Source organism: Vipera ursinii, assembly GCF_947247035.1.
Source record: "Vipera ursinii genome assembly, chromosome: 7".
Taxonomy (NCBI): Eukaryota; Metazoa; Chordata; class Lepidosauria; order Squamata; family Viperidae; genus Vipera; species Vipera ursinii.
Genome location: NC_139521.1, coordinates 71,263,494 through 71,334,911, shown reverse-complemented (window position 1 = coordinate 71,334,911; position 71,418 = coordinate 71,263,494). Strand labels below are relative to the sequence as shown.

The 71,418-nt window shown below is 42.7% G+C and overlaps 4 protein-coding genes across 8 annotated transcripts in view; 1 reads left to right on the top strand and 3 right to left on the bottom strand.

The window, feature by feature from the left end:
- The window catches only part of RUFY3 (RUN and FYVE domain containing 3), a 73,746-nt gene extending 63,177 nt beyond the window's left edge, over window positions 1-10,569 (bottom strand). For all 5 annotated transcript variants that reach the window (XR_014493012.1, XR_014493013.1, XM_083367149.1 and 2 more), the window contains exon 1: window positions 10,006-10,569. Coding sequence is in view for 3 of the 5 variants with exons in the window: in XM_083367149.1 (XP_083223275.1) it covers window positions 10,006-10,285 (280 nt within the window). In the remaining 2 variants the exon portion in view is untranslated. The remainder of the gene's footprint in view (window positions 1-10,005) is intronic.
- Window positions 10,570-14,892: 4,323 nt separating this feature from the next.
- Window positions 14,893-16,677, bottom strand: UTP3 (UTP3 small subunit processome component). The gene has a single exon (XM_083367169.1). It carries the CDS (start codon window positions 16,474-16,476, stop codon window positions 14,998-15,000), a length of 1,479 nt encoding a protein of 492 aa, XP_083223295.1. The 5' UTR covers window positions 16,477-16,677; the 3' UTR covers window positions 14,893-14,997.
- Window positions 16,678-34,410: 17,733 nt separating this feature from the next.
- On the top strand, window positions 34,411-47,289 carry JCHAIN (joining chain of multimeric IgA and IgM). The gene is made up of 4 exons (XM_083367213.1): window positions 34,411-34,609; window positions 41,945-42,077; window positions 44,779-44,859; window positions 46,523-47,289. The coding sequence occupies exons 1-4, from the start codon at window positions 34,546-34,548 to the stop codon at window positions 46,719-46,721; spliced, it is 477 nt and encodes a 158-aa protein (XP_083223339.1). The 5' UTR covers window positions 34,411-34,545; the 3' UTR covers window positions 46,722-47,289.
- A 2,822-nt stretch (window positions 47,290-50,111) lies between these two features.
- Window positions 50,112-66,852, bottom strand: LOC310643116 (protein FAM47E-like; the record flags this gene model as incomplete). Its single annotated transcript, XM_083367191.1, is given in 8 exon segments — window positions 50,112-50,183; window positions 50,185-50,223; window positions 52,334-52,411; window positions 53,022-53,168; window positions 56,124-56,321; window positions 57,494-57,644; window positions 59,550-59,707; window positions 66,484-66,852. Coding segments are annotated over 8 exon segments (1,212 nt in total).
- Window positions 66,853-71,418: the final 4,566 nt, after the last annotated feature.

The following is a 71,418-nucleotide window of genomic DNA, read 5'->3' as shown; positions in this document are numbered from 1 at the left end:
AACTGTGGCAAGAAAAGTCGTAAAATGGGGCAAAACTCACTTAACAACTGTCTCGCTTGGCAACAGAAATTCTGTGCTCCATTGTGATCATCAATCACGGCCTACCTGTATCCACTGTACCCTTTATGTGGTAAAGAACTAAGAAAAATATTGAATATTTTAAACCAGGGAACAGCAAACAATGTTCCTGAGACTGGACTTAGACAGATCGAAATCCTTATGGAGGAGATAATCTGTCTTTTTCTCTAGGATACTGCTTAAGAGAGAAGAAAGAGGTTATCAGGAAAAAGGGATGTCAGAGAGAGAATGAACATCACTATTTCCTTTTGGATCTAGTTCATTTTAGTTCCACCCATCATGTGGCCTCCAACAAAATAACTGTCCATGACAACAGGGGGGAAAAATGTTGCCCACCGAATTTTAAGCCATAGGCAAGACTATGATGACTGACTTGAACTGGCAATATTATAATAAAACCCAAACATTAAACCCCAGACATAAAGTAGAACTCTACAAACAAGAGAGGATGCCTATAGCTAGGGAATTATGACTGATAAGTCAGGCTCAAGTAACAAAACATTATATTGCTTCTTTTGCAGAGAAAGGTTTTCCGCTCATTCCATAGTGACATTCCCATATATGTTTTTAGGTCGGGGTAGGCAACCTTGGCTCTTTTATGACTTATGGACTTCAACTCCCAGAGTTCCTGAGTCAGCCATGCTGAGGGGAAAGGGAAAGTTTCCAAGCTGAGCCATGCTGGCTCAGGAATTCTGGGAGTTGAAGTTTACGAGTCATAAAGCAGCCTAGGCTCTTTAATGACTTGTGGACTTCAACTCCCAGAATTCCTGAGCCAGCCATGCTGAGGGGAAAGGGAGAGGTTTCCAAGCTGAGCCATGCTGGCCCAGGAATTCTGGGAGTCGAAGTCCACGAGTCATAAAAGAGCCAAGGTTGCCTACCCCTGTTTTAGATGAATACTAAGATTAATGAGGTTTTCCTTGTGTCACCACCAAAGGTTTAGAGCTGCTGGCTTTATGTGTTCAAAAACCGATGTACCTAACACCCTGTTTAACTTGCTTTTTGGTTTCTGAAATTTCTTAAAGACCAAATTACAATACTGTGTTATATAAAGTAATTAAACCAATTACACACCACAGAAGTTTTAGAAAGACCATAAAACTCACAAAATCGGCTCAAAAACCATACTGAAAATAAAAAGAGAATTTCTGTAGCTAGGGGTTGAAATGAGGGGACACTGATGATGTCACCTAATGTGGGTAATGAAACATCGCAAGAAAACAACCAAGTTCAGAAAGCACCCAGGACCCCACCTATTGAAAATGCACAAATAGTCCTTGACTCACAACAGTTCATTTAGTAACTCTTCAAAGTTACAATGGCACTGAAAAAGATGGCAACTAATCAGAGAGAAGCAACCTAGAACTAAGGAGAAATTTCCTGACAGTGAGAACAATTAACCAGTGGAACAACCTGCCTCCAGAAGTTATGAGTGCTCCATCACTGAAAGTTTTTAAGTGATTGGATATCCATCATCATCATCATTATGAAACTTTTATTCATTAAACATGAACCAGACAAATTACTACTACTACTACTACTACTATACTACTATACTACTACTACTACTATTATTATTATTATTATTATTATTATTATTATTATTATTATTGACCATTTTTCACACTTGACCATTGCAGCATCCCTATGATCAGATGATCAAACTTCAGACACTTGGCAATTGACTCATACTTATGACGGTCGCTGTGTCCCAGGTCATGTGATCATCTTTGGAGATTTCTGACAAGCCAACTCAATGGGAAGCCAGATTCAGTTAACAACCATGTTACTAACTTAACAGCTGCAGTGATTCACTTCGCAACTGTGACAAGAAAGGTCATAAAGTGGGGAAAACTCACTTAACTGTCTCACTTAGCAACCGAAATGTTGAGCTTAATTGTGGTCGTACTATACTCATCTATCATAAATCCAAATTCCATACACCTTCTATAAAGTAGGAGACAATCTCCACATCGTTAAGTCCCTGCAATTCAAAATTATACTAATATTCCAGCTTTATTTTGTAATAAGTTTAGTTCCCACAGTTTACAATTAAAGAACTCTTAACACAAAAATTATAATCAAGTCATTCAGAGAGAATGGTGAATATCGTATTTCGGCAAACACATTAGAGCCAGTGAGTATAATTTCTTTATTATAGGCTTCCTACGGTGTAACAACTTTCCTAGGAATTACATTCACAGTAATTGCATAACCAGAAGCATACATTAAAATCATTATATATCAGAAACCAATCAATGCTCTGGTTTGGCTTCAGAATAGGTAATCTTTTCTTTATTCTTCATTCTGATTCATTTTGATTCAGTGGGAAAATACATCAGTGCATTTTTTGCCCAAGGCTATTTGAGTTCAGAAACAGGTGCTACAAGTTGGACATTATGCTTAATTATCTAATTAAAGAAACTGCACGACATTTCGTAACAGTATTATTTCCCTTGGCTTCAGTTTGGTGTCTTCAGTGCTATCTCTGATCTGTGGTACCTCATATCTTATTTTATACTTACTAGCGATGTACAAAGCATTTTGCATTCAAAACATTTCCACTTCAAAAGAACGATTCTGACCTTGTCAGGACATGTTGTTTCAATCTGCTTCCAATCTCCCTGGGAGTAGAGGTCCTAATGTAATGAGTGGCTTAAATTTACGTTTTATTTTATTTATTTATTAACCTGCCTTTATTATAGGCAGTGAACATGCATAGTACTCCTTCATCCTATGTTCCCAACAACAACAACAGTGGGTTGGGCTGAGAGACAGCGACAGGCCCAAAATCACCCAGCTGGCTTTCAGACCTAAGGCAGGACTAGAATTCCCAGACTCCTGGTTATTGGCCCAACATCACCCAGCAGCTTTCCTGCCTAAGGTGGGACTAGAACTCTCCTCCTGCTAGTGACTGGCCCAAAGTTAGACAGCTGGCTTTCATGTCTGAGGCAGGACTAGAACTCACTGTCTCCTGGTGATTGGCCCAAAGTCACCCAACCAGCTTTCAGGCGGAACTAGAACTCGCAATCTTCTGCCTTCAGCCCACTGGATTGGACTGCTCAATCATGCTTCCCAAACCGCTTTGAAGGACTCTCTTAAGCAGAAGCTCCTTTTATGTAGACTTTTTCAAATCAGTTTGAGTAACCTTGGTTGATCTCAGGTTAACACCAGGCTCTCTCTTTTTCTCCCCCTGTTCTTTTTTTAAATTTTTTTTATTTATACCTGTTTTAAAGGCTGTAACACAGAGAAACAGCTGTTTCAAGCTGAAGATACAACACTTTCAACCAGGGACCTTTCCAAAATAGTTGGAATAGCATCAGAATTCTTCTGACCAGGTTGGGCCCTATTCACTCTTCCAGTAAAGCAGGAAACATTTTGAATTAAAATAATAATAATTCACATTTGAAATGTTTGCACATCTCTACTTTTTGATTCCCCCTGAACTAAAAATCCCGACTGATCACCCACATTATTTCTTCTACAAAAACATTTCTAAACTTCTTGGGAATACTATATCACACAAAAAGAACGTTATACTTGCCCTGACAAACATATTTCAATAGCTGTTATCAAGCCTGTGCAATACTTCAGATCTGATTTAGAAGAGGGGCTTTGGAATACATGCATGGGCGTGCAAATGCAGCTGCAGTTTGTAACTCATTAAAACAGCCGTGTCTCTTTCCAACCTGAGATAGCTGCAGAGGAAGCCTCGCAACCTTCTAGAAAAAGATGTAGCTAGCTGTTTTATGGAATTGCAGACAAGTACCAAGTTCACATTCCCTTACGATAAAAGTTCCTCTTTTCTGTTGCTCAGCAAGGCGGTTGTTAAATAAATCGCGCCCAATTTTATGGCCTTTTTTTAAAAAAACCACGGTTGTTTAGCAAATCATTAAATGAATCGCATGTTTGTTAAGTGAATGCAGCTTTCCCCGTGGACATCTGGACTCCCAAACAATTTTCTCTTTGTTTTCACTTCAATATGAGCCAGCTGTGTGCTGCGGCTGCCAAAAAGGCCAACACAGTCCTAGGCTGCATTAACAGAGGGAGAGAATCAAGATCACGTGAAGTGTTAATACCACTTTACAATGCCTTGGTAAGACCTCACTTGGAAAATTGCAACCAGTTTTAGTCAACACAATTTTTTAAAAAAGGTTTGAGACTCTAAAACAGACATGTCAAACACAAGGCCCGGGGGCCAGATCTGGCCCGCGAAGTGGTTTCATGTGGCCCGCGAAGCCATCCTGGAAACAATGAGGGAACAGCTCCCACTGCCTTGGCCCTGGCCCAGAGACCCTCTTTCTGCCAGACCCTCAGATCTATCCCACTCCTGCCCAGGCCCCCATAGGCACCCTTGATGCGAACAATGTAGAGTTGGCCATGCCCACCCAGTATGGCACGCCCACCCAGGCCACACCCACCTGGCCCGCTGAGGGCAACCGCAATGCTGATGCGGCCCTCAATGAAACTGAGTTTGACACCCCTGCTCTAGAAAGACAGCAGAGAAGAGCAACAAAGATGATTAGGGGACTGAAGGCTAAGACGCATGAAGAACGGTTGCAGAAACTGGGTCTGTCTAGTTCAGGGGTAGGCAACCTCGGCTCTTTTATGACTCATGGACTTCAACTCCCAGAATTCCTGAGCCAGTTTGGCTGGCTCAGGAATTCTGGGAACTGAAGTCCATGTGTCATAAAAGAGCCGAGGTTGCACACCCATGGTCTAGTTTAATGAAAAGAAGGACGAGGGTTGACATGATAGCAGTGTTCCAATAACTAGGGGGCTGCCACAAAGAAGAGGGGGTCAACCTATTCTCCAAAGCACCAGGAGGCAGGACAAGAAACAACGGATGGAAACTCATCAAGGAGAGAAGCAACCTAGAACTAAGGAGAAATTTCCTGAGAACAATTAATCAGTGGAACAGCTTGCTTTCGGAAGCTGTGGGTGCTCCAACACTGGAGGTTTTTAAGAGATTGGACAACCATTTGTCTGAAATGGTATAGCATGTCTTGCTTGAGCAGAGAGTTGGACTAGAAGACCTCCAAGGTCCCTTCCAACTCTATAATTCTGTTATTCAATCCTATACTCAACAATATCAAGGAAGGGTTATTTTGAGTTTCTTTCTCACACTTTCTTCCATCTCGGGGCCATCTCGTCTCCAGCTGTTCTTTAATGCTGCACTCCTTTCTTTTCCTCTTAACCTCCAAGGTCATCTTTGCATTTCGTTACACCCCAAGCCCACCAACCTGCACACCTGACAGAGAAGATCTGGTCCTGCCTGCTTTGCATCTTTTATTTGATTCAGCATGGCTCTCAAATGCCCCCGCCACGAAGAGCTTGATCGTTCCTGATTCAGAGATGCAAAGCTCTGATAAGAAAATTTTTCCTGGTACCTCAAATAGCAATAAAATTAATTCCAAAGCAAAAAAAGCACGTTACGGGCATTAGTTGTGACACAGACTGTCAAAACACTTTAAAACTACCCGACTACTTTGTACACTGTTTAGGCAGCAAAATGCTTTGGGCAGATCTAGGCTTTATATAGAATTTGTACAGAACTTGAAAATCAAGCAGCGCTATCCTCCATTTTACACCGACTCCCAGTAATTGTTAAAGTTATTGACACAAATTGCTCTTTCATTGGGTAGGTTTTTTAAAAAAATCAAGAAGAACTAGATCAGGGGTAGGCAACCTTGGCTCTTTTATGACACGTGTACTTCAACTCCTAGAATTCCTGAGCCAGCATGGCTCAGCTTGGAAACTCTCCCTTTCCCCTCAGCATGGCAGGCTCAGGAATTCTGGGAGTTGAAGTCCACGAGTCATAAAAGAGCCAAGGTTGCGTACCCCTGAACTAGACGGATAGTAGCCATGGAAACAGAATCAAAAGTCAGCCCCCTGAAGTAACCTACCATTCACCTGCTACCCCTTGTATGCTTTTTAATGGTTTCCCATTAATACAATTAAATATCAGTTTTATGCTAGGCAAAAGTGCAGGATCGGTCTGGCAAAAAGGAGATAATGTCGAAAGACAAGCTCGGTTAAGAGCTTCCAAGTTTTCACATTCTTGTTTTGGCTCTTTCCTTGACTTAAGACAGAACACATATGCTCTCCCCTTCGGTTTCTCAAACTGTTTCACAAAAATAAATGTCTGATTCACCAACAGTTGGTCCAAATGAGCCTGCTGCTTCATTCACTCTTCCAAGCATGTAAGCAACATGATATCTGACTGGCAGAACTTGTATTTCAACTTGCAATTAGCTTCTACTATGCATCTGTTTGTCTCTACAAGCAACACAGGCAACGAATCCCTGGTTCACTGCCAGAGTCAACTGATTATTTATTTATCTATTATTTATTTATCCCCGGCCTTTTATCGTTTTTCAAAAACCCAAGGTGGCAGGCATATCCAACATACCTTCTTCCTCCTATTTTCCCCGCCAACAACAGCCCTGCGGGATGGGATGGGCTAAGACTGCTAGCCCAAAGTCATCCCAGGTGGCTTTCATGCCTAAGGCAGGACTAGAACTCACCGTCTCCTGGAGATTGGCCCAAAGTCACCCAGATGGCTTTCATGCCTAAGGCAGGACTAGAACTCACCGTCTCCTGGTGATTGGCCCAAAGTCACCCAGATGGCTTTCATGTCTAAGGCGGGACTAGAACTCACTGTCTCCTGGTGATTGGCCCAAAGTCAACCAGATGGCTTTCAAGTCTAAGGTGGGACTAGAACTCACTGTCTCCTGGTGATTGGCCCAGTCACCCAGATGGCTTCCATGCCTACGGTGGGACTAGGGCTGGCTGAGGAATTCTGGGAGTTGAAGTCCACAAGTCTTAAAGTTGCCAGGTTTGAAGACCCTTGCTCTATTGAATGTAGTGAGAGCTAGTCTGGTGTAGTGGTGAAGGCATTAGGTTAGAAACCAAGAGTCCTACATTAAGACACAAAGCCAGCTGAGTGACCTTGGGCCAGTCACTTTCTCTCAACCATAATTCTGAGAAACCTTGCCAAAAAAAACAACAACTGCACAGACTTGTCCAGGCGGTCTCCAGGAATTGGACACGGCTGAACAGAAGCAAAAAAAAAAAAAAAAAGACTGATTTACGGTATATAACGATCGCAAAACAATAGAACAAAATGTTTTATCAGGACTGATTGTCTCTTAAAGGCCGCCCCAAAAAACCCCAAATCCTGTTCTTTTTGTACTGAAAAGTCCTAAATGCATCGTAAGCAATACGGAATTGCACTTGTAATAGTGGTCAGATTATAAACAAATTCCTGCACACCGAATGCCATCAGTTACTAATATTAGAACGGCAATTCTGCTTCTATCACACCCTTGGAACACTCCCACACCCGCCTGCCAATTGAAAAAGGTACTCAGCCTTACAGAAATGAGTGGAAAATCCTCTTTCAGAGTCAATTCTCCCTTTGACTAAATTAAGCAAAGACTCCTTCGAATCTATCTGAGCTCCCGATGGCTTTACAAACATTTCCATATTGCTTCCTTGGGAAGGTACAAAAACTGGTTTGTCGTCACAGGATTCATTTCTGGATCATTTGAAGTTACAAGGGCACTGAAAAAAGTGACTGGTAGGCTGGTTTTCACACTTATGACCATTGCGATCTTCCCTGTGGTCACATGAGAAAAATCCGAGCACTTGGCAACTGGCATGTACTTAAAGACAGTTGCACTGGCCCGGGGTCATATGATCACCATTTTGTGTAACCTTCCCAGCCAAGGTGGGGGGAGGGGGAAGTCAGATTCACTGAACGACAGCATGTTTCAGTTAACAACTGCAGTGATTCACTTCACAAGGGTAGCAAAAAAGGTCAATAAAATGGGGCGTATCTGAACAACGGTCTTGCTTAGCAATGGAAATTTGGGGTTCGGTTGTGATGAGAGCTGCCTGTACTTTCTCTGAGGCCTGATTTATCCCCACCCCGCACCCCAAGAAAAAAGAATTTTCCAGCCTAAAAGCAAAATGAAATTTTCATTCCACAGGAAAAAAAAATCATGTTCTGTTATTAGTTTTCAGTTACTTCAACAAAGAGAGAATCTACTTTTCCCCCAACGTTCAGGTGTAAGCGGATGTTTTTAAAAGTATTGTGGATGCTGTTTATATTCCATCATGTCAGGGTCAACCCTTAGCCACCATACAGAATCACAGGGCTAAAAGGGACCTTGGAGGTCTTCTAGACCATATCCCAAGGCAGAAGAAGCCCTTATTCCATCCACGACGAATGGTTATCCAAACTTTTCTTGAAAACTTCAGCAACAGACCAGACCTCTAAGAGGATCAATCCCCAATTTGATCCCTCAGATTTCCCAATGACATTCATCAGCACCATCTACTTGCTGCCGGTTATAGCAGAATAAGAGAGTTGGAAGGGACCTTGGAGGTCATCTAGTCCAACCCCTTGCTCAAGCAGGAGACCCTATACCATTTCAGACAAATGGCTGTCCAGTCTCTTCTTAAAAAACTCCAGTGATGGAGCACCCACAACTTCTGGAGGCAAGCTGTTGCACTGGTTAATTGTTCTATCAGGAAATTTCTCCTTAGTTCCAGGTTGCTTCTCTTCTTGCTTAGTTTCCATCCATTGTTTCTCGTCTTGCCTTCTTTGGAGCTTTGGAGAATAGATTCACCTCCTCTTCTTTGCGGCAGCCGCTAAAATATTGGAAGACTGCTATCTTGTCACCCCCTAGTCCTTCTTTTCATTAACTACTTCTCTTTCCTTCCACCTTTCCTAGTATTGTACACTTTCCATAAAATTAGCCGGTTGCTACTATCATCACTCCCTATTTAAGAAAAGGGCTGATATTTATTGTATAACTCCTTGCATCTATCTTTAGTCTTCTTAATAATAGCACAGTTAGCCAAGGCTTCTGCCATTATAACAAGAAGTCTCTCTGGATTGCTATTTTTTCTCTAAAATCAGCCACTTTTTCTCCCCAAAGATTGAAGGAAACTTGAAGGAAAAGGAGGGGGGGGAAGAAAACAGAGATTGAGACTTGTAACCCAGGCACTTTCTTGAAAGGACAATTTCCAAATAAGTGTTCCAATATCTAAGGGGCTACCACAAAGAAGAGATGGACAACCTATTTTTCCAAAACACCTGAAGGCAGAACAAGAAAATAATGGATGAAAAGTAATCAAGGAGAGAAGCAAGCTAAAACTAAGGAGAAATTTCTTGACAGTTACAACAAATTAATCCGTGGAACGGCTTGCCTCCAGAAGTTGTGAATGCCCCAACAGCTTTTAGCAAAAGACTGGACAGCCCTTTGTCTGAAACGGGTGTAGGCAGGCTCACCTGCTCTCGAGTGAGGGTTGGACTAGAAGACCTCCAAGGTCCCTTCCAACTCTGTTATTCTCTTATTTTATTATGCCTACCGAGAAGAAAGAAAAAAAAACAACAACAGTGGAGGCTTCTCTCTGATAACCAATTTGCTGGGTTTTTTTGTTTTTAGCTGGCACCCACCTTCAGCTCAACACTTTCCTTTGCAAGAGACTTCAACCCATCAATAAATAAAAACCTCAGGCGCTGACACTGCAAAGCAGGTGACAAGTGGCTTGGAGGACTGGAAGGGGAGGGTGGGTGAGGAATGAGGGTAGCCATTCACACTCAGCCTTTGGAGAGGACCCCCACAAAACGGAACACACACACACAGACACACACACACACACACACACACACACACACACAAAGAATTTTTCCCTTGCAGGATTTGCGGTGGTGCAGAAAGCAGGGTGTGCCAACCAGAAAGAGGCATCGGCGGACTGTGGAGTCCAGCTCCCCCAATCCTCTGGACAGCTGGGGAGCATGGGAGCCCAGATCACACCCATGGGGAAGACCCCCAAGTTGGGGAAGCCGGGGCTGGGAGGGAGGGGGGAAAACCGGGAAGCGGGCCAAAAGCTGCTGCTGCTGCTGCTGCTACTCACGAGCGGCGCCGGCTCGCGGCTGGGCGGGCTCCGGCCCGATGTAGCTGAGCAGGACCGGTAACGGGGCGCCACGAGGGCCCGGCGGCGCGGCGCGCCAAGCGCTCTGGGGCTGCGCGCCGGGCGCAGCGGTGGCGGCGCCTCCTCCCCGGCCTGGGTAGAGGAGGAAAAAAGGGGGCGAGTCCGGCGGCGGCGACGGCGCCTCCTCCTCCTCCCCGTCGGCTTCCCCGCCGGCCTCTCGGCGCTGGGAGCTGCTGCTGAGACGGCCGTCGGGGCTCTCCATGCCGGCCAAGCGCGCACGGGCTCCTCGGCCTCTCCAAGCGCGCACGGCAAGGTCCCCGGAGCAGGCGGGCCACTTTGCGCCGCCGCTCCCGCCGCTTTCCCGCCGATCAGCCCGGCTCGGGCCCAGCCAGCCGGAGGAACCGTGCCTTGACCCGGCCCCTCGCCGAGCTCCGCCCCGACGGCCCCGGCTTCGGCCGGCCTCCTCGGCGCGCGCCCCGGCTCCTCCCCGAAGCGCACGGCGCGGTTGCCCGGGCAGAGCGAGGCCCGAAGAGGCGGCGGGATCTGGGTTGTTCCCCGGGAGGAATCTTCTCGGGCGGCGAAGGTGTTTCTTCCCGCCTCCACCCAGCCCCGATTAGTTTTCATTTTTTGGCAGGTGCTAGTGGATTGTTGTTGTTTTTATTTTATTTATTTTTATTTATTTTATTTTAATCCCATTTATATCCCGCCCTTCTCCGAAGACTCAGGGCGGCTTACAATTTAAGCACAAACCAATGTGCTTAGCAATAGCCTTTCCCCTCCCCCCCCCCCCCATTTTTCTTTCGGATTTCTTGGGAGATGTCTTTTTTTCCTTTGCCATACAGGTAGTCCTCGACTTACAACAGTTCGTTTAGCGCCCGTTCGAAGTTACGGTGGCGCTGAAATGACTTGTGACCGTTTTTCACACTTGCGGCCGTCGCCGCATTCCCCACGGGCGTGATAAAAAAAAAAGTTCAGGCAGTTGGCAACTGACTGGTATTTATGACGGTTGCGGTGTTCCTGGGATCCCCTTTGGCGAACTTCTGACAAGCCAAATCCCTGGGGAAGCCGGACTCGTTTAACAACGGTGTTGCTAATTGAACGATTGCAGGGATTCACTTAACAAATGTGACAAGAAAAGTCGTCAAATGGGACAAAAGTCACGGAACAAATTTCTCCCTTAGCAACATAAATTCTGGCCTCGGTTGTGGTCGTCCAGGACTACCTATAGTTCTTCTTTGGGTTTTGGGGCAGTTTTGGTTAATTTTGTATTTTAATTTTTTACCCTGGTGGCTCTAGAAATGCATGGAGAAATAATAGAAACCCCTGGTGGTATTTTGCCATTATTATTTTTTTCATTTCCTTGAAGGATTTTTCTCCTCTGCTGCAATTCTTATTTAGGTTTTTGGGGTCGATCCAGTTAATTTTCCATATTTTTTTTCCTCTTCATCCTATGGTTTCTGTGGGTGATAGGGTTTTTTTTCAGATTGTAGGGTGTGCTTTTTTAATATATCAGGATAACAATTAACATCATTGTGGTGATATTCAGTTTGCCTCCTATGCTGTCACAGTTTGCGCATTTTAAAAACAAACATTGCAGTATCTTAAAAGAACTTCAGCTCAGAAGCAGCCTTTTCCATCCAACAGATTTTATCAAATGGCTTCATTTCCAGAAGCCATGCCTAATTTTTAATTACTGTTTTTCTGTATTTATGGCTTCACTGTTGTACATCACCTGTTCACTTTGCAAGATGGGCAGCCTCAGCCCCGTGGCAGGAGAGGCAACAAATAAATTAACAGTAGCATAAACAATAACAATATAAATATGAAAAATAAATGAGCTCAGACAGGAAAATTAATTACGTGATTAGTTTATGCAGCCTTTCTCAAACAGGATTAACATACTGCCATCTTCCCAAATAACCTTGTGCAGGTATTCAGTACTGTTTACTTAGCTTTTAACAACTCTGAAATACTTAATTCTGCGCAAACAATATTGCTCCGTGGATTTAATTAATGTTCAACTAGGTGCATAGTAAATGTGCATAGATCCATAGTAGTCAGTTAATGGGTGGTAAAACATGGATTGTGTTCGCAGGTCAGAATCGATAATTACACTTCCATGAACATGATTACAAAAAAGTAATGAATTTGCATTCTATTGCACTTGAATTCACTTTTTTATGCCACTCTACCCCGCCCCCCAAAAAGCTTGTTTTTCTGAAATATTGGACAAAATCAAGTTTTGTCCTAATATCAGATAAATCAATGTCCTTAAGCCTGTGTAATTGCCTTTCCCCATTACATATTAGAGGGACGCAGTGGCTCAAGAGGGACACGGTGGCTCAGTGGGTTAGGACACTGAGCTTGTCAATCAGAAGGTCGGCAGTTTGGCGGGTCGAATCCTGAGTGCGCGTAACAGAGTGAGCGCCTGTTACTCATCCCAGCTTCTGCCAACCTAGCAGTTCGAAAGCACGTAAAAATGCAAGTAGAAAAATAGGGACCACTACGGTGGGAAGGTAACAGCGTTCCGTGCGCCTTTGGCGTCTAGTCATGCCGGCCACATGACCACAGAGACGTCCTCGGACAAGCGCTGGCTCTTCGGCTTTGAAACGGAGATGAGCACCGGCCCCTAGAGTTGGAAACGACTAGCACGCATGTGCGGGGGAAACTTTACCTATTACATATTATTGGGAGAGGGCCTTTTCTGTGGGTGCGCCTGCCCTCTGGAACCAGCTTCCCATGGAGCTCAGGACTGCCCCTGACCTACACTCATTCCGCCGGGACCTGAAGACTTGGCTCTTTGAGCTCTCTGACCCAAGCTGAGAATTTTAACTGGGGTTTTATTTTCAGGGATAATTTAAGCTTTTAATTCTCTTTTAACTTTGTATTTTATATTGATGTGATTTTAAAATGCCCTGTAAACCGCCCTGAGTCCTTCGGGAAAGGGCGGTATATAAATCTAATAAAATCTAAAATCTAAATCTTTTTTTTTTAAAGCAGCTGGATCTTTCCTGTAAATAACTCGTTATAAATTTTATTTTTCCCAACCTCTGTCCAATGGTAGTTATCTAACAGTTGGCAAGTGCTAATTTTTCCCATATGCGGTAGGACACATTCCAATGTCTGATATGCTCTTAATTCCAGGAATTAAATACCACCAAGTAGAAAAAAAAGTTTCAAAAATTAGAACAGATGATAGATGAATAACTTGCAGGGGGGGGTTTAAAACAAATTCTGGACAGCTATTAGCAAGACCATAACTGCACAAAATAGAATTGGATGAGAAGATTACCAAATTCCTTTCAAAATGTGAGAAAGCAATGTACCATTTTGCAGAACCTAACTTTGAATTTATAAGAATTTCTGGGACCTTTTTAATTTTTTGATAGATGGGCAAAATGTTGAGTAGTTTAAACTAATAAGAATCCACACAACTATCAACCACTGCTTTACAAATTCTTCAGTAATGTTTAGTGCCGGTATTATATGGCAAATGGAACTGACTTGACAGGTACCCTTTAACTAACATAATCTAGAAATAACTACTAAACCAAACCAATCTTCCTCAAATTGTCACTTTCTATTATGCTGGTCTGGGGAATTGGTCTAAAATTACGGGGGTAGGCAACCTTGGCTTTTATGACTCGTGGACTTCAACTCCCAGAATTCCTGAACCAGCATGGCTCACTCAGCATGGCAACCACTTCCTTTTCCCTCAGCATGGCTGGCTCAGGAATTCTGGGAGTTTGAAGTCCACGAGTCATAAAAAAGCCAAGGTTGCCTACCCCTGCCCTAGTCTAAAACATCTGAAAATGACTTGGGGGAAGACTAGATGTGATGTAACAGAAGAGTACAGTTGTCTCAATAGGTGGCAGCATCTGGCTAAACTTGCTGTTAAAATCTAAGCAGAGGCAGACTTGACTAGTACTTGGATTAGGAAACTGTATTGTTGTATTTTATTGTTGTTAGCCGCCCTGAGTCCTTCGGGAGATAGGGCAGCATATAAGTCCCAATAATAAATAAATAAATATCAAAGCTGAAATTAAGACTGAAAGAGTTATAAATTCCCACTGAAGGCATCAGCAAACTCTTTGGACTGTGGCCAAGAAAAATAATGGATATGTACCACTAGTAGCCAACAGTAAAGCTTGACTCAACAAAGACTTGACTTTTATGGAAGGTTACAATAGCATGAAACAACTTGGAAAGTGATCCTGAATTGACAAGACCCGTAGTTGTATCTAATAGTAAACCAAGTAAACACTTTACCCACATATTCCTAAGTTATATTGTGATCTGTCTCCCTTCTTCACTATGTCCTGTCACATTTTATTCAGAAATGATGTCAATGCTTAGGTGAAGCGGGAAGGAACATATGAACCACCATTTTGAAGGTGCCTCAGCTAGTACAGATAGTTCTTGACTTACGACTATAATTGAGCCTCTCTATTGCTAAGTAAGAGAGTTGTAGTGAATTTTGACCCATTTTACCATCTTTCTTGCCACAATTGCTAAGTAACACAATTGTTGACTGAATCTGGCCTCCCCACTGACTTCGCCTGTAAGGTCACAAAAGGCAAATCATGTGAACCCTGGACACTGCAATTGTCATAAATACGAGGTGGTTGCCAGGAGTCTGACTCTTGATCACATGGTCACGGGGATGCTGCAATGGTCGTACGTTTTCATACAGCTGTTGCAGCATCCCCATGATCACATATAATCAAAATACAGATTCCTGGCAACTTTTTCCAGTGCTGTAGTAACTTCAAATGGTCAGTAAACAAAAGGTAAGTTGAAGACTACCTGTATATATATATTAAGTCAAAACTCTGTAATGGGCACAACTCTGGAAGTGAGAGCCATTATTAAAAATAATACACGATATAATTCCCAAAAAAGATATTTATTAAATTCACATCCGCTATCTTTACTCTGCAAATAGGAAGAGGTGAAAAAAGAAAAGAGAATGGATCACTTAAGTTTAGTACTTTTCTTAACTCCAGCACGAATGCCAGACAATTCGCCTGCATATTTCTGTATTTCTCGGCGGAATTCACGGACTTGTCCCTTTCGACGGATCTTGGCTCTTCTGAATTTCTCACGATGTTTTACTCTTGGATTGCGATCAATCTTCTTTCTTCTAGGTGTGAGGCCTTTGTTTTTCAACATCTGGTACGTTGCTCCTCTCTTTTGGTCAGACTCCTCCTCTTCAACGACGAAGTGACTTGCGTCTTCTTTTGCTTCTCGTTTCCTCTTTTTCTTAAGCACGATCTTCTCTTCCATCTCCTTATAAAACTCCAGTGCAGCTTGCTCATCAAAATCTGAATCGTCTGCAAGTTCGTCTTCAGCCTCACCCTCTGCAAAGTTTGGAGATTTCGTTTTCCTTTTGTTAACTGTTTTTCTCACAAGCGGCAGGGGCTTCTTCCTACTTTCCACCCCACCGCTCTCGTCCTTGTGGAATTCATTCAGAAGCAGACGAACCTCTGGCAACAGTTTTTGGTCCACAACTGCCAAGTCATTGATCAAGTTTCTGTAAGTGACAAGCCTTTCGATGACCGGATGGCCATGGACCGGAATCCTTTTCGCTTTCAGCACCAAGTAAAAACTGATGTTACAGCAGTAGTTCAGATAGAGGTGGTACTTGGTTTGCAAATACTGGCTCCCTTTCCCCTCCGGGATGACCCCGTCCCTGATCATTTGCACCAGGGGCTCCAGTTCATCCCTGAGCTCGACGACTTTGGCTTCAAAATCCTGAATCAGCTCCAGCAGTTCCGGAGATTCCTTTCTCAGCAATTTCAGCTGCTCTTTTTTAGAAAGGGAAGCCAGGTCCTTGGCAATTTTCTGCCCAGATTCCTTCCCGCTCGGTGGCTCAGCTGCCCTGGTGTAAGCCTGCAGGAGATCCAAGCCATAGTCCTCCTCGCCCAAGTTCTCCGCCATCCTCTTCTGGATGGCCTGAGCCTCGGCCTCTTCCTCCAGCTCCTCTGCTTCCACCTCTTCCTTGCTCTTCTTGGGGGCTTTGGGGCGACGCCCTGCCCCCTCGTAGTCGGTGCCATAGTAGAGCTTCTTCCTCTGGCCCCAAGCCAGCTCATTGGGGAGGCCTGAGCCCCATTTGCCTTCGCCCCGCTGCTCTTCCAGGTCGCTGTCCATGTCCAGAGGCTCATCGTCCTCCTCCTCATCATCATCATCCTCGGCCGGCCCTTCCCCATCATCTTCCTCAGACTCGCTGTTCTCGGACAGATGCAGGCCCAGCACCTCTTCTTCCTCTTCCTCCTCTTCCTCCTCCTCCTCGCTGCCCAGCGCCGCCAGCACCGCCTCCTCCAGCCGCCGCTCGTGGAAGTCGTCCGCCTCCTCCGTCACCCGCGGCTCCCCCGGCTCCGGCTCCTCCATCTTCTCTTCGCGCTCGGCCGAGGCCCGCAAAGCCGGCGGGATTCTCCGGCGTGCCTTCCTCATGATGGCGGACGAACCGAAAAAACAAAAAAAAACAACAACGGGGGAGGAAAGGAGACGGACGCACGTTCTCGCCGGCAGGGTAAGGTTAGGGTAAGGCTTCCGGGTCGAAGTTCAGGCCAACTCGGAGGTCACTTCCGGTTTCCCGGAAAGGAAGGAAGGGATGACCTTTCTGTACTCGCCGACTCTGTTCCATTCGCAATCTTCGCTTTCGCCCCGTGGTTTAACTTCCGGCGGCCGAGCTTCCGGTTCTGGAGAGGTGGCGGCGCTCTGTTTGGGAAAGGCGCATAGAGCAGGGGGTAGGCAACCTTGGCTCTTTTATGACTCGTGGACTTCTGGGAGTTGAAGTCCACGAGAAATAAAAGAGCCAAGGTTGCCTACCCATGGCATAGAGAGTGGCGCTTGTTTCAAAGCGCGTTGCGTCGGCCTGGCGTCTTTGGGCTCTTCTGCCCGCCGCCATTCCTAACCCTTTGGAATCCCCTCCCTGGTTTTCATAAGGAGTATATTGCTTTTTTTTAGACACTGGTGGGAATCTCCCTCTGCACGCCCACTAATTCTGTATTAATGATGTCAGCCCCGCCTTTGTTTTCCATTCAAATTTTTCTTCCTTCTTTTACTATATCATCTATCAGTCATTATGTACCATCTACCTATTATCAATCTTTCATCTGTCTATCTATCTATCTATCTATCTATCTAATGTCATCTTTATAGATCTACCTATCTGCCTATCAATCAGCTATCATCTGCCTATCTACATAGCTATCATATAGATTAATCTATCATGTAGATTTATCTATCTACCCATCTATCTGTCATTTGTGTAAACTATCTGCCTATCAATCATCTATCTGCCTATCTATCCACCAACCTTTCTATTGTCTATCATCTAAATTAATTTATCACCTATATAGATTTATCTATTATCTACCGTCTACCTATCAGTCTCTGTCCTATGTATCCGTCATCTATACAGATGTATCTGTCATCTATAGATCTAGCTACCTACCTATTTATGCTTATCAATCATCTATCATCTGCCTATCTACGTACCTGCCTATCTTTATTATCTTATCATCTATGTAGATTTATTTATCTAATCTATCATCTATATACATTTATCTATCTACATCTACTATCTACCTATCAGTCTCTCATCTATCTATCTATTGATATCTATCTACCATCTACCTATCAGTCTCTCTCTCTATCTGTCTGTCTGTCACCTATAACTATATCATCTACCAACTATCTGGACTCTACTGTCCGTTTTTATACTGTATGATTACTGTGTGCTTTTTATTCTGGTTCCTTAGATTTGCAAACTAGTAATAACAGCCAGCCCCTTCATGGATTACTGCCTTGTCGTGGCGAAGGGGCTTGCGTAATTCAATGAAGCTATGAGCTATGCCGTGCAGGGCCACCCAAGACGGAAAGGTCATAGCAGAGAGTTCTGACAAAACCTGATCCACTGGAGAAGGAAATGGCAAACCACTCCAGTATCTTTGCCATGAAAACCCTATGGACAGTACCAAAAGGCAAAACGATATGACACTGGAAGATGAGCCCCTCAGGTCGGAAGGCGTCCAATATGCTACTGGGGAAGAGCAGAGGGCTAGTACTAGTAGCGCCAGAAAGAATGAAGCGACTGGGCCAAAGCCGAAAGGACGCTCAGCTGTGGATATGTCTGGTGGTGAAAGGAAAGTCCGTTGCTGTAAAGATTTTTTCTCCATAGGAACCTGGAATGTAAGATCCATGAATCAAGGAAAGCTGGACGTGGTCAAACAAGAGATGACAATACTGAACATTGACATCTTAGGAATGGGTGAATTTAATTCAGATGACCATCAGGTATACTACTGCGGGCAAGAATCCCTCAGAAGAAATGGAGTAGCCTTCATAGTCAATAAAAAAATAGGAAAAGCAATACTGGGATACAATCCTCAAAATGACAGAATGATTTCAGTTCGAATCCAAGGCAAACCATTCAATATCACAGTAGTCCAAGTCTATGCCCCAACCACCGGTGCTGAAGAGGATGAAATTGACCGGTTCTATGAAGCCCTACAGCACCTTATAGAACTAACACCAAAAAATGATGTCCTTATCATCATGGGGGATTGGAACGCTAAAGTAGGAAGCCAAAAGATAACTGGAATAACAGGCAAGTTTGGCCTTGGAGTACAAAATGAAGCAGGGCACAGGCTGATAGAATTTTGTCAAGAGAATACGATGGTCATAGCAAACACTCTTTTCCAACAACCCAAGAGACGACTTTACACATGGACATCACCAGACGGTCAACACAGAAATCAGATTGACTATATGCTCTGCAGCCAAAGATGGAGAAGCTCTATACAGTCAGTAAAAACAAGACCAGGAGCTGACTGTGGCTCAGATCATGAGCTTCTCCTTGCAAAGTTTAGGCTTAAATTAAAGAAAGTAGGGAAAAGCGCTAGGCCAGTTGCGGGTTCTTCGCACCCGGCGGGCTCCTCATGGACTTGCCAATGAATGAGGACACGTCTCTCTGAGTGTTCTCGGGATGAGGGCCCAGACTGAAGTCCTAAGCTCTCTTTTATTGGAAACATAGGTTACAAAGTCAGCAAGTTAACACAGGTTACAAAGTCAGCAAGTTAACATAGGTTACAAAGTCAGCACAAGCAACAAGCAGTTAAATGGTTACATTTTAGTTATGCAGGAAGGAATTATCTTATGTTTACAAATGGTTGCATTTCAACTATACATCAAGCAGGTATCTTAAGGTTATAAATTAGCTACGTTTCTGCATGGAATGTCTTTGTTCCTGTAACTATCTTGTATGTGTTACTTTCTTGTACGTGTTCCAACGGGTGTCCGTCTGCACGTAGCAAGGTCATCTGAAAACTTGTCTCTGCCCTGAGCCAGACCTGCGCCATTTTATGTGAGCCTAAGGTGGAAATATGACAGGTTTCCTACATCTCCTCCTTTTTTGTTTTTTAGACCCAAGGGGCTCAGGAGGACAGAGATGTGGTGCATTCCGTTGCTAAGCATAAGGCTTTCTTTTGGCCCTCCTCGCCATCTGTGTCTAATGCGAAGGAGGCCTTTTCAATGGCACGGTCCGTAGTATCTGACTCAAGGTCTTCTTGAGGCAATAACTGATATTTTCTTTCCCACAAGGCATTTGCATGCTTGATGGCACGTTGCTCTGCTATAAATGAAATGCTATTAGAGATAGTTCTAACAAAAATAGGTAAAACACAAGGCAATATAACACATCCTAAAGCAATCATACTAATTAAAGCTACAATAGCTTGCAAACCAGGTAATTTGGGAAACCAGGAGCCAAATAATTCCTGAAAGTTAAAACCATTCCATGTTTGAACAGGAACATGAGCTACTTTAATCATTTTGTCTGTGATCTCCTGAATCACTTTCCCACTGTCATCAATTTCAATACAACAATTTGTAAGATTAAATTTTCCACATACCCCCCCTTCTTTAGCTAAGAGATAGTCCAGGGCCAATCGATTTTGCATAATATAAATGTTTTGGTTATTGTTGTACCTAACTTGGTGGTAACCATACAGAGTTCACATTGTCCCTCAGTCTGAGTATCAGCGGAACGTTGACGCCGGGACAAAACTTTATACATGTTCATCTGTCTTGCCTTGGTCTTATAACGATGCGTGTAAACAAACAAGTCCTGGGAGAGGGGAGGTTTAGCAAAGTTATCAATGGAAGCAAGTTCTACCCAGTCTTTAAATTGGCGTCCTCTACTGAAACCTTGACAATAAATAATAGAAGCCAGTGGTCCTGGGGCTAACAATAAGTTGAAGCAAAACTCGACATGGATGATGATGATAAATGACCATAGACTCGTTGTTGACAACAGGTTGTTCCTTCTGGGTCCATGCGATGGGCAAAAACAGTGTGAAAAGAGTCATTTTTGACTGGAAGCAATGTCAAAGGTGTAAAGAACAGGATGGGATAGCTGGTGAAGTGGAGTTGACGTCTGGGGTAAGCTTTCAGATGGAATTGTGCTTTAGTGGCATCAGGCAGTGGTGTTAGAGCAAGGCTGAAAAAAGTCACAAACCATGCTGTCATCTTTAGCGGGGTCTGTAGTTGTTTTTGTGGAGGCATGATATGGGCGAACATGGCGACCAGGGATCCACAGCACTTTGTCTGGCAGTTGGACTGCAGCGTAGCCTCTGCCCCAGGTGATAAGGTCTGCAGGGCCTTGCCAAGTTAGGTCTGGAAGTTGTCGGTACCAAACCTGTGGCTTAGGGAGATCTGAAGAAGAAGAAGAAAAATGCCGCTCTGCAGCTGTGGTTAAGGGATGGCCAGTCAAGTTTGAAAAGTTTAGAGTGTAGAGGCAAAGGTTAAGAGTGTCTTGCACTGCTGGGAGGTTGGGGCTTCGTTTTCCCCCGTTCTGATTTTTATAGCGATCTAAAGCATGTTTCAAGGTTTGGTTAGCCCTTTCCACCAAGGCTTGGCCTTGGCTATTATATGGAATTCCAAATTTGTGTGTTATTTGCCAATAATGACAAAATTCTGCCATGGCTTGACTGCTATAGGCAGGGCCATTATCTGTTTTGAGTTCTTTTGGACATCCCAGCACTGCAAAGGTCCGAATACAATGATTAATGACATGTTTGGTGGCTTCTCCCCTTTGGGGGGTAGCCATGATGAATCCTGAAAAAGTATCAATTGAAACATGCAAATACTTCCATGGGGCAAATGGTGCATATTGTGTGACATCCATTTGCCAAATTTGGCAAGGCTCCAATCCCCTTGGATTGACACCCATAGGGATTGCAGTGGCTTGTTGGCTGCAGGTTGGACACTGCTGGCGAATTGCAATAGCTTCTGCAGCGGTGATGCCAAACTGCTTTTGCAAAGCTTTGGAATTTTGATGAAAATATGAATGACTTTCCCAGGGGGTGAGGGGTTGCAAGGAACAGGCCGAAGGTCTGGAGGCAGCCTGATCTGCAACAGTGTTTCCCTCTTGCAAAAAACCTGGAAAAGGCTGATGACTACGAATGTGAGCAACAAAAACAGGATGTTGGCGTTCAAAAAGCAAATTTTGCAAGGTTAAAAAAAGTTGTAACAAATCTGGTTGAATGGATGGGGATAAATAAGATCCATAAATCACTTGAATTGTGTGATAAACATAAAAGCTATCCACAAAGGTTGAAAGGAAAAAAGTTGACAAGCCAAAATTGAAGCAGCCAGTTCAGCTTTTTGAGCTGACCGCTGGGGTGTTGTTTGCTTGGTTATCCATTGACCATTTTCCAACCAGGCACAGGCGCCACACTCCTTGCTCCCATCTGCAAAAACTGTAACAGCCGAATGTAGGGGGTGAGGAGACAAGGGTGACAACCAGTCAATGGGTACAGTGCGAACAATTTGCAAACGATAATCGGGTGGTGGGTGGCAAGAAACCTTGCCATGCCAATCAGCTAAGGAAAATTGCAATTCACTGGAGGTTTGAAAAAATGATTCCCAAATCCGCAAAGACATAGGCACAAAAAGAGTGTCTATCTCCAGCCCAATCAAGGCTTTCGTTTGGTGACGGATTTTAAAAATCAATTGAGCCAATTGTGCTTCTCTGGTTAAAATAGAAACTTTGGGCGTATGGGATAAATGAACCCACTCCAAAATTTTCAATTGGTTAGCACATTGAACAATAGCAGCAGTAAACAGTCCAGGTGTGTTTAAAATAATAGCAGCAAAAGGAACATTGATAACCATACGATCTACCCAGATCTTTTTTAATGCAGCATTTACCAACTGCAAAGTTTTAATATGTTGTTCTGACAAACAGATTTTGTCTGCTGGATGCTTTCCTAACGTTAAAGCATGAAACAAAGGAGACAAATCTGATGTTGTTAAGGACAGATATGGTCTTGCCCAATTAATGGTTCCTAGATATTGCTGCAATTGTACCAATGTTGGTTCTGATGGCAAAAATAATTTTGGAATATGAGGAAAAGCTGCTGTAGATAAAAGCTTATGGCCTAAATAGGAATAAGGCGACATGTGTTGAACTTTTTGTGGACTGACAAAAAATCCAAACTGATTTAAAATTTTTGTTAAAAATTCAAAAGTTGCCATAACAGTTCCTTTGGGGCCTGGTGCTGCAATTAAAATATCGTCCATATAGTGATAAACCAAAAAATGTGGATGTTTATCACGATATGGCTGCAACACTTTTGCCACGTACCATTGACACATGGTGGGGCTATTAAGCATGCCTTGAGGTAAAACCTTCCATTGGTATCTTTGGGCAGGTTCAGAGTTATTGAGAACAGGCAAAGTAAAAGCAAACAGTTGTCTATCTTCCTCACATAAAGGAATAGAAAAGAAAGCATCTTTCAAGTCAATGATCATGAGGTCGTAATTTTGAGGAATCAAATTCGGATTTGGCAGGCCAAGTTGTAGCGCCCCCATCGGTTTAATTATGGAATTTACCGCTCGGAGGTCGTGTAGGAATCTCCATTTACCAGATTTCTTTTTAATGACAAAGACAGGCGTATTGTAAGGACTGTTGGATGGCTCGATATGAGCACTTTCCAATTGCTCCTTAACTAATTGCTTTAAGGCGTGTAATTTTTCTAAGGTGAGGGGCCATTGGTTTATCCAAACAGGAGTATCAGTTGTCAATTGGAGCTTTAAGGGTGAAATAGACATAGTGAATCTATTCAAGTGTCAATTTAGCTTGGAACTGTTGCATCAAATCACGACCCCACAGATTTGTGTGAATAGGCAATATGATAGGTTGAAAGTAAGCGACTGAAGAAACAAAGGAAGAAGTTACCGGGAGCCACCTCTTGCTGCGCACGGCGTGTTGAATTCCCCCTACTCCTCTGACAGCAGGGGCGCTCTCAGTCTCCCAGCCCTGTGGCCATTCCGAAGATCGGATGACACTTACGTCCGCCCCTGTATCCAATAAACCAGAAAAACTCTGGTCATTGATAGTAAACGTCATCATGGGGCGACCATCTTGGACTGGCTGCTCAACTGCAAGCGCATCCGTGACCTCAGAGGAGGGCGGAGCCGTGGCTGGGACCAATAAAATGGCTGATGCCACAAGGTCCCCTTTGTGAAAAATTGTGGGTGAGTTTCCGGTAACTGCCATAGCAACAGAGGAAAAGTCACGAGAGTCTCGCAAGAATGGGGAAGCTAGAATTCCCCTAGCAATAAGATCGCGCACAGGAAAAACCAGGAGTGGGCCTTTAGGAGGTAAAGGGCATTTAGGATCGGGTTCAGTAGGCAGAAAATAGACTAAGCCAGGAACATTAATTTCAACCTCTTCTGAGGCGACTATGCGAATAGGGGGAGAATGAAAAAGAGGATCAGGGAAAAGTTCAGAAGGGTTAGAAGTGTTAAGAGGAAAAGAAATGTCAGCCTTTGGTGTCGGGCTGGCTGACTGCCCCTCCTCTAGTTTCCCTGCTGGGAGCTAGAAGAGGCGTGGCATTGATTGACCCAATGGAACCCCTTTTTGCAGCGGGGGCACACCGTTTTTGGTTTAGCCAATTGATTGCCAAATTTGGAGGCACCTCCACCAGGGGCTCTACATTGAGATTTGAAATGGCCTGGCTTGCCACAGTGAAAGCAATTTCCCATTGGTTTTCTTTGTCCTCCATTATTTAGTGCCATAGCCAGGGCATCCATGGAATATGCCGTTGTGCCTACTATGCGACATGCGTTTAAATAATCAGCAAGAGTAGCATTTGGCATGGCAATAATTGATTTTAACAATTTCTTACAGTCTTCATTAGCATTTTCATAAGCCAATTTTAACAGGAGTTCATTTCGGGCATATTCATTGTCTATTTGCCTTGTTATTTCCTCCTGCAGTTTATCCACAAAGTCTGAATAAGCCTGATTGGGACCTTGATAAACCTTTGCAAAAGACATTTTAGCTTTTCCGTGAGGATCATCTATCTTGCGGAAAGCTGCTAAAGCCCCTTCCTGTATCAAATTAAAAGCCTCCCTTGGGCTTTGAGCCTGTTGGTCATTTGTAACGAATTGTCCTGTGCCAAATAATTGATCCCTATTTACCCCTTTAGGTAATCCAGCAAGAATTTTTTTCTCTATTTCTTTTTTATACTCAGATTCCCAAACTACATATTGTGAAGGTGTCAGTATCATATGTGCAATGGACTTCCAGTCTACCAATGCCATCACATAAGTAGAGGCCATGGAAACGAAGAGTCCTTGTACAAAAGGCGATTGAATGCCATATGAAGCAACAGCTTTTTTAAGATCTTTCACTATATTCCATTGCAGTCCTTCATATGTGTGAACAGCATTTCCTCCAGCTGCCGGAGCTGGCTGGATGTTTACTGGATAGCAAGACAAATCTTCCAATGTTAGCTGTCCTGATCGGGCGGCCTGTCTAACAGCATTTGCCACCATTCCTTCTCTAGGATAATTGTTAATTACTTCTGGCTGAGCCTGAGGGGCACTGGGAGCCGCAGCTGAGGTGCCCTGCTGAGTTTCTCCCGGCTGAACAGGTTCCTCATAAGGAGGGGGAGCCGGAGAAACGGAAAAGGCTTCTTTAAGTCCCTTTTCGTGAATCAACAAACATTCCTTTAAGACTCGCCAGGTTGTTAACATTTTTGGAGGTGCTCGAGGAGGTTCATGGAGCCATTCTCCAATTTTTCTCCATGTCCCTGTTTTCAACGAGCCCTTTTCCGGATAAGCCGGAGTATTTTCCCAAATATATTTCAGTAAAGCTTTCAGCTCCTTTTTTGAAACTGCTGGCAATTGTTTGCCACTACTTTTAAGTAAAATATTAGAAGTTCTGACTATTTCCTCAAGCTCTTTCAGGTGCGCTGCCTGTTGCCTAGAAAATTTGTTCCCCATACTCACGAATGGATCGTCGTCTTCACGAGGCGAGATCGGGTGCACAGCCTATTCCAGGCTATGAGTATGGAGACCGTCAGAGACGTATCCGCTCGCAGCAGATCACGTCGGGGTCACCAGTTGCGGGTTCTTCGCACCCGGCGGGCTCCTCATGGACTTGCCAATGAATGAGGACACGTCTCTCTGAGTGTTCTCGGGATGAGGGCCCAGACTGAAGTCCTAAGCTCTCTTTTATTGGAAACATAGGTTACAAAGTCAGCAAGTTAACACAGGTTACAAAGTCAGCAAGTTAACATAGGTTACAAAGTCAGCACAAGCAACAAGCAGTTAAATGGTTACATTTTAGTTATGCAGGAAGGAATTATCTTATGTTTACAAATGGTTGCATTTCAACTATACATCAAGCAGGTATCTTAAGGTTATAAATTAGCTACGTTTCTGCATGGAATGTCTTTGTTCCTGTAACTATCTTGTATGTGTTACTTTCTTGTACGTGTTCCAACGGGTGTCCGTCTGCACGTAGCAAGGTCATCTGAAAACTTGTCTCTGCCCTGAGCCAGACCTGCGCCATTTTATGTGAGCCTAAGGTGGAAATATGACAGGTTTCCTACAGCCAGTCAGGTATGAATTAAATCATATCCCTGTTGAATATACAGTAGAGGTGACAAATAGATTTAAGGAATTAGATCTGATAGACAGAGTGCCTGAAGAACTATGGACAGAGGTTCGCAACATTGTACAACAGGTAGCAACCAAAACCATCCCAAAGAAAAAGAAATGCAAGAAATCAAAATGGCTGTCTGAGGAAGCTTTGCAAATAGCTGAGGAAAGGAGGGAAGCGAAAGGCAAGGGAGAAAAAGAAAGATATGCCCAATTAAATGCAGAATTCCAAAGAATAGCTAGAAGAGATAAGAATGCCTTCTTAAATGAACAATGCAAAGAAATAGAAGAAAACAATAGAATAGGGAGGACCAGAGATCTTTTCAAGAAAATTGGGAGAGATGAAAGGAACGTTTCATGCAAAAATGGGCATGATAAAGGACCAAAATGGCAGGGACCTAACAGAAGCAGAAGAGATTAAGAAGAGGTGGCAAAATTACACAGAAGAACTATACAAGAATGAGCTTAATGTCCCTGATAATCACAATGAGGTGGTCACTGACCTCGAGCCAGACATCCTAGAATGTGAAGTGAAGTGGGCCTTAGAAAAGCTGAGCAACAACAAAGCTAGTGGAAGTGACAGTATTCCAGCTGAGCTATTCAAAATCTTAAAAGACGATGCAGTAAAAGTGCTACACTCAATTTGCCAGCAAATTTGGAAAACTCAACAGTGGCCACAGGATTGGAAAAGATCAGTTTACATTCCAATTCCAAAGAAAGGCAATGCCAAAGAATGTTCAAACTATCACACCATTGCACTCATTTCTCATGCTAGTAAAGGTATGCTTAAAATCCTACAAGCTAGACTCCAGCAGTATGTGGATCGAGAACTACCAGAAGTACAGGCAGGATTTCGAAGAGGCAGAGGAACTAGAGATCAAATTGCTAACATACGCTGGATCATGGAGAAAGCTAGAGAGTTCCAGAAAAACATCTACTTCTGCTTCATTGACTATGCTAAAGCCTTTGATTGTGTGGATCATAACAAACTGTGGCAAGTCCTTAAAGAGATGGGCATACCAGACCATCTTATTTGTCTCTTGAGAAATCTATATGCGGGCCAAGAAGCAACAGTGAGAACTGGACACGGAACCACTGATTCATTAAAAATTGGGAAAGGAGTCCGGCAAGGCTGTATACTGTCGCCTTGCCTATTTAACTTATATGCAGAGCACATCATGAGAAAGGCAGGGCTAGGTGAATCAAAAGTTGGAATTAAGATTGCCGGAAGAAACATCAACAACCTAAGATATGCAGATGATACCACTCTAATGGCAGAAAGTGAAGAAGAACTAAAGAGCCTCTTGTTGCGGGTGAAGAAGGAGAGTGCAAAACTTGGGTTGAAACTAAACATTAAGAAAACCAAGATCATGGCATCTGGCCCTCTCAATTCCTGGCAAATAGATGGGGAAGAAATGGAGGTAGTGACAGATTTTATTTTCCTGGGCTCCAAGATAACTGCAGATGGGGACTGTAGCCAAGAAATTAAAAGACGCTTGCTCCTTGGGAGGAAAGCCATGGCAAATCTAGACAGCACACTAAAAAGCAGAGACATCACCCTGTCAACAAAAGTGCGTATAGTCAAGGCTATGGTCTTCCCAGTTGCAATGTATGGCAGTGAAAGCTGGACCATAAGAAAGGCTGAGCGCCAAAGAATTGAAGCCTTTGAACTATAGTGCTGGAGAAGACTCCTGCGAGTTCCTTGGACTGCAAGGCGATCAAACCGGTCAGTCCTAGAGGAGATCAACCCTGACTGCTCTTTAGAAGGCCAGATCCTGAAGCTAAAACTCAAATACTTTGGCCACCTAATGAGAAGGAAGGACTCACTGGAGAAGAGTCTAATGCTGGGAAAGATTGAGGGCAATAGAAGAAAGGGACGACAGAGAACGAGGTGGCTGGATGGAGTCACTGAAGCAGTAGACGTGAGCTTAAAGGGACTCCAGAAGATGGTAGAGGACAGGAAGGCCTGGAGGAACATTGTCCATAGGGTCGCGATGGGTCGGACACGACTTCGCAACTAACAACAACAACAAAATAACAGCCAGACAAAGGGATATGTAATTAATTTTACTGTCACTAAATGTCTCAACAGGGATCTGGGGCTGCTTTTTCTGGAAGTGATGCAAGGTTAACCTGGCTAGTGTTTTTATTCACTTCTTATTAGATTTTTCTTCCACCTGTATAAGTAACTCAAGGTGGCATGTGAAGCTAGCCAAGGAAGACCAAGAATGGAGACTAAACTGGGAAGTCCAATGCCCATCTTGTAGCCAAGAAAACTGCCTCCAATGTGATCTGCTGGGGGCAGGATGTAAAAAGAGAAGATGACAGCTACAATCGTGCAATTAAAACAATGGGGTCGTGAATGCCGTCTTGAAGTTTTGAGACCACTCGTGACCACGATATCTCTGATTGTTGTCTATGTAGGGAAGAGTTGAATTTGGCTAGAGGGCACCTTCATCTTTACCAGAATTAGGAAACAGCTATAGTTACAAGGTAAGGGATGCAGTGGCGCAGTGGGTTAGGACGCTGAGCTTGTCGATCAGATGGTCGGCAGTTTGGCGGGTCGAATCCCGAGTGCCGCATAACAGAGTGAGCGCCTGTTACTGGTCCCAGCTTCTGCCAACCTAGCAGTTCGAAAGCACGTAAAAATGCAAGTAGAAAAATAGGGACCACTACGGTGGGAAGGTAACAGCGTTCCATGTGCCTTTGGCGTCTAGTCATGCCAGCCACATGACCACGGAGACGTCCTCGGACAAATGCTGGCTCTTTGGCTTTGAAACGGAGATGAGCACCGGCCCCTAGAGTTGGAAACGACTAGCACACATGTGCGGGGGAACCTTTACCTTTACCTTTATAGTTACAAGGTGCTGATTCAAGCCAATCCACAAGTCTAGGTAACTCCTGTTCCCTTTTCCTCTTGATAATACCAGCAATAAAAATAATAATAATACCTTGACTTAGGACCACAATTGAGCCCAACTGCTAAGTGAGGCAGTTGTTAAGTGAGTTGCACCTCATTTTATGACCTTTGTGCCACAATTGTTAACTGAATCCTGTGGCTATTAAACAAATTTGTCTTCCCCTATTGGCTTGTAGAGATCTGGCTGGGAAGATTACCAATGGTGACCCCAGGACGGTCATAAATAAACGCCAGTTACCAAGCACTCAAATTTTAGTCACATGACCATGGGGATTTTACTATGGTCATAACTGAAAAACAGCCATATGTCACTTTTTTACAGTGCCGTTGTAACTTTGAATGGTCACTAAACAAACAGTTGTAAGCCGAGGACCACCTGTAATAGCTCAAAGGAGATGAAAAGTCTAATGTGAAATAATAGCTTTCTTCTGAGATTTTAAGCAACTTTGTGTCCTTGTCCTAATTATTAAATCTTGTTTATTTTATTCCTCAATCATAGCAGCTGCACCTGTTTTGTGGTTTTCTTAAAAATAAACTGCCACCTGGGCTGTTTGCATACAATGGTTCCAGGGCTAGGCCTAATATATCACTTTGTGGGTATCAGATGCATTCTTTTTCCACCACAAGTCTTAAAGTAAATCCGATTGTTCTTCTGTCGGTGTCCCTTTCTCGACTTCCCGCCCTTCGTTGATAGAAAAGAGACACTGTAAAATATTCCAACGTGGCAGTTTATCATGGTTGTACAGAAGCATAAGAGGAGGGGAAAAAAGATGGTGTGGCCATAGCATTACTTTTGACCCTGAATTATCTGATCATACTTTAAAAGTACAGTAGCCTTAAGTTGAAGTCAATTATTGATTATTCACATGGACATTTCTGTACATCAGGGGTCTTCAAACTTGGCCCTTTTAGGACTTGTGGACTTCAACTCCCAGAATTCCTCAGCCAGCGTGCCTGGCTGAGGAATTCTGGGAGTTGAAGTCCACAAGTCAAAAAAGGGCCAAGTTTCAAGACCCCTGCTATACAGTTTCCTTGACAGTTAGAACAATGAATCAGTGGAATAACTTGCCTCCAGAAGTGGTGAATGCTCCAACACTGGAAGTTTTTAAGAAGAGACTGGACAGATATTTGTCCAAAATAGAGGGTTTCCTGCCTAAGCAGGGGGGTTGGACTAGAAGACCTCCAAGGTCCCTTCCAACTTTGTTATTTTTTTATTCTGTTTGATACACAAATGGTTTGCAATTATTTTCTTGTATTTTGTTTATTTTCCAATCTAGTTCATAGCTTCCATCCAAATATTAATCCAAGACAATCTCACTTAGTTTGAAGATTAGCCAAAGTCAAGTAGCTTCTTGCCCCTTTGTGAGTTTTATTTGAGATTAATGTAGGCAAAGATGAACACAAGGTGTGTGTGTGGGTGGGGGACTTTCCGATATATTCAGACTTTTCATTTTAACTGTTTTATTTTGAATTGAGCTGAGTGCCCTCCAGGCAACATAAAATGGGGAGAGTTGGAAAAATGGTCAGAGAAAAGCTGTATAAAATGATAAGTCAATAACTAAATACATTTCTTATAGCTAGGAGTCAGATTAGTAGAGCCTCAGCCTTGCAGGTCGTCCTTATGGCCACAGTTGAGGCCAAAATATCCATTGTGAAGCCAGGCAGTTGTTAAGTGAGTGATGCTCCATTTTACAACCTTTTTTGGCCCAGTCATTAAGCAAATGACTGCCGTTGTTAAATGAATTATGTGGTCCTTAAGCAAATCTGCATTCTCCCCTTCATTTTGTTTGTTGGAAGTCAGCTGGGAAGGTTACAAATGATGATCAAATAGTGGGACAGGGCAACTGTCATAAGTACATGACAGTTGCCAAGCGCCCGAATTTTGATCATGTGACCATGGAGATGCTACGTCAATGGTCGTAAGTGTGGAAACCAGTCACAAGTCATTTTTTTCAGTGCCATTGTAATTTTGATCACTAAACAAATGGTTGTAAGTAGAGTCTTTGTTTTAAAGATGCAAGTAACATAATTTTCCAACGTGGGTTCCTTGCAATAAGAAGCTGCTGGAACCCAGGAACGGTTTGTAACTAGCAGAAGACCTGTATTGCACACAAACCCAAAAATCAGAATAGGAAATAGAAATAGGAATAGGAATAGGAATAGGAATAGGAATAGGAATAGGAATAGGAATAGAATAGAATGTGTGGGTATATGGTTATATGCATACTCTTTTGTCATGTTTGTGCAGTGTATATTGGAGATGGTTACCCTTTCAGAGCTGTATGGAAAGAAATCTCATTTTAATGTCTGCTGATTAGTGTACATTTAAAGTGACAATGTTATTATTCTATTCATGCTGTTCTTATTCTATTCTATTCATGCTGTTCTATTAATGCTCTTCTTATTCTATTCTATTCATTCTGTTCTTATTCTGTTCTTATTCTATTCATTGTTCTTATTCTATTCATTGTTCTTATTCTACTCATTGTTCTTATTCTATTCATTCTGTTCTGTTCTATTCTATTCATTCTGTTCTTATTCTATTCTTATTCTATTCATTCTGTTCCTATTCTATTCTATTCTATTCTATTCTATTCTATTCTATTCTATTCTATTCTATTCTATTCTATTCTATTCTATTCTTCCATTCCTTATTCTACTCTACTCTACTCTACTCTATTCTACTCTACTCTACTCCTATTCTATTCTATTCTACTCTATTCTTATTCTATTCATTCTGTTTCTACTCTATTCTATTCTATTCTATTCTATTCTATTCTATTCTATTCTATTCTATTCTATTCTATTCTATTCTCCCATTTCCCTAAGATCTGCAGCTTCTGTCCACGTCACGACTTTTATGCCGTTTGGCTGCTTTTAACTTCATGGAAATATAACAATCACCTCTTTCTTTGTCATTTAAGACTTATTTTGTACTCTAAAGGATGTTGGATCCAGTTGTGGTTAGTCGTGGGTAGCTGAAGTACTTGTGTACTCTGGCATTTTCCGAAAAGGACATAGCCCTCCCACCTGATGCTAATAATATATTAGTTCTAAGTCTTGGTTTGAAAATTCAGTTGGGGGCATCATCCGCAAAATAGCCCTTCTTTTGTTTTTCTAACCGAACCAACAAAGGAACTGAAAGTTTATACTTTAGAAATCAAACTGTCGTCAGAAAGTGGGTGTTTTTTAACGTGTGCTTGAAGTTAGTTAAAGGCCAAACCCAACAGCTGGATTGAAACAAGCAAGTTGATATCCAGGTATAAATTACTCTCTGTTGTCATCAGTAACATTTTATTCTGTTTGAAAGGAAACCATTGCTTGGGGATTTTTTTTTCCTTAAAAAAAATCCTTATCACCGGATTCGTGTGAATTTGCTAGTCAATGCAAGAATATCTGTGTCACATCTACCTTTGTGGTCACACTTCCCAGGTAACTGCCGCCTTTTTTCCCCTCACCCTTTTCCTCTTTCCTGTCTCTTCCGCTACACACATGGACACACACATATGTTTGGTGTGTATACTTTTAACAGAATAACAAAGTTGGAAGGGACGTTGGAGGTCTTCTGGTCCAACCCCTGTTAAAGCAGGAGACCCTGTGCCAAGGGTCTTCAAACTTGGCCCTGTTATGACTTGCGGACTTCAACTCCCAGAATTCCTCAGCCAGGCACGCTGGCTGAGGAATTCTGGGAGTTGAAGTCCGCAAGTCATAAAAGGGCCAAGTTTGAAGACCCTTGTCCTATGCCATTCTGGACAAACGGCTGTTCAGTCTCTTCTTAAAAGCCTCCAGTGATGGAGGACCCACAGCTTCTGAAGGCAGGTTGTTCCACTGATTAATTGTTCTCTCTGTCAGGAAATTTCTCCTTAATTCCAGGTTGCTTCTCTCCTTGATTAGTTTCCATCCATTGCTTCTTGCCCTGCCTTGAGGTGCTTTGGAGAATCGGTTGACACCCCCCCCCTTATTTGTGGCAGCCCCTCAAGTATTGGAAGACTGCTATCATCTCTTCCCTTCTACAAGTCAAGGAATCAAGGAGAGAAGCAACCTACAATTAATAAGAAATTTCCTGACAGTTAGAACAATTAATCAGTGGAACAACTTGCCTCCAGAAGTTATTTATTTATTTTATTTATTTATTTGATTTGTATACCGCCCTTCTCCCTAAGGACTCAGGGCGGTGAACAGTGACATAAATATCAAATGCACAAATACAGATATTGAAAACATTAATGTAGAAGATAAGTTACCTTAAAACAATAATTACAACAGAACCCGTCAGACCAGACCGGATTGCTCAAGTTATGAGTGCTCCATCATTGGAGGTTTTTAAGAAGAGATTGGAAATCACCTGTCTGAGGTGATATAGGTTCTCCTACTTGAGCAGGACTAAGGGACATGGTGGCTGAGTGGGTTAGGATGCTGAGCTTCTCAATCAGAAGGTCGGCAGTTTGGTGGGTCGAATCCCGAGTGCCGCGTAACAGAGTGAGCGCCTGTTACTCGTCCCAGCTTCTGCCAACCTAGCAGTTCGAAAGCATGTAAAAAAATGCAAGTAGAAAAATAGGGACCACTACGGTGGGAAGGTCACAGCGTTCTGTGCGCCTTTGGCGTCTAGTCATGCCGGCCACATGACCACGGAGACGTCCTCGGACAAGCGCTGGCTCTTCGGCTTTGAAACGGAGATGAGCACCGGCCCCTAGAGTCGGAAACGACTAGCACACATGTGCAGGGGAACCTTTACCTTTTTACTTGAGCAGGGGGCTGGACTAGAAGACCTCTAAGGTCCCTTCCGGCTCTAGTCTGGTCTAGTTTAGTCTATTCCATGGACAATGGTTTAGAAAACCTTCACGTGATAACAATTTATTACTATGAATTTTTTTTTATTTTTTTAAGAGGCCACAACTGGTTTGTGGTTTCTGCTGTAAAAGAATAATGGAACTATCTATAACTATAATAGGCATTATTAACTATCCCACTGGACATCAGTGTCTTTTTACATTAGCTGAAAGCTATCTCAAGCTAATTCTATGCCACATACTATTCTATTTATGCCCCAATGCCCTCTCATGAGTAGTATCTATTCCAGAAAAGATTAAATTCCCAGTTGCACTGCAGTACTAGGCAAGATTAATTTGTTAATCAAGACTTCCAAAGCACTCTTGTTTTTCAAACTTGGCAACTTTGAAGATGTGTGGACTTCAACTCCCCGAACTGGGGAATTCTGGCAGTTGAAGTCCGCACATCTTAAAAGTGGTCACGTTTGAGCAACACTGTCCCAAAACATCACAACTTGCTCAAAGCACATCTTGTAATCTCATGCATTTTATGTTACTTATTTTTCCATCTGTACTACCTGTGCATCTCTCGATCCACAAACTTCTGTTGATACACATAAAAATCTTAATAAAGCAGGGAAAACTACTACGTCTAGCCAAGCTTTCAAAGAAGTGGGAGGTTTCCTCTCTGATTAGTAAACCGACAAAAGCTTGTGGTTTCACAAAGTGTGGTCACAGCCTACAGTGCCGCTTGCCTGTAATTAGCCTTGGTCTTTCAGGAAAAAAAAATACAACCTGGTGTACAACACTTCCACACATACTTTCCTAGCTGAGGAACACACTGCAGAGAGCATCTAAGTGGAAGACCTAAAGATGAAAACTTCTTGGCTGTTCTATGGAATTGGGATCCTTTTTTGCAGCACGGTTCTTGTGACTGGTAAGTGACACTTATCAAGAGAAATCCCTGCAGAATTGTTCGTGCAGCCGGGGTGTGTGTGGAAAAATTGCCCATTGTTTCAACTGGCACATCCATCCCTTAATATTTCTCCTAGGAAATGTTTTTTAAAATAAATAATCCTGGTAGAGGAGGCTTAATGTATTTTGCTACCGTAGATGGTTTAAAATCAGGAAGAGATGTATATGCATGCATGCGTGCACATACCCACAAACAACCATTGCTCTGATACATTCATCTCTTCTGGTTTATACAAGAATTTTTTAACAGTTATTTAGTAAAAGTAAGAATGTGAATCTTTTTCCCATTGTATTATCATACGGAGAGTGTTGAGTGTTGAGATATAGGTATAGATGTAGATATAAAATTGCTCACAATAAAATAATAGAATAGAATAGAATAGAATAGAATAGAATAGAATAGAATAGAATAGAATATAGGGATGGAATAGAATAGAATAGAATAGAATAGAATAGAATAGAATAGAATAGAATAGAATAGAATAGAATAGAATAGAATAGAATAGAATAGAATAGAATATAGGGATGGAATAGAATAGAATAGAATAGAATAGAATAGAATAGAATAGAATAGAATAGAATAGAATAGAATAGAATAGAATATAGGGATGCAATAGAATAGAATAGAATATAGGGATGGAATAGAATAGAATAGAATAGAATAGAATAGAATAGAATAGAATAGAATAGAATAGAATAGAATATAGGGATGGAATAGAATAGAATAGAATAGAATAGAATAGAATAGAATAGAATAGAATAGAATAGAATAGAATAGAATAGAATATAGGGATGGAATAGAATAGAATAGAATAGAATAGAATAGAATAGAATAGAATAGAATAGAATAGAATAGAATAGAATATAGGGATGGAATAGAATAGAATAGAATATAGGGATGGAATAGAATAGAATAGAATAGAATAGAATAGAATAGAATAGAATAGAATAGAATAGAATAGAATATTGGAATATAGAATAGAATAGAATAGAATAGAATAGAATAGAATAGAATAGAATAGAATAGAATAGAATATTGGAATATAGAATAGAATAGAATAAAATAGAATAGAATAGAATAGAATAGAATAGAATAGAATATTGGAATATAGAATAGAATAGAATAGAATAGAATAGAATAGAATAGAATAGAATAGAATAGAATAGAATATTGGAAAATAGAATAGAATAGAATAGAATAGAATAGAATAGAATAGAATAGAATAGAATAGAATAGAATAGAATAGAATAGAATAGAATAGAATATTGGAATATAGAATAGAATAGAATAGAATAGAATAGAATAGAATAGAGAATAGGAAAGAATAAGAATAGAACAGAGAATAAGAATAAGAATGTAATGTAATGTAATGCAAAGCAATGCAATAGAATAGAATAGAATAGAATAGAATAGAATAGAATAGAATAGAATAGAATAGAATAGAATAGAATAAATATTGGACAATAGAATAGAATAGAATAGAATAGAATAGAATAGAATAGAATAGAATAGAATAGAATAGAATAGAATAGAATATAGGGATGGAATAGAATAGAATAGAATAGAATAGAATAGAATAGAATAGAATAGAATAGAATAGAATAGAGGGATGGAATAGAATAGAACAGAACAGAACAGAACAGAATAGAATAGAATAGAATAGAATAGAATAGAATAGAATAGAATAGAATAGAATATAGGGATGGAATAGAATAGAATAGAATAGAATAGAATAGAATAGAATAGAATAGAATAGAATAGAATAGAATAGAATAGAATAGAATAGAATATTGGAATATAGAATAGAATAGAATATTGGAATATTGGAATATAGAATAGAATAGAATAGAATAGAATAGAATAGAATAGAATAGAATAGAATAGAATAGAATAGAATAGAATAGAATAGAATAGAATAGAATAGAATAGAATAGGAAAGAATAAGAATAGAACAGAGAATAAGAATAAGAATAAGAATGTAATGTAATGTAATGTAATGCAAAGCAATGCAATAGAATAGAATAGAATAGAATAGAATAGAATAGAATAGAGAATAGGAAAGAATAAGAATAGAACAGAGAATAAGAATAAGAATGTAATGTAATGTAATGCAAAGCAATGCAATAGAATAGAATAGAATAGAATAGAATAGAATAGAATAGAATAGAATAGAATAGAATAGAATAGAATAGAATAGAATAGAATAGAATAGAATAGAATAAATATTGGACAATAGAATAGAATAGAATAGAATAGAATAGAATAGAATAGAATAGAATAGAATAGAATAGAATAGAATAGAATAGAATAGAATAGAATAGAATAAATATTGGAGAATAGAATAGAATATTGGAATATAGAATAGAATAGAATAGAATAGAATAGAATAGAATAGAATAGAATAGAATAGAATAGAATAGAATAGAATAGAGAATAGGAAAGAATAAGAATAGAACAGAGAATAAGAATAAGAATAAGAATAAGAATAAGAATGTAATGTAATGTAATGCAAAGCAATGCAATAGAATAGAATAGAATAGAATAGAATAAATATTGGACAATAGAATAGAACAGAACAGAACAGAACAGAACAGAACAGAACAGAACAGAACAGAACAGAATAGAATAGAATAGAATAGAATAGAATAGAATAGAGGGATGGAATAAAATAGAACAGAACAGAACAAAACAAATTAGAATAGAATAGAATAGAATAGAATAGAATAGAATAGAATAGAATAGAATAGAATAGAATAGAATAGAATAGAATAGAATAGAATAGAATAGAATAGAATAGAATAATAATGGAATGGAATGGAATGGAATAGAATAGAATAGATCTGGAAGGGACCTATACCATTTCAGACATGTGAATGTCTATTCTTTGTAGAAACTTTCTATAATAAGAGTTTATCATTTCAGTTGTAAAACTTTACTTTGCATTACCCACAGAGCACAATAAAGGTTATTCGTTAAAAGTAAGAAATACGTGAATAAAATGCCTATTTTATCCTGGCTTAAAGTGATATCAGGATAATAACAGCTATTTGTTAAAAGTGAAAAAAGTGAAAAAAGCTGGAATAAAAGAAATTATTTTATCCTCATTTATAAGTGATGGGGGAAGAGGGTACATACAAAAATATCCAATAAACACTTTTAATTCGATAAAAGGAGCGCGCCAGCATTCCTTAACATTTTAAAAGTCTCAGCGGTTGCTTTTTGTTAAAAGTCAGAAATGTTAGAACAAAATACTTATTTTAACCTGATTTAAAGTGGTGGGGAAAGGGGACTAGCCATTAAAAATATCCAGAGAAAGAAGCAGACACCAAATTTAAATACTTCTAATGCAATAAAAACGGACGCGGTGGCTCAGTGGGTTAGGACACTGAGCTTGTCGATCAGAAGGTCGTCAGTTTGGCGGGTCGAATCCCGAGTGCCGCGTAACAGAGTGAGCGCCTGTTATGTGTCCCAGCTTCTGCCAACCTAGCAGTTCGAAAGCACGTAAAAATGCAAGTAGAAAAATAGGGACCACTGCGGTGGGAAGGTAACAGCGTTCCGTGCACCTTTGGCGTCTAGTCATGCTGGCCACATGACCACGGAGACGTCCTCGGACAAGCGCTGGCTCTTCGGCTTTGAAACGGAGATGAGCACCGGCCCCTAGAGTCGGAGACGACTAGCACGCATGTGCAGGGGAAACTTTACCTTTACCTTAAGGCAATAAAATGAGCATTCCTGTATATTTTCTACATTTAAAAATTTCATTCCTTGCATTTGCATAGCTCTGTTTTAAAATAATAATCCCAAGATGCGTGATTTTATTTTGATTTTATGGAACAACCTAAACAGCGGAGTTCTCCTTCCTTCTTGGTTAGACTAATAGAGTATGTCATGCTTGGCTTGTGAATTTCGATGTCCGTTCACCATCCCTCCCTGTGTTTTTCAGACTTGACTGTTACAGCTCATTTCTGGAAGAAACACCCTTCATAATATATAATAATAATAATAATAATAATAATAATAATAATAATAATAATAATAATAATAATAATTATTATTATTATTATTATTATTATTATTATTATTATTATTATTATTATTATTTATTTATTTTTTATACCGCCCTTCTCCCGAAGGACTCAGGGCGGTGTACAGGGCAATACAATAAAATACAATATATAAAAATTAAAAGAAATATTAAATACAATAGCCCAATTCAATAGATTAATACAAAACATTAAAATACCCCTAAATTTCTTAGATTCCCCCAAAAAGTAGCAAAGAAGGGTGACTAAATACGGAAGCTGGAACTGGAAAAGCAACCCAGATGAATGGACATTACTTTTTTTTTAATAAACGTTTTATTAAAAGCTTACAAAACCAATAAAACCCAAATTAACAAAGAGGAGAAACAGTAAAGGAAAAAAAAAGAAAAGAGAAAGTGTAAAAAAGGAGAGAATCAAAAGAAGGCTCCAATATCCTTTGCAACAAATATAAATACAACTACGGAACGATCACTTATTTTAAGAATACAAAAAAAAAACACCAACCCCTCGCTTTTTTTTTTGAATTATCCATTTTTTTCTAATCATAAAAACCTGAGATAAGTGCATTTTTTTTCCTGCTTCATGCAAAAATTCGACAAACGTGCAGAGGGAGTAGACCTCGGGTGCACTCACAACTTGTTTGAAAGGAGGAAAAAGAAAAATGTGGGGTGGTAACAGAGCTGCCCCCTTTTTTACTTCAAAGAATCCTGGACCCTCAAAATTTAAAAAAAAAACTACAACGTAGAATAATAGGGTTGGAAGGGATCTTGGGAGGTCTACTAGTCTGACCTACTTCCCATGCAATACTATTTTGGACAAATAGCTGGCCAATCTCTACTTAAAATCTTAAAATCTCCAGTGATGGAGCACCCACAACTTCTGTTCCATTGATTGTTGTCACTGTCATAAAATTCCTCCTTAGTTCTAGGTTGCTTCTCTCCTTGATTAGCTTCCATCTGTTGCTTCTTGTCCTGCCTTCAGGTGCTTTGACTCCCTCTTCTTTGGGGCTGCCCCTGAAATACTGGAAGACTGCTATCATGTCCCCCCTTGTCCTTCTTTTCACTAGACTGTTGTTAGTTGCGAAGTCGTGTCTGACCCATCGTGACCCTATGGACAATGTTCCTCCAGGCTTTCCTGTCCTCTACCATCTTCTGGAGTCCATTTAAGCTCATGCCTACTGCTTCAGGGACTCCATCCAGCCACCTCCTTCTCTGTCGTCCCCTTCTTCTATTGCCCTCAATCTTTCCCAGCATGAGGCTCTTCTCCAGTGAGTCCTTCCTTCTCATTAGGTGGCCAAAGGATTTGAGTTTTAGCTTCAGGATCTGGCCTTCTAAAGAGCAGTCAGGGTTGATCTCCTCTAGGACTGACCGGTTTGATCGCCTTGCAGTCCAAGGGACTCGCAGGAGTCTTCTCCAGCACCATAGTTCAAAGGCCTCAATTCTTTGGCGCTCAGCCTTTCTTATGGTCCAACTTTCACTGCCATACATTGCAACTGGGAAGACCACAGCCTTGACTATATGCACTTTTGTTGACAGGGTGATGTCTCTGCTTCACTAGACTAGACATACCCAATTCCAGCAACCGTTCCTTATATGTTTTAGCCTCCAGTCTCCTAATCATCTTTGCTGCTCTTCTCTGCACTCTTTCTAGAGTCTCAGCATCTTTTTTGCATCCTGGTGATTAAATAAGGGCTAATTCAACAAGTTGAAACTTTCCCCATCATGGTATCTCTGAGTCCAACTGACGTTAATGACCTTGGAAAAAATTAAAAGACTAAAACAGGGGTCTTCAAACTCGCCCCTTTTACGACTCACGGACTTCAACTCCCAGAATTCCTCAGCCAGGCACACTGGCTGAGGAATGCTGGGAGTTGAAGTCCATGAGTCGTAAAAGAGCCGAATTTGAAGACCCCCTGGACCAAAACCTCCACACGCATACACAAAAAAGATTTGTCGATTAGGGGAAAGTGCAGCCTTTGACTGAGCTATCTGGACAACAACAGAGATGGGTTGTCTTTTTTTCAATTGTGCCTCGTTCTCAAGTAAGCTGTTGGGGGGGCACACATTAAATAGGGCTGAATCAGGCACACAGTCTGAGTGTGGGGCAGCCATTCTTTTAATAAATTCTATTTTCTTTTGATTCTCTCTCTCTCTCTCTCTCTCTCTCTCTCTCTCTCTCTCTCTCTCTCTCTCTCTCTCTCTCTCTCTCTCTCTCTCTCTCTTTATCCCACCCTCCCTCCCTCTCTGTCGCAGCAGCTTCCAGAGAAGCAGCTACAGGTAATGGGGGTTTGGCATTAGGGCAACATCAAGATGAAATCAGCCCCCCAAAATCAAATGCAGCTTTAGAAGTACAGGTAACCCACAAAGTTCTTAGGAGACTGCAAGCATTCTGCATTCAGAAGCCTCAACAGACGAATGTGGCATAGAATGTCTCCGATTAAGCCTACGGATTCTGCCTTTTGGGTCAGTTAGAACGTGGGAAGGTTGATTTTGGACTTAAAGTTGACTCGGCTCAGATCTGCACTACATGACTGGCCAATTTGGGGACTGCCAAATTTAACCAGCCCAGCCAGCCTTGCAGAAAGCGTAAAAGAGGGTGACTCGGCTAATTTCAAGTGTTCATTTGTCCTCTCAAGATGAGCTTGCAAAATCATGCCTTGGGTCTGAAAATATATACCTTGAAAGGTTGGGGTTTCAGTTTCCTTGGCACGTATCCTAAATTTAGCTTCCAGCCCTTTTCAGATGCATTTCTCAATATTACTCACACTACAACTTCTCTTTTAGCCAGCCTTGTTTTTTTCATAGCCGCTGGACACGGGTCATAAAATCAGACTCTGGATTCAATGGCATTGAAGAACGTTGGTCATTTCCTAGGGTCTTACTGATGCATTTTATTTGAAGAACAGAATAACACAGTTGGAAAAGAGCTGGGAGATTTTCTAGTCCATCCCCTGCCCTATACCAGGGGTAGGCAACCTCGGCTCTTTTATGACTCATGGACTTCAACTCCCAGAATTCCTGAGTCAGCATAAGTCAGCATGAGTCATAAAAGAGCCGAGGTTGCCTACCCCTGTCCTATACCATTTCAGACACATGGCTGTCCAATCTCTTCTTAAAAACCTCCCATCTTGGAGCACCCGCAACTTCTGGAGGCAAGCAGTTCCACTGGTTAATTCTTCTAAATGTCAGGAAAGCTCTAGGTTGGTTTTCTCTCCCGGATGAGTTTCCAACTTGATTAGTTTATTTGTTTTAAGCTTACTGGCAGGAGGAAGATGAAGAGACGGTTCTGGTGGATAACAAGTGCCAGTGTGTAAAGGTGACATCAAAATTTGTCCCAGATAAAGAAAACCCCCAAGAAAAAGTCCTGGAGAGAAACATCCGTATCATGTAAGTGATGCCCTATCTTCCCTCTGCCTTTTGCGTTTCTGAAAGAAGTCACAGAAAGGAATGGGGGCAGTGACACAGATGTACAACGTTGGGGGCAAGCGTGGACATCCTGAGGTCACCCATTCCCCAATCTTTTTTGTAGCTCTCCAAGTTCCTTCTAATAGAATAGTGCAGACATGTCAAACACAAGGCCCAGGGGCCGGATCCAGCCCGCGAAGTGGTTTCATGTGGCCCACAAAGCCATCCTGGAACGGCCCCCACTGCCTTGGCCCTGGCCCAGAGACTCCCCTTCTGCCAGAGACCCTCAGATCTGTCCCACTCCTGCCCAGGCCCCCATAGGCACCCTTGATGCGAACGATGTAGAGCTGGCCACGCCCACCCAGTAGGCCATACGCACTCTAGCCACGCCCACCCAGTAGGCCACACCCACCCTCCCCCCTGAGGGCAACCGCAATGCTGATGCGGCCCTCAATGAAATTGAGTTTGACACCCCTGGAATAGTGGAATAGTAGAATAACAGAATAATTAATAGACTAATAGAACAATAGAATAATAGAATAACAGAGTTGGAAGTATCTTCACAGTATCTACACTGATAAAGGTCAAAAATGGTGGTTCTAAATATATTTATCCAAGACTAAGATCCAAGGTTGTTGTTGTTGTTGTTGTTGTTATGATTATTATTATTTATTTTTGTTAAAAATAATACATCAAGAAATTGCAGCTTCCTGCAATAACTCCAGCAAAGCTACAAAAAAAAAAAAAACCCCTGCGCTACTCGGAACATCTTACATTTTAAGGAGATACCTGGTTGATACCTAGGATGCTGGCAGCAACCTGTGTCAACCATTGGTGCCAGTCAATTTGAGTGTTCAGTTGACTGAGGTTCATGTTTTATGAATAAAAGTTTGATGATGATGATGGTGGTGGTGGTGGTGGAAGGGACCTTGGAGGTCTTTTAGTCCAAACCCCACATTTCAGACAAATGGTTGTCCAATCTGTTCTTAAAAATCTCCAATGATGAAGCACCCACAACTTCTGGAGGCAAGTCTCTCCACTGGTTAATTGTTCTCACTGTCAGGGAATTTCTCCTTAGTTCCAGGTTGCTTCTCTCCTTGGTTAGTTCCCCTACGATGTTTCTTCTCTTACCTTCTGGTGCTTTGGAGAACAGGTTGACTCCCCTTCTTTTTGTTGCAGACCCTTAAATATTGGAAGACTGCTATCATGTCAGCCCTAGTCCTTCTTTTAATTAAACTAAACATATCCAATTCTTGCTTTAGCCTCCAGTCTCCTTCCAGACTCTGAAACCATTGAGCGAGGGCAAAAGACACACAAAACTGTAGTGCAGTCTCCTCTTTTTGGTACTTTCCAAATGCATTGGGACTACAGCTCCCAGAATTCCAGAGTCTGGCTTTCCTACCTGTAAGAAGGATTGCCCTTTTCAGAGACTCCTGTAGTTTAGACGCTAAAAATAGAAGATGGCCAAAGTGAGGTAGTGGTGAAGAGGTTGGATACGGAGGGGAGATAATCTGTTTTTAGTCACCCTTCAGTGACAGCAGATCCCTGGGTGACTTTGGCAGTCCCTCTCTTTCATTGTAAGACCTAGAATGGCTCAATGGAGAAGGTGTTGGTCTAGGACTGGAATATTCCAGTTCTAGTCAATTTTCAGCGACAACCACTGAAGTTCACAGAGTGATTTTGGGTCTGGGTGAGACTTTTATGACTTGTGGACTTCAACTCCCAGAATTCTGGGAGTTGAAATCCACAAGCCATAAAAGGGCCACATTTGAAGAGCCCTGGTGTTGATATAGAACAGGGGTCTTCAAACGTGGCCCTTTTATGACTTGTGGACTTCAACTCCCAGAATTCCTCTGCCAGCATGCGCTGCTGGCTGAGGAATTCTGGGAGTTGAAGTCCACAAGCCATAAAAGGGCCACATTTGAAGACCTCTGACATAGAACATAGAATAATAAAAGTTGGAAGGGACCTTGGCAATCTAGTCTAACCCGCTGCTCAAGCAGGAGACCCTATACCATTTCAGACAAATGGTTGTTCCAATCTCTTCTTAAAAACCTCCAGTGTTGGAGGACCCACAACTTCTGGAGGCTAATTGTTCCACTGGTTAATTGTTCTAAATGTCCAGAAATTAATTCTAGTTTGCTTCTCTCTTTGATGGTCTTTCATCTATTACTACCTGTCCTGCCCTCAGGTGCTTCGGAGAACAGATTCCCCCACCCCACTTCTCTGGGACAGTCCCTCAAGTATTGGTAGACTGCTATCCATTGGTGGGATTCAGCCGGTTCGCACCACTTCGGCAGAACCAGTAGCTAATTTTTTGTTGCCCAGGCCCAGAATGGACTTCCGGAAGCGGCATCCACACAGAGAACCGGTTGTTCACCTATTTGAATCCCACCACTGCATACAGCTATACTTTTGCATTGCTGCTCTGGAAGACTAACTGGAGGAGAGTAAATCTGGCCACTTCTAGATGCACAATACCCATAATCCTTAGCCAGTGGGACAGAGGGCAGGGGTTATGGGAGATAGAATTCTTTATTCTTTATTAGCCAAGTGTGGTTGGAAAAACAAGGAATTTGTGGCAACTGGAAGGCATTCGTAGTAGGGCAAATATAGAATCCTGTTGTATTTCATGAGAAGAAACTTAATATGCAGTCAATTTTTTTTAATTTCCTTTTTGCAGGATTCCCCTCAACGCCAGGGAGAACATTTCTGATCCCACATCGCCAGTGAGAACCAAATTTGTCTACCAGATCTCCAAGCTGTGAGGCTTTCTCTTATTTTGCCTACAAAGATTCTCAGTCATGGTTGTCTCAAAGGCATTTTTTTTTTCCAGAAGGCAACTGGATTTTGGCGTGTTTTTTTCCCCTTGAAGACGTTTCACATCTCATCCAAGAAGCTTCTTCAGTTCTGAACTGAAAAACTTCAGAACCAAAGAAGCTTCCTGGATGAGAAGAGAAAGGACTTCAAGGAAAAACAAAGAAAGCCCAGTTGCCTTTTGAAATAGCACCTTTGGGATGTTCTCTTACATATAGTTCAAATGGCAGCCAAACTTTTTTCTTTCTTTCTTTCTTTCTTTCTTTCTTTCTTTCTTTCTTTCTTTCTTTCTTTCTTTCTTTCTTTCTTTCTTTCTTTCCTTCCTTCCTTCCTTCTTTCTTTCTTCCTTCCTTCCTTCCTTCCTTCCTTCCTTCCTTCCTTCCTTCCTTCCTTCCTTCTTTCTTTCTTTCTTTCTTTCTTCCTTCCTTCCTTCCTTCCTTCCTTCCTTCTTTCTTTCTTTCTTTCTTTCTTTCTTTCTTTCTTTCTTTCTTCTTTCTTTCTTTCTTATTTATTTATTTATTTATTTGCTTGCTTGCTTGCTTGCTTATTTATTTATTTATTTATTTAATAAATCTTTGAAATAATAGAAAATACCTGTAGCTCAAATTTTAGATTTTGGCTGTGGTTTGTTCTCCAAGTTTGTTTCAATATAATTTCTGAACGTTTCATTACCAAACTAAGTAATGTCATCAGCAGGATTTTCTTGTCCTATTCTCCTTGGCTTATACGTGTCTTGTGTAAATTCCTGCTGATGACGTTAGCTAGTTTGGTAACAAAACGTTCAGAAATTATATTGAAACAAGCTGGGAGAACAAACCACAGCCAGGCATAATTCTTTTCTGACCAATCAGAAGCTAATACGGGTAGTCCTTGACTTACAACTGTTTGTTTAGTGACCGTTGGAGGTTACAAAGGTGCTGAAAAAAAGTGACTTATGACCATTTCTCACACTTATGTCCATTGCAGCATCCCCATGGTCATGTGAATAAAATTTGGACGCTTGTCAACTGTCTCACATGTATGACGGTTCCAGCGTACTGGAGTCACGTGATGGTCCCCTTTTGTGACCTTCTGACAAGCAAAGTCCACGAGAAAGTCAGATTCACGGAACAACTGTCTAACTCAGGGGTAGACAACCTTGGCTCTTTTATGACTCGTGGACTTCAATTCCCAGAATTCCTGAGCCAGCCATGCTGAGGGTAAAGGGAGAGGTTTCCAAGCTGAGCCATGCTGGCTCAGGAATTCTGGGAGTTGAAGTCCACGAGTCATAAAAGAGCCAAGCTTGCCTACCCCTGGTCTAACTTAACAACTGCAGGGATTCACTACCAACTGTGGAAAGAAAAGGTCATAACATGGGGCGGAACTCCCCTCACTGTTTTGCTTTAGCAACAGAAATTTTGGGCCCGACTATCCTAAGTCTGGGACTACCCATCTACTCCCATTTAAGCTTTCTTCTGAGTAAAGGCCACGACAGGAGCTGCAGCTGCCAAGCGAGTGGAATTCTAGCTGTACGGCCATTTCAGCAATAATAAGAAGCAGCTAGATTGATATTTCTGGAATATTTTTTCAGTGGCTTGGCTTAATGTTTCTCCTCCCGTCTTCTGTTCCAGTTGTAGCAAGTGTGATGACGCCCCCAAAACTGAAAAGGGAGTGACGTTTGGCTCAAGCACGTTATGTGGTCATCCTGAGGAACCCTGTTTCACCTACGACCGGAATAAGTGCTACACGGCTTCTGTCTTGTTCTCCAACAAGGGGGAAACGAAGACTATTCAGACAGCCCTAACCCCTGACTCCTGCTATCCAGAGTAGACCACACCTGAGGTGTTTTGTTGAGCATTGTGAGCATGTCTACACCACAGATATGTAGGTTGACCTTATACCAGTGACAGCTTTCACAGCTCATTGATGGGGGTGGGAGGGAATACCCCAAGTTTCAGATCTGCAAGGACCCCCTTTCCTATCTTTCTCCCTGCCATTTGGGGTATCTGTATTGATCTATGGATTAAAAAGCCGTAACAATGAAGAAGGGGAAGGAAAAGCTCAAAGGAACGTTCTGTTCTCCCAAAGGATCCTGGGAATTGTAGTTTGTCCCGGATGCTGAGAATTCCCAGAGACATCTTAGATCTCTCTCTTGGAAGCTTGGTTCCCTTGGGTGAAGAGAGTAACCTTTCCAAATCTTTGGTGTAGACATCCTCACGTTGCTCTTAATGCTGAAAAGAAGGTTTTAAAAAAAATTAAAATGTTTAAAAATTGCCCATCTCTTCATCTGCCTCAGCAGAATCCTTTGCCTTGATTTCTCCCGTATGCGTCTTCCAATCTAAACCACTATTGCTTTCTTTTTCTTATCTGCATTCAATGCTACCCTCTTCATTCATGCGTGTCATCAATAAAATGATATTTCATTAGAGCGACCGTCGTTTCATTGGAATTCAGCTTGATGGGTTAAAGTGGATTAGAACTCTTAACTGCTATCAAACTGGCAGAAAGAATCTGCTTGGTCTAGTAGTTAAGGAACCAGGTTAGAAAACAGGAGACGGGGAGTTCTAGTCTCACCTTTGGCGTGAAAGCCAGCTGGGTATCTTAGGGCCAATCACCAGGAAAGGGGGAGTTCTAGCCCTGTCTTAGACGTGAAAGCCAGCTGGATGATTTTGACCCAATCACCAGGAGACTGTGAGTTCTAATCCTACCTCAGCCATTAAAGGTCGCTGGGTGTCTTTAGGCAATAGCCAGGAGACTGTAAGTTCTAGTCCCACCTCAGCCTTTAAAGGTAGCTGGTTGTCTTTAGGCAATCACCAGAAAACTCTGAGTTCTAGTCTCACCTCAGCCATAAAAGGCAGCTGGAGGTCTTTTGGCCAATCACCAGGAGATTGTGAGTTCTAGTTCCACCCCAGGCATGAAATGCAGCGGGCTGACTTTGGGCCAATCAATCTCTTTCAGCACAACTCACCTCACAGGTTGTTGTTTTGGGCAAACTAGGAAGAAAAATAATTATTAGATATGTTTGTTGCCTTGAGTTTGTATACGTGTGCGTGTGTGTGTGTATAAAATAATAAAAGCAGGAAATTAAATAAGTAAATATTCCACTTCAAAGGCCAGTGCTACATCGAACTATTTTGGAGTTGATCTTGATAAGCTGGGTGCCCTTTGTGACCTGTGGCCCCCCAAATGTTTCCCCTTTTTAACTCTGGCTAAAGATACCAACACAGACTATGTAATATTGGCGTTGTCGTGTCCTGTTGTTTCTTGCAAGCAGGAGGTGAGGCAAGAGGATTCAAACAGGAACATTGCTTTATTGTAGAACAGGAACAGAACTAGTAACCAAGGCTTCTATGCAGCTACTTATACGGCTGGCCACTAGGTGGCGGCCAATAGGTTTGAAGGAACCTATTCCCGCCCCAGAGACAACCAATGATGTCCTGGAGACTACATGTCTGGGAAGCCAGGTTACACAGACTCCCTGATTAAGCAATCTCAAGCAGCATTCAAAGACATGTGAAAACAGTTCAAGTAAATAGGCCCAATACATTACAGGCGTGAAGGGAAGAATCTGCCTGAAATAATACCTTCCACAGCGGTAACCTATAGCTCCAATTGGTTCTATCTGTTTGTTCATTTGTTCTCCCACCCTTCAAATTTCTTTTGGTTGTTGGGAGGATGGGAAGTTTGCATCTCATATAGCAGGTGACATTATGGGCAGAATTTTATTAGAGGGAACCAACAATCGCAATTTTTGGAACATTGTATGTCGAAGCAGCTTGGACAGCAATGCAGCACAAACCCATTTCTGGTGCACAATAAAGACATACCGCCAACTAGAATAGAATAGAGCTGGAAGGGACCTTGGAGGTCTTCTAGTCCAGCCCCCTGCTCAAGCAGGAGGACCTATACCAGCTCAGACAGGTGATTGTCCAGTCTCTTTTTAAAAACTTCCAATCATGGATCGCCCAAGATTTGTGGTGGCAAGCTGTTCCCCTGGTTGATTGCCCTGACTGTCAGGAAGTTTCTCCTTAATTCCAGGTTGCTTCTCTCTTTGGTCAGTTTCCAACCATTGTTCCTTGTCCTGCCCTCTGGTGCTTTGGAGAATAGTTTGACCCCTTTCTTCTTTGTGGCAGCCCCTCAGATACTGGAACACTGCTATCATGTCTCCCCTATTTCTTCTTTTCTTTAGACTGGCCCAGGGGTCAGCAACCTTAAACACTCAAAGAGCCACTTGGACCCGTTTCCCAGAGAAAAGAAAACACTGGGAGCCGCAAAACTCACACGTGCATGCGCATAAGGGGGGGGGGAGCTTGACTAAACAGTTTAATTAAAAAGAAATAGAGGCTGCTGTACATGTGTTCTCTCTCCCTCTCCCTCTCTCTCTCTCTCTCCCTCTCCCTCCCTCCCTCCCTCTCTCTGATCTTCTGCTCACCTGGCAAGCTGGCTTCATGCTGTTCTCCGACAAGCTGACACACATTCTTATTGGGCTGGCTCTCCTGCCCTTGGTTTGCCAGTCCTCTTCCCCAACTCAGTGTGTGTGTGTGTGTGAGTGTGAGTGTGAGTGAGAGAGAGAGAGAGAGAGAGAGAGAGAGAAAGAGAGTGCTGCTGCTTTCTGCTGCTTCCTGCTTCCTGCGGAGACACAGCAAAGGCAGGAGCCCCGCCCAATAAACTTGTTAGCTTGGAGAGAGAGAAAGAAAGAGAGAGAGAGAGAGAGAGAGAGAGAGAGAGAGAGAGAGAGAGAGAGAGAGAGAGAGAGAAGGGAAGCGCAAGTGCTTCTCTCTGTCTCTGTCTCTGCAAATGGCGAAGAGCCGCAGGAGAAGGCTGAAAGAGCCGCATGCGGCTACAGAGCTGCAGGTTGCCGACCCGTGGACTGGCCAAACCGATAGGGAACACAACTAATCAGTTGTGTGTATGTTATGGTTAGAGAGAGCAGTAAGAAACTGGCGGAAAAAAACCTTCCAACCGTTGTTGGGTGACTCTTGGGTTTTTCTAGGTGTACCCAGCAGGTCTGTTGCTTTCAACTGCGTTGTTTATTCTGATTTTCGACCAGGTGCAAAAAAAAAAGAGGCAAAGGATTTTGTAGGGAATCCTCACCAGGTATTGCTCAGAAAATTCCGTTCAGGTACATGTCCTCGGAAAGAATTCCTACTCAAACAACATCATGGATCAGCTTCCATTCTCTTGGTCACTGGATTCTGTGTATTAGATTCCCACCATTCATTAATAATCTTCTTGGAGGTCTTCGCATCTCTGGGGTTCCTCCTTGGTGTTCTTCAAAGCCCCCACTTTTGGGTTCAAGCCCGTCCGGTTCCTCCAGCACCCGCTGCAAAAACTGAATTCAAACATACAATTTCACCGGCTTGTTCCAAGGAGCACGTTTCGGAGATCCAACTTTTGTTGACCCAAAGACTTTAGAAATCTGATCTTATCGAAGGGACTGGAGGCTACCAAGCAGCAGCAGGATCCCCAACAGATTCCTGGAATATAAACTTTTTCTGACCATCACAATTTGGGTTATCATCTGCTTGATAAGGTGATTTTTTTTCCCCAAGCAGAATCTCTTCGGTTGCAATTACGTAATGTCCAGGAGACCTGGTGGCCCTGTCAAAAACCTACACAATCCGCTATGACCCAAAGGCAAAATAATTTCAGAGACGTGGACACAAATGTCATCCCCTTGAAGAAAGAACACAGTTTTAATTGCAAAAATAAAAATAAAAATAAAAAATAGACCTTTTCTTTAAAACTGAGCCTTTCTCGGGATTTTGAGAAAGCGACTTATCAGAAACAAAAGCTATTATTTACAATCTTATGAATTATAGCAGGGAAAAACTCCGCAGCATTGTTCAAAAGCTGCAAAACAGGCCAGCCCTCGACTTATGACCACAACTGAGCCCAACATTTCCGTTGCTAAGCAAGACAGCTGTCAAGTGAGTTTTGCCCCATTTCCTAACCTTTCTCGCCACAGTCGTTAAGTGAATCACTGCAATTGTTAAGTTAGTAACATGGTTGTTAAGTGAACCTGGCTTGACTTTGCTTGTCAGAAGGTTGCATGACCCCGGGACACTGAAACCGTCATAAATATGAACCAGTTGGTCACTATCTGACTTTTGATCAGGTGACCATAGGGATGCTGCATAAGTGTGAAAAATGGACCTAAGCCACTTTTTTCAGTGCCATTGTAACTTTGAATGGTCACTAAATGAACTGTTGTAAGTCAAGGACTATCTGTGCCTACATTCTTCCTTATCCATTTTTCCCCATTCTGCTTCTTTCTTGGTTCAATGGACTATGGCAGGGGTAGGCAACCTTGGCTCTTTTATGACTCGTGGACTTCAACTCCCAGAATTCCTGAGCCAGCCATGCTGAGGGGAAAGGGAGAGGTTTCCAAGCTGAGCCATGCTGGCTCAGGAATTCTGGGAGTTGAAGTCCACGAGTCATAAAGAGCCAAGGTGGCCTACCCCTGGCCTAGGCCACTTTATGACTTGTGGACTTCAACTCCCAGAATTCCTGAGCCAGCCGTGCTGAGGGGAAAGGGAGAGGTTTCCAAGCTGAGCCATGCTGGCTCAGGAATTCTGGGAGTTGAAGTCCACGAATCATAAAGAGCCAAGGTTGCCTGCCTCTGGCCTAGGCCTAGGCCACTTTATGACTCATGGACCTCAACTCCCAGAATTCCTGAGCCAGCTATGCTGAGGGGAAAGGGAGAGGTTTCCAAGCTGAGCTATGCTGGCTCCGGAATTCTGGGAGTTGAAGTCCACGAGTCATAAAGAGCCAAGGTTGCCTGGCCTAGGCCTAGGCCACTTTATGACTCGTGGACTTCAACTTCCAGAATTCCTGAGCCAGCTATGCTGAGGGGAAAGGGAGAGGTTTCCAAGCTGAGCTATGCTGGCTCCGGAATTCTGGTAGTTGAAGTCCACGAGTCATAAAGAGCCAAGGTTGCCTGCCCCTGGCCTAGGCTGCTTTATGACTCGTGGACTTCAACTCCCAGAATTCCTGAGCCAGCCGTGCTGAGGGGAAAGGGAGAGGTTTCCAAGATGAGCCATGGTGGCTCAGGAATTCTGGGAGTTGAAGTCCACGTGTCATGAAGGGGCCAAGGTTGCCTACCCATGGACTATCGCTTTCAACCCTGAGCCCTCTGGGTAAGGATGCTGAAGGCTTTGGGCCAAGGGATAGGGAAGCAGAAAGCTGCTCTGGTCTAAAACCAGGCAGGTAAGAGAAGCAGTAGGTCAGTAGCGATAAAGGGAGCGCCTTTGGTTTTGCAATCACCTTTGAACAAAAAGGAGGAATATAGGCTAGAAGGCAGAGAATGGCAACTTGAAGCCCTCCTGGTATTTGGGGCATTGACTGTGCTGGCTACAACCAATTGTAAAGAGATGCTGAAACATCTGGAGAGCAACAGAATTTTTTTACTGCTAGGTGAGTGGGAGGCATTTAAAGTTTACCTCTGGTATCCGATAACCTTTTTGGACAAGAAATTCCCGGAAAGCATGAGTTCCATGAAGTTGTAGGAGCTTGGCCTCCTGCAGAAAGCATCCAAAAATTAAAATAAGGACTCCCTTCCTCCCTCTCCTTCCTTCCTTCCTTCCTTCCTTCCTTCCTTCCTTCCTTCCTTCCTTCCTTCCTTCCTTCCTTCCTCTCACTTCTTTCTTCCCTTCCCTTCTTCCTTCTCTCTTCTCCCCTTCACCTCCCTTCTCTCACCTCCTTTCCCCTCCTTTCTCTTCTGCCTCCCTCCCTCCCTCCCTCCCTTCCTTCCTCTTGCTTCTTTCTTTTCTTCCCTTCTTCCTTTTCTCTTCTCCCCTTCACTTCCCTCCTCTCCTCACCTTTCCCGTCCTTTCCCCTCTGCCTCCTTCCCTCCCTCCCTCCCTCCCTTCCTTCCTTCCTTCCTTCCTTCCTTCCTTCCTTCCTTCCTTCCTTCCTTCCTTCCTTCCTTCCTTCCTTCCAACAGGAACTTGTAACATAGTAAAAAAGGTAAAGGTTCCCCCGCACATGCGTGCTAGTTGTTTCCAACTCTAGGGGCCGGTGCTCATCTCCGTTTCAAAGCCAAAGAGCCAGCGCTTGTCCGAGGACATCTCCGTGGTCATGTGGCCGGCATGACTAAATGCCAAAGGCGCACGGAACGCTGTAACATACCTCTTCCCTTAAGAGCCTTCTGGAATTCTTGATGCTGCTCTCTTTGGGGTTTTCTAAAGGTTCACTCACATCCTGTTTTTTCCATGTCTTGGGGTCCAGATACCAAGCCCCATATCTGATCTTCTTCCATCTGGATTGGCAAGGGTCCTGGGTGAAGAAAAAGAGGGAAGAAACGTCAAGGTTCATGTGCTCCAAGGTTATGAGTTGGCCTATTCTATTGACCTATTCTCCCTTCCTGCTGGTAGCAAACACAGGAGCTGAAGATTCAACCACCCACCGTAGGAGAGGAGCAGGAAGAGTTAAGCACATCATTAGCTTGGGGTCGTTGTCACAAAGGGTTGGAATCCAGCCTCTCCTGAATTCCACTGACTCTTATCTGGCCCCAATTTAACCTTGAACTTCAGCTGACCAGATTCTTGTGAATGGGCCTAAAATAAAATGTTTGGTGCTGCAATTTAATGGATGGTCCTGATCCTTTGCGCCCGACACTACCTCCCCAAACAACAGAAAATAGGAGCACTGAAAGACTGTGTAGGGAATCTGCTTGACTCCAGTTTGCATCAGCGGCCTTGCAGACGGGTATGGAATATAGGGAAAAATACAGCTAGTCCTTGACTTACAAATGTAATTTAGCCTGGAATTACAGTCACAAGATGTTCCGATGGTTAAGCGGGTCACCACATGACCGCACCCTATTTTTATAATCTTTTAGCGGTTGCTAAATGAGTCCACTGTATTTAATGGGTCTTTTTGGCTAGAAGTAAATGTTGGTTGGGATGCGGTGGCTCAGTAGGTTAGGACGCTGAGCTTGTCGATTGGAAGGTTGGCAGTTTGGCGGGTCGAATCCCGAGTGCTGTGTAACAGAGTGAGCGTCTGTTACTCGTCCCAGCTTCTGCCAACCTAGCAGTTCGAAAGCACGTCAAAATGCAAGTAGAAAAATAGGGACCACTACGGTGGGAAGGTAACAGCGTTCCGTGCGCCTTTGGCGTCTAGTCATGCCGGCCACATGACCACAGAGAAGTCCTCGGACAAGCGCTGGCTCTTCGGCTTTGAAACGGAGATGAGCACCGACCCCTAGAGTCGGAAACAACTAGCACGCATGTGCAGGGGAACCTTTACCTTTACCTTAAATGTTGGTTTCCAGTGAAGAAACATCGTATGTCTTAGTCAGCTGCAAAAGGTCATACATGTGAGACAGTTGCCAAGTGCCCAAAATGTGATCACATGACTGCAGAGTGCCCCTCCCCCTTTGGAACTTTGAAACTGGGTCATAAGTAGCTCTAGGAAGGAACATCCTACCATACTGATTGTAAGTCAAGAACTACCTATATGAAACTTCTCCGTTTCTTCTTTGCAAGCTAAATGTCTTCAGTTCTCCCAAGCAAAAGTCCATCAATCAGAATAGAGCTGGAAGGGAGCTTGGAGGTCTTCTAGTCCAACCCCCTGCTCAAGCAGGAAACCCTATCCCAGGGGTAGGCAACCTTGACTCTTTTTTGACTCGTGGACTTCAACTCCCAGAATTCCTGAGAATTCTGGGAGTTGAAGTCGACGGGTCATGAAAGAGCCAAGGTTGCCAACCCATGCCCTATACCATTTCAGTTAGATGGCTGTCCAGTCTCTTCTTAAAAATCTCCAATGATGAAGCACCCACAACTTCCAGAGGCAAACTGTTCCACTGGTTAACTGTTGTTGCTGTCAGGAAGTTTCTCCTTATTTCCAGGTTGCTCCTCTCCTTGATTAATTTACATCCATTGTTTCTTGTCCTCCCTTCTGGTGCTTTGGAAAATAAGTTGACTCTCTTCTTTGTGGCAGCCTCTCAAATACTGGGATACCCATGTCCCCTCTAGTCCTTCTTTTCTCTAGACTGGCTAAACCCAAATCCTGCAAGCCTCCTCCTCCTCCTCCTCCTCCTCCTCCTCCTCCTCCTCCTCCTCCTCCTTCTTCTCCTTCTTCTCCTTCTTCTCCTTCTCCTTCTCCTTCTTTGGCATATGTTGATAGCCTACATAGTTGGGTTGAAAATGTATAAACTATGATGTTGTGACTTTAAGATGTTAATTGGCCAATGGGTGTGTAAGTGTTCTCATGGCCATAAGAGGGAGCTAGGAATGTAGCTTCTCTCTCTCTGAATTCACTGCTCTTTCTACTATTACTGTTTTGCTGTACTGTTGGTTTACTACTGTGATAAACCTGAACTGTGTATTGACCTCTGGACCAGTAAGAAGACTTTGTATTTGGAATACTCCTTGGACTGTTACTATTGTGTATGACCTGGACTGTTAATTTTTGACCGTGCATTATTGTTTTTACACCACCTCAAAAGTAAAATTCTTTCTGTTTTCACAACTCAGTGTACTCTTGTGGTTACTGTGTGACTCTTACTGCTCTCAGTACCCTTCCTTGTCTGTGCAACTCCTTGGTAGCACAAGGAGACCTCTGCACAACAATTCATAACTCCTCTTCTTCTTCTTCTTCTTCTTCTTCTTCTTCTTCTTCTTCTTCTTCTTCTTCTTCTTCTTCTTCTTCTTCTTCTTCTTCTTCTTCTTCTTCTTCTCCTCCTCCTCCTCCTCCTCCTCCTTCTCCTTCTTGATTTTTTTATACATTTAAAAACAAAAGTGGACATGATTCAACTTCCCTGGCTACAGCACTGCTAATAGTATTACCTTATGTTACAGATAGAAAAACAGAAACTTAAAATACATTCTATGACAAGACAGAGCATATCTACATATAACATCTGTAATGTTTACATCTGTAAATTGGTTGGAAGAAATATTATTACAAAAAATTGATTTAAAAACAGTAACCTTCTTATTAGGGATTATTAATGATAAACTCAGCAAAGCATCTTTCTGCTTACTATTGCATATTTTAACTGCAGCAAGATTGGCTTATGCCCAAAAATGGAACACCCACTGAAGAAGAAATAATAAATAAAATTTTATCCTGCAACCATTCTTCATGTGTTTTTGTCTCCAGGCCCTTAATCACCTTAGCTGCTCTTCTCTGCCCTGTTTCCAAAATGTACTGTACATTTCTTAAGTCAAGGTTTAACGAATAATCTTCATCAAAGCACTGTGTACCTGCATGCTAGAAGCCACCCACCTTAGAGGATTCAATTTCCTGATCAGGTTTCTTTCGAATAGCCCGAGAAGGTAACATCCCAAGGTGCTTCTTTAGATCCATTGGTAGATCACGGAGTTCCTCAACATGAAGGGGATAAAACATCGGGACGGTGGTCTCATAACCCGCATCAAACATACTTAGGACTGTGTCTTCATCTATGTTGTACTTCTCTCCTCCCTGAAATAGGAACTCAGACTTGAGCCCAAGTATCAAACAGTCACGTCTTTTTTATCCAGCAAAAGTTGTATTTTGGTCTTGAATTTTCCCCCCCCCCCCACTTACAACCATCGTTGAGCCAAAAATTTCCGTCGCTCACCAAGACAGTCGTTAAGTGAGTTTTTGCCCCATTGTATGACCTTCCTGGCCACAGTTGTTAAGTGAATCACTGCAGTGGTTAAGTTAGCAACACGGCCGTTAAGCGAATCTGGCTTCCCCATTGACTTTGCGTCTCGGATGGTGGCCAAAGGGGATCACGTGATGCCAACCATCACAAATATGAGTTCGTTCCCAAGTATTTGAATTTTGATCATGTGACCATTGGAGATACTGCAATGGTTGTAAGTGTGAAAAACAGTCCCAAGCCACTTTTTTCAGTGCCCTTGTAACTTCAGTCGCTAAATGAATGTTTGTAAGTCAAGGACTACCTGTAGTTATTTATCTGTAAAGTAAAATGGTAAACAAGTTTTGAAATAGGCTGCTTTTTAAAAAGCAGATAGGAATCAGTTTTGGTTTTCAAAACTACAAAATACTTCAGATCTTATATAAATCTGCCAGCCAAGAGCTTAACAGATGTACAGCTATAAAAATATAACTAGGTACTGCTGAAGTTTAAGTAATTATTCAGGTCTAGCTGACTGTTAACACATGAATTCACAAAACCAACACCTCTTTTCTTAATCTGCAAAGGGGAAAATGTTTTTTTTTCTTCTGGAATTGCTGTAGCTATAAATATCTGATCTGAAATAGATAAGAAATTGACAGGAGCTCCTAGAACAAATCACTGCAATAGGATAGGAGATGAGGAAAAGGCCAGTCCAACAGCCCTTTTTCCAGCAGTGTGGTCCGGATATGTTGGACTACAACTCCCATAACCTCATAGACGCTAGCGGTTGATTATAGGTCTTGAAGTCCAACTCCCCTGGGTGGTTTCTTTGGAGCAGAAGAACCTGGCCTGGGAAAGAACATTCCCCCACAAAGCTTCTCAAGCTTGGCCCCTTTAAGGCATGTGGACTTCAACTCCCAGAATTCCCCAGCCAGCCATGGTGTTTGGGGAATTCTGGGAGCTGAAGTCCACATGCCTTAAAGGGGCCAAGCTTGAGAAACACCGAGATAGAAACAGTTTGACTTACTAGAGAATTGAATCCGTCACAAAGTTCTTTGGTGGCTCTCTTGATATTCTCGTTGAGGGGAGGGACGTAATTCAACCTGGCCTTCAGGTCTCTTGCTGCTACTTTTCTCGGGGAGAACCAGGTGTAAGGAGCTTTGTTTTCGGCATCCTTGCTGTAAGAGACATTTGCACATCCATATTGACCGAGCAGCAAATCCTATGATGTTTAAAGAGCTGTTCTTCCCATCAACTACGCCCTGAACTGCAGCTTTATGATTTCCACTCTGCTGGAACCAATTAATATCACTGAATATTTATCTTCAAGTTACTTTTCCTAAGTACAGTAACCAAAGATTTCCATGGGGAGAGGTCCAGAACTTCAAGATGGTAGCCATGACTGCAGGAGAAGGATAGGTAGAGCACGGGGGTGGGGTTAAGAGAGGAATCAGCCTAGAATTGTTACGTTCCCACAAATGGTCCAGGTTCAGTCAACCCTTCTTGAAGTCCACTAACTCTTATCTAGCGCCAATTTAGTGATAACTTTTAGTTGACTAGATTTTTATGTACAATAGTCTTTGACTTATTACCACAGTGGAGTCCAAAATTTCTGTTCCTAAGCAAGACAGTTGTTTGCCCCCATTTTACAAACTTCCTTGCTTAAGTGAATCGCTGCAGCTGTTAAGTTTATGAGACTGGTTTTCCCTTTGACTTTGATTAGCAACAAAAACTTTGGGCTCAGCTGCAGTCATAAGTCGAGGACTATCTGTAGATTACTCTTATTCCACACACTCCCACTCTGTTATAAATTTGTCTGATAAATGAAATAAATAAGTACATTTTAAGCGTTCCTTTGCCAATAGTAAAAGAAGAGTCGTGTCTCATTGGTGACTTTTTCTTGATATTATGTTGAGCTTCCAGTCTAACCTACATTTCTAGTTTCCTGTCCGAAACCAAACTAGGTCTTAACCTTGTTTAGTTCTCCTGGTTTGTTTAGTTTGAATGAATAGTAAGAAAGAAACGAGACATTTGGGGAAGTGGAGATAATTATGTTCCTCAAAGATACTAACTAGAAGGTTCTGAAAACTGTTGAGCAACCTGTTACCACAAGATGGCGCCAAGGAGCCAAGCAGAAGCCAGTGTATTGAAGAGTAAATTATATGTCCCACATACCACAGGGAGTCCTTGACTTACGACCATTTCTTTATCCACAGTGAATTGGAACAAGTGAATTGCTACCAGCCCTCACATTTACAACCGTTGTGGAGTTCCTGTGGCCAAAATTTGGGCACTTGGGTAACCAACACTTATTTATGATATTATTTATTCAGTTGCAACGGTGCTGAAAAAAAGTGATTTGTGACCATTTTTCACACTTATAAGCACTGCAGCATCCCAGGGTCGTGTGATCTCTCTTCATTTGTGACCTTCCCAACCAGCTCCCAACAAGCCAAGTCAATGAGGAAAGCCGGATTCACTTAACAGCTGCACTGATTCATTTAACGGCAGTGGCAAAAAGGTCGTACGGTTAGACATGGCTGGCTTAACTGCCCTGCTTAGCAAGTGAAGTTCTGGTCCTCGTTGTGGTCGTAAGTCAAGGACTACTTGCACTCTCTTGAAGAGCCTCTATTTTTCCCACAACAACAACAACCAATAAGATGAGTTTTCCCACCTTTTTGACAAGCAAAGTCGATGGGGGAAGCCAGATTCACTTTACAACCGTGTAAGTAACATAACAGCTGCAGTGATTCACTTAACCACTTTGGCAAGAAAGGTCGTAAAGTGTAGCAAAATTCACTTAACAAGTGTTTCGCTTAGCAACAGAAAGGTTTGGCTCCATTGTGGTCGTAAGCGAAGGACTACCTGTATCTCGAGTGGAAAAGTTCCAAGGGGACGCATCTTTTAGCGGGGGAGGGGGTGGGTGGGACATCCCATGAGGATATAACCTGGGTTTCTTGGTTATGGCTTGCGTATTACGGAAATGCAGCCCTTTGTGATTCTTAATCATGGCGGATGATGGGCTGGGAAGTAGACAATTGCAGTTTGTGATGCCTGGGTACTATCTGTGGACTGGCACTCACCAGCTGACCTGTTTGGCCCTTGTTTGTCTGTTTCTTTTGTCTTCCAAGAGGGATGGAGTCGTAGACAGAGGACAGGATTCTCCATCAAGGTTGGCATCACGTTCCTGGCCAGTAGGAAGCACCTCTGGGTCCAGGATTCTCATGACTTCTCTGAAAAGCTGAGAAGGGAAGTGGAGGGTCAATGGGAGGGAGAGGGGAGGGAGGAAAGAAGGAAGGAAGGAAGGAAGGGAGGGAGGGAGGGAGGGAGGGAGGAAGGAAGGAAGGAAGGAAGGAAGGAAGGAAGGAAGGAAGGAAGGAAGGAAGGAAGGAAGGAATCATCCAGCTCAAGAATCCAAAAAAAATTCCAGATCAATTCCTTTCCCAAAAATCTTACAATTTATTGAATACACTGCATGGTTATGTCGAAGCAAAATTAACTCTGAGGTTCCCACACCAATTCATAGACTTAAGCAATAATTTTCCCAGCCAAACCCCCAACGTCTTACGCAATCCACATCAACAAGTCCACTTTCTTATGGGAACCGTCTGCTTCAAATCCACACCTGTTCTGGTGTCCTTGGCAAGCCTTCAGGCTCCCACACTCTGTAGCTGAATCGAAGAAGTTTTGTTTCTCCATCTACCCACCTGAGAGTAACACCTCCCTCCCCCTTTATCTAAAGGCAAGTTGAAACGCAGAGGCACATAGCTGCCAAAGTTTCATGCTTGATGGAAGGTAGGTAGTTAAGTAGGTAGGTAGGTAGGTAGGAAAGAAGGAAGGAAGGGAGAGAGAAAGAGAGAGAGAGAGAAAAAGAAAGAAAGAAAGAAAGAAAGAAAGAAAGAAAGAAAGAAAGAAAGAAAGAAAGAAAGAAGCGACTTTCTGAAGATAAATATTTCACCCAGGTTTGCCTCAAAACCAATTGGCAAGAGATATGCAAGGGCAGTGTCAGCCAGCATGAGACCACAATTCTTGCACCTTATTAACCTCTCTCTTGTGCAAACTGATCAGTGACAAGGGACAGACAAATGTTTCCAGGGAATAGAATAGAATAGAATAGAATAGAATAGAATAGAATAGAATAGAATAGAATAGAATAGAATAGAATAGAATAGAATGGAATGGAATGGAATGGAATGGAATGGAATGGAATGGAATGGAATGGAAGGGAAGGGAAGGGAAGGGAAGGGAAGGGAAGAGAAGAGAAGAGAAGAGAAGAGAAGAGAAGAGAAGAGAAGAGAAGAGAAGAGGAGAGGAGAGGAGAGGAGAGAAGAGAAGAGAAGAGAAGAGAAGAGAAGAGAAGAGAAGAGAAGAGAAGAGAAGAGAAGAGAAGAGAAGAGAAGAGAAGAGAAGAGAAGAGAAGAGAAGAGAAGAGAAGAGAAGAGAAGTGTTGGAAGGGACCTTGGAGGTCTTTTAGTCCACCACCCTGCTCAGGCAGGAAACTCTATACATTTCAGACAAATCATTGTCCAATCTCGTCTTAAAAACTTTCAGTGTTGGAGCATTCACAACTTCTGGAGGCAAGTTGTTCCGCTGATTAATTGTCCTCACTGTCAGGAAATTCCTCCTTACTTCTAGGTCCGAAACCAAACCCAACAGCAAATGGATATATCAGGAGAATTCTGGAAAAGGCCTAAAATGGAAAGACTCCTTGTGAACTGAGTGAATGAAAGCCTCAAAATAAGGAACAAGCAATAGAGAAATATCGCTTTCGTCCAGAGTACAAAATGTGCCAAGATCAAAGGCCCCAAGGCAATTTTCTGTTTATTTAGCTGAAAACAGTGGCAGCCTATTCTCCTGTACTTTGAGTTGTAACGACAGCAAAAAAAATCCCCTCTCTTATTTACTCCTTAGCCATGCGAGATTAACCCCCGGGGGATTTCCTGTCAGTATTGAGCTGAGGAGAAGAGAAGTCACCAACCATATCAACTAGGAGATAGATAGCAAGGGGTGTTGACGTCACAAAGTTCACAACTTCCCAAGGGTGTCTGAACTCAGAAACTTCCCTTGAACGGAGATAAAACTTGGCCAAAACCTCAGTTCACCCAGGCTTAAAGGAAACCTGACCTTTATTCATGCTGGAGGTCATTTTGTTTGGAAGGCAACTATTTTCCTGCAGAAGCAGCTGCAATAGAATAGAATAAGAGCTGGAAGGGACCTTGGAGGTCATCTAGTCCAGCCCCCTGCTCTAGCATCAGTGAAAAGTCTGGAAGTCGTTCCCACGCGTGCTTCTTCTCCAGGGGTGAAGGCACCCCACTCTAGGTAGTCCTCCATTTACGACCGCAATTGAGCCCCAAGTTTTTTGTTGCCAAACAAGACCGTTGTTCAGAGAGTACCGCTCCATTTTACGACCTTTCTTGCTGCTACCGTTCAGCAAATCACCGCAGTTGCTAAGTGACTTTGCTCGTCCGAAGGTCGCAAAGGGGGAATCACATGACCCCGGGATGCTGCGACCGTCATAAATATGAGTCAGCTGCCAAGCCTCTGAACTTTGATCATGTGACCTTGGGGATGCTGCAAAGGTTGTGAGGGCGAAAAACGGTCAAGTCCCTTTTTCAGCGCTGTTGAAACTTTGAACAGTCACTAAATGAATGGTTGTAAATTGAGGATTACCTGTATGCAAGAGCAGGAGGGATGGGAAGCAGTGGTGGAGGAACCTTTTGCCACTTCTACTCCCAAACCTTTCCTCACCTGGGGTTCCGCTACACATGAGTATGCTTCCCTGTCTTTTTCTGCAAGGGTCGCCATGGAAACACGGCCTACAGGTTTGCTAGAGTGCAGGAACCAGGCTGAGAGGTCCTTAGCTTGGTTCCCATTCATGAATAAAAGAATTACAGGAGTGGGAAGGGACCTTGGAGATCTTCTAGTCCATCCCCTGGCTCAAACAGGAGACCCTGTACCGTTTTGGACTATCCCAAAGGTGCTTTTTCACAAAGCAAGTGGACGTCCTTGTTTTTCTTTGAAGACGTTTCGCTTCTCATCCAAGAACCGTTCAGACAAACGGTTGTCCAATCTCTTCTTCAATGACCCCCTGGTACATTCTGTCTGAAGGTAAAGATGGCCCTGAAAGAGATCCTTGGTTCATCTAACTGAGTTCTGCAGCCCCTCGGGGCAGGATAAGGTGTCCAGCATCTCCTCAGCTAGCTTTGCTTCTAGGACAGGGGTCTTCAAACTTGGCAACTTTAAGACTTGTGGACTTCAACTCCCAGAATTCCTCAGCCAGCTGGCTGAGGAATTCTGGGAGTTGAAGTCCACAAGTCTTAAAGTTGAGCATGAGTGGCTGAGGAATTCTGGGAGTTGAAGTCCACAAGTCTTAAAGTTGAGCATGACTGGCTGAGGAATTCTGGGGGTTGAAGTCCACAAGTCTTAAAGTTGAGCATGACTGGCTGCGGAATTCTGGGAGTTGAAGTCCACAAGTCTTAAAGTTGAGAATGGCTGGCTGAGGAATTCTGGGAGTTGAAGTCCACAAGCCTTAAAGTTGAACATGACTGGATGAGGAATTCTGGGAGTTGAAGTCCACAAGTCTTAAAGTTGAGCATGACTGGATGAGGAATTCTGGGGGTTGAAGTCCACAAGTCTTAAAGGTGTCAAGTTTGAAGACCCCTGTTCTGGGATAAGGTCCATCGTGCCTTGAGAGGCCAGCCAGCCATTGCCCTGCTCCTCATAGATGTTCTCCTGCTGGGTATGTAGCAGTTGAGATGTTTACACCATCTCCATGGGGCGAGGTCAAAAGAAACAAGGTGGCAAGTTCAGCATTGCCATCAAAGCCCCATCCTATTGTATACAAGTGGTCCTTGACGGACAACCACAACTGAGCCCAACTTTTCCATTGCTAAGACAGTTGTTAAGTGTGATTTGCTTCGTTTTACGACCTTTCTTGCCACAATGATTCAGTAAATCAGTGCCGTTAAGTTAGTAACATGGTCATTAAGTGAACCTGACTTCCCCATTGACATTTCTTGTCAAAGGTCGTAAAAGGGGCTCACATGATCCCGAGACACTGCAACTAGGGGACTAGCGGGGACATGATAGCAGTAATCCAGCATTTGAGAGGCTGCCACAAGGAAGAGAGGGGGGGTCAACTTATTTTCCAAAGCACCAGAAGGCAAGACAAGAAACAATGGAGGGCAAACTAATCAAGGAGAGAAGCAACCTGGAATTAAGGAGGAACTTCTTAACAGTGATGACAATTAACCAGTGGAACTGCTTGCCACCAGAAGTTGTGGGCGCTCCATCACTGGAAGTTTTTAAGAAGAGACTGGACACTTGTCTGAAACGATGTAGGGTCTCCTGCTTGAGCAGGGGGTTGGACTAGAAGACCTCCAAGGTCCCTTCCAGCTCTATTCTTCTTCTTCTTCTTCTTCTTCTTCTTCTTCTTCTTCTTCTTCTTCTTCTTCTTCTTCTTCTTCTTCTTCTTCTTCTTCTTCTTCTTCTTCTTCTTCTTCTTCTTAATTTCCTCGAGTGGAACTTTACTTCCCCCCCATTTTGCTCAGGCAATTCTTCTTCTTCTTCTTCTTCTTCTTCTTCTTCTTCTTCTTCTTCTTCTTCTTCTTCTTCTTCTTCTTCTTCTTCTTCTTCTTCTTCTTCTTCTTTGCAATTTCCTCGAGTGGAACTTTACTTCCCCCCCCCATTTTGCTCAGGCAATTCTTCTTCTTCTTCTTCTTCTTCTTCTTCTTCTTCTTCTTCTTCTTCTTCTTCTTCTTCTTCTTCTTCTTCTTCTTCTTCTTAATTTCCTCGAGTGGAACTTTACTTCCCCCCCCATTTTGCTCAGGCAATTCTTCTTCTTCTTCTTCTTCTTCTTCTTCTTCTTCTTCTTCTTATTATTATTATTATTATTATTATTATTATTATTATTATTATTATTGTCATAAATAGGAATCAGTTGCCAAAGGTCTAAATTTTGATCACATAACCATGGGATGCTGTAACTGTTGCAAGTGGGGAAAACGGTCAGTCCCTTTCTCTGTGCTGTTGTAACTTCAAATGGTCACTAAACAAATGGTTGTAAGTTGACTACCAGCGGGTGGGCAATGTACACAGGGGCGCTACTTGATTACAGTGCTGTGGCCACCATCTTGCCTCTTTTGACCCCCCTCCAAGGGGTGGCACTGAGCATTTTCCTTTACTTTCCCTTCTAGTCCCCCCTCAATTTTAGACCTGAATAACAGAATAACAGTGTTGGAAGGGACCTTGGAGGTCTTCTACTCCAACCCCCTACTCAAGCAGGAAACCCTATACCATTTCAGACAAATGGTTGTCCAACCTCTTCTTAAAAGCCTCCAGTGACGGAGCGCCCACAACTTCTGGAGGGAAGTCGTTCCACTGATGAATTGTTCAGACTGACAGGAAATTTCTCTTTAGATCGAGGTTGCTTCGCTCCTTAATTAGTTTCGATCCATTGCTTCTTTTTCCTGCCTTCTGGATAATAGCTTGACTCCCCATTTCTCTGTGCAGCTCCCCAAATATTGGAATACTGCTATCCTCTCATCCTACTATCATGTTCATCTTTTCCGCCAAAAATGCCCTTGGTCTGAGAGCAATTGCAAAGCAAAACTTACAGTAGTTTCTTTTTCTTATCAAGAAACTTTCTTTTTTTAAAAAAAAAATATCCATTACGGAATTTACCCAGAGAAATCTATGCTGATGTCATTCATGGACTAAGTCGAGGGACTTTTCTCTAACACTGTGTACAGGTCACTCTTTCTCTTCAAATATCTGCCAGAACAGCTCCTTATAAAACAGATTAGTCATCATTCCTCAGATTTGTCTTGGCAGGAAAACACTTGATTATACTTATAAATTAAATATAGGTTTTAGTAAAAAAAAGGATTAGAAGATTAGGTCATTAGACTTCATTTGCAATCTTTATTGTGTCAAAAGAATTTATTGCCTGACACCCAAAATTTCCAACCTAGAAAGTGTCCTTTTTGGAGCCCAAAGACTGCGGAGATGGGATGAGACAGATCAGAAGGGTATTACTCAATCTTGGCCACCTGACGATGTGTGGACTTCAACTCCCAGAATTCCACAACCAGCTTGCTTGCTGACTGGGGAATTCTGGGAGTTGAAGTATCCAGGGTTGAGAAACACTGTTTTAGGCTAAACAGTGGGAATGTTCTCCAATAAAGGAGAATATTTGTAGCTCAGAGTTGAAATGAGGGGTCCTTGATTGTTTTCATGCAGACATTTCATTACCAAACTAGGTAAGTTTATGAAGAGAAGGACGAGGGGTGACATGATTGTATCGTTCCAATATCTCAGGGGTTGCCACACAGAAGAGGGAGTCAAGCTATTCCCCAAAGCCCCTGAAGGCAGGACAAGAAGCAGTGGATGGAAACTCATCAAGGAGAGAAGCAACCTGGAACTAAGGAGAAACTTCCTGACAGAACAATGAATCAGTGGAACAACTTGCCTCCAGAAGTTGTGAATGCTCCAACAGTTTTTAAGAAGAGACTGGACAACCATTTGTCTCAAATGATATAGAGTTTCCTGCCTGAACACGGGGTTGGACTAGAAGACCTCCAAGGTCCCTTCAAATTCCTATTCCTATTCCTATTCCTATTCCTATTCCTATTCCTAACCCATCCCATCCCATCCCATCCCATCCCATCCCATCCCATCCCATCCCATCCCATCCCATCCCATCCCATCCTATTCTATTCTATTCTATTCTATTCTATTCTATTCTATTCTATTCTATTCTATTCTATTCTATTCTATTCTATTCTATTCTATTCTATCATCAGTGCTAGAAGGGAATGGTGTTTGTGGAGAGGAGGAGGAGGAGGAGGAGGAGGAGGAGGAGGAGGAGGAAGAGGAGGACTGTAGGGTCCTTGGTGCTGTCTGACCTTGGGTGTATTATTGCAGATGTTTCATTACCAAACTAGATAACATCATCAGTGGTCAAATGTGACTATTATAGCTGCTATTGAAAACATGGGCAGAAATGCATGTTCTCACCTCTGCAGGAATGCTTTCTTGAAAATTTGGGTAGAGCGCCAAGGGATGTTGGCTGAGGCAATACTCAACTTGAGCAACCTGGTCCTTCCGGGTTTGGTTCATCAGGCTGAGCTTCGAAGTGTAGCTCTGTGGCTCGGTTAGCATCTTTCTGGATCTCTGGGATGCTCTGAGAAGATTCTTAGGTTTCTCGGAGGGAAGAAGAGGGCCAGGTCCCCTTGGCGATTGGGCGCTGATACCCTCATTTACAGAAAGGAAACCCTCTCTGGAATAATCCAAATTGCTCTTCAGAAACCCCCAGTGTTGACTGTTCAGGGAACTGGAGAATCTGGATTTGTGACCGCCGTGCCGTTGAGAACACTGGAAAGGCATGCCTTCACCAGCTTGACCTGAAAAAAAATAGCCACACTTGCTAGGGGTTATCACTTGGTTTGGCTGACCTCGCAATGGCTGGAGTGGGCTGAGACACCCACACCAGCCAGGCGAAGCTGTTCTCCGTGACTGAATTTACATCTGTGTTGAGGACAGCTTCTTGGCTTAATTTCATAATTGCAATTTATTCATGCCAGATGTTTTCAGCCTCTAGAGCAGAAGGATGCAGCTTCTGATGGCACCAGGGGATTTGCACAGCAGACTAAGAGCAATGCCATTTTTTTTTCCTGAAGCCTTCGCCCCCACCAAAATACCTCAGAGACAGAAAAAAGGGGACAGCCCTACTCCCTCTGGGGGATCCTGACAGCCACAGGAAAAAAAATAGTGCTGTTTGGATAGCATTTTGGGGGGCACCCTCTGATGTAATGCCCCCATAGATGTCATTCCTAAAATTCAGCTATTCCTACGGCGGTCTAGTTATTTATTTTCTCCAGACTTCCAGGTGTTAGGGCAAGTCTGCCAGCGATCTTGTCCTCTCAAAAATGAATTCAACAAAAATCTAATTGCTATAATTTGCTATGGGTTTTTGTTAAGCAGTGGCAGCAGAATCAGGATAAATAGAGATAACGGCGACGTGTATTGTGGGATGTGCTTTTTACTCACAAAAAATGCAGGTATGATCTCAGGGAAATTTTCCGTATGATTCTTATTCCTCTTTCACTCCTGTCAAACTCATTCTGGTTCCCACAATGTGGATGTAACACCAGAGTAATAATAACATGAAAGAGGGAAGAGGAAGAGGAGGAAGATTATTATTATTATTATTATTATTATTATTATTATTATTATTATTATTATTATTATTATTATTATTATCATCATCATCATCATCATCATCATTACCTTGGACCTTAGTCTTGGATAAATATATTTGGAAACACTATCTTTGACCTTTATCAGTGAAGATACTGTATAATAAGAAAAGAACATACCAGCAGCTAAAAGCGGCAGAATTTGCATCCATATCAACAACGGGCAATAGATTTTTGCAAGTATTCCCCGAAAATGTTGTCTTGGGGTTGTGCAGCACACAACCTTTCTGAGTCCGCACCTAGCAGCAGGCTTTAATTCTGCAGGAGAGGAGACAAGTGCTTGTGTTCCCAGAGGCGCACCAGGAGAATCCTGTGTGTTTGGGACTGGTTGTTTTGACAACCAGCTCTGCCCAGCTATTTGTGCCTGAGCGCACAAGCGTGCCTTTTCTTCTGAGCAAAAGTTGTCTGCGTGGGGGGAAATGGTCAGTGCCAAGGAGAGAGTATGGTTAATGCAGCACTTGAAGGATTCGGCTTGTGTTACTCCATGGTGGTTTAGAGATGGCTTAGGTAACTGGAGGCTAAAATATGAAGGACGGTTGCAGGAATTGGGTATGTCTAGAGAAGGACCAGTGGTGACAAGATAGCAGTGTTCCAGTGTAGGGTATAGGGTTTCCTGCCTGAGCAGGGGGTTGGACTAGATGACTTCCAAGGTCCCTTCCAACTCTTCTATTCTATTCTATTCTATTCTATTCTATTCTATTCTATTCTATTCTATTCTATTCTATTCTATTCTATTCTATTCTATTCTATTCTATTCTATTCTATTCGCTGGAGGTTTTTAAGAAGAGATTGGACAACCATTTGTCTGAAATGCTTGTGGGTTTCGACTAAAAGACCTCCAAGGTCCCTTCCAACATTATCATCATCATCATCATCATCATCATCATCATCATCATCATCATCATTATTAAACATGAAACTCAGTCAACTGAACACTCAAATTGACTGGCACTAATGGTTGACACGGGCTGCTGCCAGCATCCTAGGTATCAACCAGGTATCTCCTTAAAATGTAAGATGTTCCAAGTAGTGCAGTTTTTTGTAGCTTTGCTGGAGTTATTGCAGGAAGCTGCAATTTCTTGATGTATTTTGCAAAGTTTTTGGACATAGTTCCCAGTGCCCTGATGACAATGGGTATCACTGTTACACATTTCATCCATAACTGTACAGCTTCGATGGCATATTATTATTATTATTATTATTATTATTATTATTATTATTATTATTATTATTATCATCATCATCATCATCATCATCATCATCATCATCATCATCATCTCAGGGGCTGCTACAAAGAAGAGGAGGGGGTGTCAACCTATTCTCCAAAGCACCTGAGGGTGGGACAAGACACAATGGATGGAAACTCATCAAGGAGAGAATCTAAAACTAAGGAGAAATTTCCTGACAAAGCAATTAATCAATGGAATAAAATGCCTCCAGAAAATGTGGGTGTTGTATCACTGGAGGTTTTCAAGAAGAGATTGAACCACCATTTGTCCGGAATGTATAGCGTCCCTTACTCAAGCAGGGGGCTGGACTGGAAGATCTCCAGGGTCCCTTCCAACTCTGTTATTCTGTACTGGGAACTTTTACAAGGAGTTAAGGGCAAGATGGGTGCTTTGAGCCTTTTGGGATTAATCACAGTCACAATCATAATAGAGTTGGAAGGGACCTTGGAGGTCTTCTAGACCAGGGCTTTTCAACCTTTTCACCCATTGTACCACTTTTAGAATATGGCAACATCCGAGTACCACCAGTCGCCTAGCAAGGTGTCAAAAACTTGATGACCAAAAAAAAAAGGAAAAAAGTGATGAAGTACCGGTAGTCCTCGACTTACAACAGTTCGCTTAGTGACTGTTCAAAGTTACAATGGCGCTGAAAAAAGTGCCCCCCAAGCCACAGCCGAGCAAGACAACTGCCTGCCCGCCCGGCGGCACTCTTCCTCCTTTCCGAGGTTTTCATTGTTGTGAGTATTTCTGTTGAGAATTGGTAGTGGGGGTAGGGTGGGGGTGGGGTGTTTGGTTTTTTATTCTCCCCCCCCTCTGCTGCAGGTTTTGGTCACTTCACATGACCCTGGGACACTGTGACCGTCATAAATATGAATCAGTTGCCAAGCATCCGAATGTAAATCACAAGACTCTGGAGATGCTGCAACATTCCAGCTGATCGGTGCTTCTTCTGGGCTCAGCAGAAGGGTCAGGATCAGCGCCGAGCTCCAGCTGGATCCTGGCACTGATCCTGGCGCTTCCGCTGAGCCCTGACAGCCCTGCAGCTCCAGCCGTCTCTCGCTCAGGCTTGTGCGGTGCTGCCACCGGTTCAGCTCATTCCCCTCCCCCACTACCACTTGTCTAGAATGGTCGCATACCACCTGCCAGGTGCCAATGGACCACAGGTGGTACCCGTACCACTGGTTGAAAAGCCCTGTTCTAGTCCAAGCCCCTGCTCAGGCAGGAAACCCTATACCATTTGAGACAAATGGTTGTCCAATCTTCTTCTTAAGGTCCCCTACCAAAAAGCTTTTCGAATATGGCTATCGATCCGCTCACTAAAGTCTGATACATCTTTTGAGTTGACACCAGTTATTGAATCTGGTTTACCATCTTGCACAGCAAACCTGAACCTGGCATGGTGCAGAGCCTCTGTTCAAGGGTATCCACAGGGTATAGTTCAAAAAAAATGAAGATGGCAGCCACAGCAGCACAACGCAGAGAGAGAGAGAGACACAGAGAGAGGTGGAATTCTGATCGTAAACCACCTAGATCTTTCTGACTATAGGCTGGGCAGGGCCTATTGAATTCTGAAGCCAATGCTGTCTTAGATATCCCCCCATATCTGGACAGTCAAATATCTCCCAAGTTAAACTTGACAAGACTGCACGAATACATCCATGAAATTACATGTGGAATAAGAAAGTATGGAAGTATTATGTAGTTCCAAGAAACAAGAACTTAGATTTTCCCAGTCTAGGAATGCCTTGAGATTCTGTGGTGGAATCCATCCAAACATTAGCCTCACCTGTCCCTGCTTAGCTTCCCATCCTTGGTTTTCTCCCTAAAAATGAGTGGTTTTTTCCTGGCTCTCAAAACAAGGTTTTCTGCCAGCAAAAGCTGATTGCAACCAAGGAAATTTGGTTGGACACGTCCATACAACCTTTCTTCTCTTCTCGTGACAAAGCTTGCAATTTTTAATCAATGTGAACACTGCTAGCTGTCTGCCTGGCTTGGTTATTTTTTTAAAATTTATTTTAATTCCATTTATATCCCGCCCTTCTCCGAAGACTCAGGGCGGCTTTACAAACTTAGCAGTAGGTTATGGCTTATCATGAATTGTGAACCAGCTTGATCAAACCGAGGTCTTCCCAATTATTGAATATCTATCTGGTCAGGCTGCAAATTTGTTGGGGTACTATTTTCAGACTTTTCTCACGGAACAATGGGCTTTTGATTCAGTTGACACTTGCATCTTTCATTCATGGGTGATGCTGGCTGAGAAGTTTGGGAACGTCACTTCCAAAATGTTTGGATGGTGCCGGAAAAGAAGTTAAAAATGTCCAGATTCCATCATCACCTTCACCCTAATCTAAAAACAAACGCTCTCTGATCATCTTCAATTACTAAAGATAGAAGAACTGTGAGGCCCTTGGTGCTCTCTGAGCTTGGTTGTTTTCTTGCAGACGTTTCATTACCCAACTAGC

Bases quoted from the DNA above. Each gene is read 5' to 3' on its own strand.
- UTP3 (XM_083367169.1), bottom strand. From the start codon at position 16,476: ATGAGGAAGGCACGCCGGAGAATCCCGCCGGCTTTGCGGGCCTCGGCC.
- JCHAIN (XM_083367213.1), top strand. From the start codon at position 34,546: ATGAAAACTTCTTGGCTGTTCTATGGAATTGGGATCCTTTTTTGCAGC. The intron at 42,078-44,778 runs GTAAGTGATGCC...TCCTTTTTGCAG, and splicing joins GAGAGAAACATCCGTATCAT to GATTCCCCTCAACGCCAGGG. The intron at 44,860-46,522 runs GTGAGGCTTTCT...CTTCTGTTCCAG, and splicing joins GTCTACCAGATCTCCAAGCT to TTGTAGCAAGTGTGATGACG.